The sequence below is a fragment of the Nannobrachium achirus genome (genome assembly GCF_963921795.1).
Source record: "Nannobrachium achirus genome assembly, chromosome: 15".
NCBI lineage: Eukaryota > Metazoa > Chordata > Actinopteri > Myctophiformes > Myctophidae > Nannobrachium > Nannobrachium achirus.
The window spans coordinates 37,989,505-38,061,593 of record NC_137822.1 but is presented as its reverse complement, the minus strand read 5'-3'; the positions used below and the strand labels follow the sequence as shown (position 1 = coordinate 38,061,593).

At 42.6% G+C, this 72,089-nt stretch overlaps 5 protein-coding genes across 5 annotated transcripts in view; 2 read left to right on the top strand and 3 right to left on the bottom strand.

Annotated features, from left to right (window-relative positions):
- Positions 1-8,523, top strand: part of dennd1a (DENN/MADD domain containing 1A) — a 41,861-nt gene extending 33,338 nt beyond the window's left edge. The window contains exons 21-22 of the mRNA XM_080743266.1: positions 2,165-2,423; positions 3,605-8,523. Coding sequence (XP_080599392.1) covers positions 2,165-2,423; positions 3,605-4,756 — 1,411 coding nt within the window. The 3' untranslated portion in view covers positions 4,757-8,523. The remainder of the gene's footprint in view (positions 1-2,164; positions 2,424-3,604) is intronic.
- Positions 8,524-12,502: 3,979 nt separating this feature from the next.
- On the bottom strand, positions 12,503-15,829 carry LOC308299832 (4-galactosyl-N-acetylglucosaminide 3-alpha-L-fucosyltransferase 9-like; the record flags this gene model as incomplete). The annotated part of the gene is made up of 3 exons (XM_080743616.1): positions 12,503-12,515; positions 13,772-14,488; positions 15,537-15,829. 3 exons carry the CDS (start codon positions 15,827-15,829, stop codon positions 12,503-12,505), a joined length of 1,023 nt encoding a protein of 340 aa, XP_080599742.1.
- Positions 15,830-21,269: 5,440 nt separating this feature from the next.
- LOC308299831 (4-galactosyl-N-acetylglucosaminide 3-alpha-L-fucosyltransferase 9-like) lies at positions 21,270-25,411 on the bottom strand (the record flags this gene model as incomplete). Its single annotated transcript, XM_080743615.1, has 3 exons — positions 21,270-21,306; positions 24,243-24,959; positions 25,122-25,411. 3 exons carry the CDS (start codon positions 25,409-25,411, stop codon positions 21,270-21,272), a joined length of 1,044 nt encoding a protein of 347 aa, XP_080599741.1.
- A 4,426-nt stretch (positions 25,412-29,837) lies between these two features.
- On the bottom strand, positions 29,838-32,107 carry LOC308299830 (4-galactosyl-N-acetylglucosaminide 3-alpha-L-fucosyltransferase 9-like; the record flags this gene model as incomplete). The annotated part of the gene is made up of 2 exons (XM_080743614.1): positions 29,838-29,877; positions 31,407-32,107. 2 exons carry the CDS (start codon positions 32,105-32,107, stop codon positions 29,838-29,840), a joined length of 741 nt encoding a protein of 246 aa, XP_080599740.1.
- A 12,398-nt stretch (positions 32,108-44,505) lies between these two features.
- On the top strand, positions 44,506-45,984 carry LOC308299829 (F-box only protein 7-like; the record flags this gene model as incomplete). The annotated part of the gene is made up of 1 exon (XM_080743613.1): positions 44,506-45,984. One exon carries the CDS (start codon positions 44,506-44,508, stop codon positions 45,982-45,984), a length of 1,479 nt encoding a protein of 492 aa, XP_080599739.1.
- Positions 45,985-72,089: the final 26,105 nt, after the last annotated feature.

Here is a 72,089-nt window from a genome sequence, read left to right as displayed (position 1 = left end):
GTACGTTATTACAGTATAACACTACAGAAACACCACAATGTAGGCCTGGACAGCAACCCTGACCTGTACGTTATTACAGTATAACACTACAGAAACACCACAATGTAGGCCTGGACAGCAACCCTGACCTGTACGTTATTACAGTATAACACTATAGAAACACCACAATGTAGGCCTGGACAGCAACCCAGACCTGTACGTTATTACAGTATAACACTATAGAAACACCACAATGTAGGCCTGGACAGCAACCCAGACCTGTACGTTATTACAGTATAACACTATAGAAACACCACAATGTAGGCCTGGACGGCAACCCTGACCTGTACGTTATTAAACTATAACACTATAGAAACACCACAATGTAGGCCTGGACGGCAACCCAGACCTGTACGTTATTATCAATTTATACACACCTCCACAATGTAGGCCTGGACAGGAACCCTGACCTGTATGTTATTATCAATATATACACACCTCCACAATGTAGGCCTGGACAGGAACCCTGACCTGTATGTTATTATCAATATATACACACCTCCACAATGTAGGCCTGGACAGCAACCCTGACCTGTACGTTATTAACACTATAGAAACACCTCCACCACTCAAACCCTATCATCACAGGGTGGAAAAGGGGATAATTCATGGGCTATTGTTGTGCATGTCCATTTTACGACATATTAATCAGAATTCTGTGAATCATCATTTTCCTATCCTTTCTTCTCTACCACCCACTGTGTGCTGTTAACCACCTAAACCCCATATATAACATTAATGTCTAATTTCTAAATACTGAAACAAGCAACATAAAACCTGTCTGGGGGCGAAACACAAAAGCTTGAGTAGATGTTAAAATTACCCGTGACATGTTTGAAAGTGAAGTATCCCTTTAACAAAAAAAAAGCCTTACGCCTGACTTCATATAAACACTCCAGATTTTGCCTTCTTTTCCTCTTTTCCCTTTCTTCTTCTTCTTCTTCTTCTTCTTCTTCTTCTTCTGTGGTCCTCTAGCTGTGCCCGTCCTACGCGCCACTACACTGTCTTTCTGTCGGAGGATTCGTCGGAGGACGAGCTGCAGCGCGACGACCTCCAGTGCGCCTCGGGCTTTAACGAACCCTTTCTCTTCTCTTCCTTCCAATGGTCTCCCCTGTAAGCCTTTCATTCATACTGGAGTCGCACCGCGGCGGCGTTGCGCGTCCAAAACAGCTGCCCTAGAATTATTTTGCCTGTCTTATAAGTACCAGGTCTTTAGCCTGGCTTTAGCCAGACTGATAACGTGGATTCACTCACACGTTCCTCCACAGTATGATGACGTGGAGGAAGGTGTGAGTGAATCCACCTGAACTTGAAGGTCGGCTGTTTGCGACGCTCGATGCCGCTGTGCGACGGATTATACTGCCCTATAAAAAGCCAGAGTGCAGTAACTATGCAGTAACTTATGAACAAAACATTTCAACTGGTCAGCCAAGTGAGATAAAGGCACATAAGTGATATTACACTGATAGTATATCTGTTCTTGGCGTAATTGTTTATCCCCCAGTATCACAAAGGCTAATTTTACCTTTAGGATACACAAAAAAGTCGGTGTGTCCAAAAATGTTATTGTTGTTATTGTTGGCTTTGTAGGGCAGTATATGTTTGGCTTCATGCACCTCTCTTGATTGGACGCTTGATCATCCAATCATTTCTTCTATTTTCTTTTCTCTTTTTACTTTCTTTGCCTTACTATACTTTAAAATGCTAATGACTCAAGTAGAAGTAAAAGTAGTAAAAACGATTTTGCACTCTTATTTTATTATTATTATTATTAACTTTATTGTTATGATTTTCAAAAATCTGGCATGGTTTAAAGCTTGTAGAACGGATATTTCCACTCTTGTTATTTAAATATGAAGTATATGTCAGTAATTTCTTTGTATATTTAGGTTATGTGTCATATCTGCCATGTGCAACTTCAAAGCCTACAAGCCAAACAGAAATGTAATTGCCAACAACAAAAACACAATTGAATTGTTAATCGCAATTTGTTGAGTGACAATTCATCTTCACGTAAAATGTCATCATCGTGACAGCCCTACTACTTGTAACTGCCCTCCACACTGCATGAGTCTCGGTGCACTGCCGCGAGACTAAAAGACGGCCTCTTTGGCGCCTCCCGCAGGCCCCAGCCCTACCGCTCGCTGAAGGAGGTGGAGTCCATCGCCGCCGCCGCGGCGGAAGGCAGAGGAGGCGACGCGGGCCTGCTGGGGGCGGAGCATCGCACGGCCCCGCCCAGCCCCACCGCCGCCATGTCCAACGTCAACCTGCTGGGGGAGCTGTTCAGCTGCCAGGACGAGCCCGACGGCCAGCAGCCGCTCAGCCTGGCCAAGAGTCTGGAGGACCTGAGGACGCCCAAAGAGCTGTACAAGTTCACTTACCAGGTACCACCACCAGGGGTCATTAAAGAGCTGTACAAGTTCACTTACCAGGTACCAACCCATTTAGGCCTAGAATTATGTAATGCTTTAGCTATTGAAAAATAGCAGATATACAAGCTTGTAGATCTGCCATTTTTGAAAAATCGTGAAAATTAGAATTTTGACCCGATTCTATAACTGTCTTTTGAATCCTTCTAAGATTTTTTGAAAAAAACGTATGTTTCTATGTCAGCAATCTGGCCATCCATCATCAAAGAAAAGGTCCTTTTCACTTAACTGGAGCTCAGTTAGTCTGTTCTTGAGAGACTACTATGTCAGTGGTTCTCAAACCTTTTCATGTGAAGGACCCCCAAAATGATATGTATTTGGCCACGGACCCCCATCTCAAAATATTTAGTTCCAGGGACCCCCCCCCCCCCCCCCCCCCCAGAAGCAAAATTTGAGTTGCAAAATTCGCTTTAAAAATACATATATTCAAAGATTTGCACACATTCAAAGATTTGCACACATTTTCACAACTTTTTCAAAAATAGCAGATCTACAAGCACACAGCGCAGCACTCGGTGCCACGCTGTGAGCTTGTATATCTGCTATTTTTCACTGGTTAAAGCATTCAATAATTCTAGGCCTAAATGGGTTATAGAGCTATACAAGTTCTCTTGCCAGGTACCATTAAAGAGCTATACAAGTTCACTTAACAGGTACCAGGGTCATTAAAGAGCTGTACAAGTTCACATACCAGTTACCAAGGCTGTTAACTTTTTCACTGCCCCAGTAAATATATACATAATACAACCACTGCTGCCGATTTTCTGTTTTTCTTTCCTCTTCAAGTCAAATAATATTTATCTCCAGTACGACCGATCCACACGAGGAAAACGATAATACAACATTGTCATGTTGTCCAGCAGTTCTCTAGTTATGGGCCATTGAATACAGCCCAAGACGCCCAAACTTGCAATGTATACACAGACGCCAAGATACAGCTTTTCTCTTCCTGGAATGGAAGCCCAAAAAAAATTAAAAATAGAAGCCAAAAAAAAAAAAGAAGTTTGCAATCTTGACCTCAGCCCTCGTCTGAGACACAGAATGAGTAGACCGTAATAGTGCCATCTTGGCTGAAGTGCTCCTTTTTAATCATCACTAATATTTTCATGTTCTCTTTGCGTTTCCTTGTGCTGCAGCGCATGGACCTGTCAGCCGGCGACCGCGCCACCTGCACCCTGCCCGGCCTCAAGCTCTCCCAGCCCTACAGCAAGCAGTGGAGCGGGCTGGACGACATGGCCGCGCCCGTCTGGGCCTCTCCTGGCTGGGAGCGCCCGCCGTCCGTGCCGCTGCCGGAGCAGCCGGAAGCACAGCCGCCCGGCGGCGGCAGCGGCGACGGCTTCGGGCTGAGCCCCGTCTGTCCCCCCGACCCGTCCGGTGGCGGCGAGGGCAACATCACCATCCCGCGTCCCCAAGGCCGGAAGACGCCGGAGCCCGGGATGATCCTGGCGCCGCACGTGACCAAAGCCCGCACCACGCCGACGGGCTCGCGGGAAGGACACGGGAGGACTTCAGCAGGCGGGCAGGAGTTCAGGCAGGCGCTGGGGATGAGCCCCGGTGAGGACCTGCTCCTCAAGCCCGCCAGGCCGGACGACGACGACGACTTAGACTTGTTGAACCTTTTAGACCCTCTTAGCGAGTCCGCGCAGGCGGCCGCCGCCGCCTCCCTTTACGACGGGGGCGAATCCGGTCCGTCGGCCTCCAAACCGACCCTGCCGCCTCGGCCCAACCTGCCAGGTCTCCCCTCCTGCCTCCCGCCGGCGTACGCCCACGCGGCGCTCAACCCCTTCGCCCACCACGGCCTGCGCACCACCTCCCCCCTCACGCACTACTCCCCGGCGGTGGGCGCCGCCAACCCCTTCGGCGGCGGGGTCTACGCCGCGTCTCCCGCCGGGCCCTACTTCCACCACGGCCCGCCCCGGCCGCCGCCGCCGCACCCCCCCTCCTCCTCCTCCGCGCTGCCTGAACTCTACCGAGCCTACTCCCCAGCGGCGGGTGCTTTCTCCACCGGGGGCTTCCGGCCGATCGGGTCGCCCTTCGCCCCCGCCTCTCTGCCCCGCCTGTCCGCCAGCAATCACGCCTCCCTCTCCGCCCTGGCGGACTCGCCCAGCGCGCCCAACCTGGCGGCGAGGAGGCCGCCGCCGAAAAACGAGGATGCTTCCTCGCCGGCGGCGGCTCATCAGGACTTCTTCGGGGATCTGTTGACTATGGCCAAGCCGGCCGCCGCCGCCGCCGCGCCTCCCAAGGAGAAGGCGGACAACCCTCGGAGGAGGTGGGAGACGTTCGATTAAACGTCTGGCAATAACGTCCGCTAAAACCTGGGCTTTTTACCGTCCCCCAAAGTACCACCAGCTGTGCTGCAGACCAATGACCAACGAGCCCGTCTGGTGGCTTGAAGTCGCGGCCGATGCGTAGACGCCGACTTCTCCCCCCATCGTCTACGAGACAACGGGGATGTAAAATGTGTGTGTTTGAGTCTTGGTCGCTTTTCCCTCTGGGACGAGAACACTTAGACCTACCGTATACTAGGCCCTTGCTTCTTCAGCACAACTCACTGTCCCACGGTTAGGGATGGGACGATTGGGACGATTTCATATCACGATTATTGTGTGAAAAGAAACCGCGATTTACGATATTATCGCGATAATCTAAATCCATTACCCTGGGATGGAACGTTTGCCAAAAAAATAGCGGATCTACAAGCTCACAACGTGTCGCAACGCAACACGTTGTGAGCTTGTAAATCGGCTATTTTTTTGGGCAAAGACATTTGATAGAGAGTGAAAAAAAAGACTGTATCAAGTACGTATATTTAAGTACCTTTTACCAATTATAGATGGTTTAAGCGGTACCGGATATGCAGCTTGGCAAATAAAAGGTGAATTGATCCCAGTGCATGACGGAGGACGATATCACGACAAATTAAATCTCCACAATGCGATTATCGTGAGTGTTTTTTTATCACGATAAACGATAATATCGCTTATCGTCCCATCCCTACCCTCAGTTAATTGTTTGATTCTTTGCAGCTGGTTCTGCTGCTGCGTTATTAAGCCTCATCTCCGACGCCACCTTATAGTCAAGTCGTACATGCTTATACCGCTCCATACCTATAGCTACTTTTGTGACGTACAAAATGCCAGTGACCTTGAAGGGTGAGGGAAAAGTATGTCACACTTCTGTAACAAACAAAAAGAAAGAAAAAAAAAACCAGTGTTTGTCAAAATGACGCTAGCCCTTATCGGTAGAGAAGCTAGTCCGCTATTGTTGATTACCAGCTTTGTGGCATTATGGTAGTTATGACAATGTGTGGCGCATTGCAAACATGCAGTTATTTCATTTTATCGATGTCGAGTACGGGGTTTCTCTTTGGAACCCAACGTCGCTCATCGTGTACTTTGCCTCATGATTAGGGTTGGGAACGGCAGGAACCCGATACAACAGGGGTCTTCAACAGGGGACCGGGACCCCTAGGGGGTCCTTAGAGTTCCTACAGGGGGGCCGCCAAATCTTTGTGTGATATGATCATGTTTTTTACATTAACCATTTGAGCCAAAAAATATATAATTGAGACAAAAATAGCAGATCTACAAGCTTACAACGAGGCGCTGTAAGCTTGTAGATAGGCTATTTTTGGCAAAGAGATTTGTAGAGGGGAAAAGAAGAGCAGACTAAGTATTTGACGGTTCAAGTGGTTAAATGTCTGAAAATACACATTACTCCAACATGATGACAGTGCTGTCAAACAAGTCTAAGCTGTCTATAAGATTTTTTGAATCTGCAACACAATTTTATACAATATGTAGTGGTGACACTGAGGGTCCCTGCTTCATCTCTCTCTCAACTAAGGGGTCCTTGGCCTGAAAACGTTGAAGACCCCTGCGATCCAACATAGAGGAAATCACATTTGGAAACGGGTTTTATCACAACTATCGTAGCTGCTTACGTGGACTCCACGTCTGCTGTACAATTACCATGAAATACCGGTGGTTCTCAAACCTTTTTCATTTCAAGGACCACCAAAACTCTTGAGAGTGTATGAATGGAACCAAATGGATACTCTCAGAGGTACAGACCTGTAAGGGTCCATTTGGAACCCACTATAGGAGTCGTTAAAGAGGTGGTGCCACAGTTTTGTACATTTTCTGTTTTGTATGCGTCTATGGAGTTAACATTACTCTAATAGAGTAAAGTTACCTGACAACCAGGCACCTGACAACCAGGCATACTTAATGAACTGGTGGGCGTGGCCACATAAAAACATAATTTTAACACTTTCTGTACACTTTTTAGGAAAGAATCTTCCTCCTAGTATAATCATAATACCTGATCATCATGTTTTAGGGGGGACAAAAATCATGGCACCCCATCTTTTAAAGGGAAACGTTAAGGAATCGGAACATTAAGAGGGAATCGTAAAGGAACCGGAATCTCGTTAAAATCCCAGAGAATCCCAACCCTAGTCATGAATGCATCACTCGATGAAGAGAAAAACTATTATGAACTGAAAAATTATGTCACGTCCGAAAAACTGGTTTTCCCCCGAAAAACATCCAGTGTTTTCCTCTAGCAACATGATCGTGCGACGAATCATAAACTATAGGCTTAACTCTGGGGCTCGTGTCGTTTAAATCCCTGAATTATGTGTGACGAACTCTGTGAATTCCCCTTGACCCCTTGATCAATGACCCACTTTAACATTATGCAGTGAGACACTGAATATCTGTAACTCTACAACAGACCTGCTTTCTGCTAACTTCCTGTCAATAAACAGTATGGGAACTTCTACATCTGCGACTGTGTATACTGCATACGTACACAGTATATCCACGTTTACAGAACACCTCATGTCACTATATACTATTTTAACTGTTCACTGTTAAAGTCTGTGAAGGAAACGGACGTATGGATTACAGTCCATAATCCCAACCCACCATGTTATACATTTATGTCAGTGGTTCTCAAAGTGAGTCCTTTGGGTGGGTTGTTCCAGGGGGTGAGCTTGTAGATCTACTTTTTTATTTAATTTTTATGAAACATCTTAAAAATATGAAATATTTTGAATAATTTTGAACACAAATCTTCTCCTTTGGGGTCCAACATCTTTTCACGTATGGATTCGCAGCCAAATGCATTTTTTTTTTTGATGACTTGAATTCACAGAGATGTTTTTTGTCTCATTCCTGGGCCAATCATTTGATGAACGGCGGAGTCAACTCAATTGACCTGCAAATTCTAGTCATCAAATTATAGGTTTAGCAAAGCGACAAAAACAAACACAAAAATCTCTGTGAATTCAAGGCCTCGTGGGGTGTGTAATTGATTGAAAATAAGTAATGTAATGAACTATTTCTTTTAAGGCTCCATTTGGTTCCTAACTATCAATCATTTAGCTGGGGACCTCCTGGAACCCACTCAAGGACCTCTGTGGGTCCCCAGACCCCACGTTGAGAACCACTTGGCTTTACACCCACATGAGATCTACACGTAAGGGCCGATGCATATTCCACTTTTAGAGACAAATTTATTTGGGTTCGGCTCTGTCTAAGCTACAATATGACGTCATTCAGAGGTTCGGGGGGGGGACGCGTACCATCATTAATTCGGCTGTTCGGTGCTGCTGAGATTTAGTGTCTCCCCGAACCGAATCGAAATCTATTCTGCTCTTAAAGTGGAATAGTCATCAGTGGACGTGAGGAAATATGACAGACAGAATTAAACCTCTTGTGATAAAAGTCAGTTCCGCTATTCTGAATTTGGTATCGTGACAGTGTGCCATTATTTACCGTCTTAAACAATAGTCCTTCCATTGTTTACAGCAGTAGATCTCTTTTTTTATTTTAATGTCACCGAAAGGTTCCAGTGAAATCAACAGACTTGGGTTAATTTCGTCTTATATTTGACTCTGTGGCGAATATGGGCCTGGTCGTATGCTTCTCATGATTAAACAGGTAATCAGCCTTTAATATTATATTACAGTATAATTAAGCACTTTTAAGTTTGATTTATTTTATTTGTTTGTTTGTTTGTGTTGGATGTGTTTTTATTTCCTTTCTGTTTCTCGTAATTAAAAATGATGACATGCAATCATTTTGGGTGGTTTCCATTGGTTCACTTTACAGTGTCTCCTAGTACTTCCTCCCGGCGGTTTCCTCGTGTCCCGGCGGCCGCAACCCCACGACTCGCGTCGGTGCAACCACACTTGCAATTTCCCAATTGTTTTCAAACTGTGTCAGGGGGAGGGGACATTTTTGAACAAATGTTACTCCAGGTGAAGCAGTTTAAGTATCTCGGGTCTTGTTCACGAATGAGAGAAAGGGGAAGACGGAGAAGGAGATCAGCCGGAGAATCAGAGCAGCAGGAGCGGTTTTGCAGTCGCTAAATCGGAAGGCAAAGCTCTATGTCTACCGAGCAATCTTTGTTCCTACTCTCACCTATGGTCATGAAGTGTGGATCATGACCGAAAGTATAAGGTTGCGGGTTCAAGCGGCCGAAATGGGTTTCCTCAGACGGGTGGATAGTATCTCCCTTAGAGATGGGGTGAGAAGTTCAGTCACCCGAGACTTGGAGTAGAACCGCTGCTCCTACACTTGGAAAGAAGTCAGCTTAGGTGGTTCGGGCATCTAGTATACGGATGCCCCCCGAGTGCCTTCCTAAGAAGGTCCTCGATGCACGTCCCACTGGGAGGAGACCCCGTGGCAGACCAAAGACCAGATGGAAGGACTATATATCTCCAAACTGGCTTGGGAACGCCTCGGTATACTCCCTGAGGGAGTGGAGGTTTGCTCGGGATAAGGAAATCTGGAGGTCTCAGTTGGAACTGTTACCCCCGCGACCCGATTCCGGATAAGCAGTTGAAGATGGATAATCACAAAAAAGGGGGTTTTTAGCCTAAACTAAACTATAGCCTATAGCTGAACTGCAACTACTAAAACTAATTCAATCAGTTGTTTTCAAACGTTTCCATATCAAGTACTCCCATCTGATGGGGACCCCAAAGGCTACAAGATTTGAGCCATATTTTTTCTCCACTACAATTAATATGAGATTGTTATTTACTTTGCAGATTTAGATTATCATTACAAAACAAAACTTACATTAAACTACTAAAGACGTCTTTTATAAGTGCAGCCACTATAGTGACAAGGACATTATAGCAGAACACAATTACAGATCCCTCAAAAAAAAATATATATATATATATATATATATATTCTCTCTGGCTTTTAATTGCACCTGATCCTCCAATGTGTTTTTAACGGTATACTTCTTTGCCTGTACGGGACGGTCGTTATTCATGTTGATGCTCTGATTGTCTCAACCCCGTACAGCACTTTGGTCAGCTTCTGTTGTTTAACATGTGCTATATAAATAAGATTTGATTTGATGGTTGGTGCACAGACAGGTTGCTGGCTGTGAGCCAGAGGACCGTGTCACATAAGGACGACATGCCCGCATGTTTTGCCGAACAGGTTTTGGAACATCACAATTATTTCATGGCTGAGATACAATAGGCTATTGTATGTGTCACCACAACACAGGGGCGTCACAAGGGGTAGGAAAGTGGGACTGAGTTACTGGGGCCCAAGGTGGAGGGGCCCTAATAACTTTATCTATTGAAAAATAGCAGATACACAAGCTCACAGCGCGGAACCGAGTGCCGCGCTGCGAGCTTGTAGATCTGCTATTTTTGAAAAGTTGTGAAAATGTGTGAAAATCTTTGAATATATGTATTTTTAAGCAAACATTTCTACTCAAATTTTTGCTTCTGGGTGTCCCTGGAACTAAATATTTTGAGATCGGGGTCCGTGGCCAAATACATATCATCTTGGGTCCTTGACATAGGTTTCTTGCACACAATTTCACGATTTTTTCAAAAATAGCAGATATACAAGCTTGCAGCGCGGCACTCGGTGCCGCGCTGTGAGCTTGTATATCTGCTCTTTTTCAATAGTTAACATTCATGGGGGGCCCGCAGTGAATCCTTGTACCCAGGGCCCAGAATTTGGTGTGTCGCCCCTGACCACAACACAGAATGCCTGGCAGTGAAAATATGACCCATGATGAGTGATTATTGTTGGGCGCAGCAGGAGTGAATGAAATGCAGAGAGGGCACATACCATGTTGGTATAGCGTCCCCACCTTAGGCCTAGGATGATTCCATGGGCATTATCAGCAGTGTAAAGTAACTGTACATGTACTTAAGTACTGTACTCATGTACACGTTTGAGTTATTTGTACTTTACTAATATTTCCGATACTTTTACTTCCACTCCACTACATCTCAGATTCAAACATTGTACTTTTACTCTTTTTATTTTATTGTTTTATAATAATTATAATATTGTAAAACATACATTAACCACTTTAGCCCCATTTTATACTGTGGCTATTTTCATCGTTTGGTACATTTGGTACATTTTAAAGACAATACTTTTGTACTTTAAGGGTGCCCACACACAAAAATACCTAGAGTGGAATCCGCCAATGCTTTTCAACGAGAATGGAGCGTATTTTGCAGAAATCCTCTACTGGCAAAATACACTCCATTCTCATTGAAATGCATTGGCGGATTCCACTCTAGGTATTTTGGTGTGAGGGCACCCTTACAGTAAAAGTTTTACTCAAGTACAGTACATGTTGGATTCAGGACTAAGGGTGCCCTCACACCAAAGTACCTATGAGAGTGGAATCCGCGTTCCGCCAATGCATTTCAATGAGAGTGAATCGGTTTCATGCCAGCAGAGGATTTCTGCAAAAAACACTCCCTTCTCATTGAAATGCATTGGCGGAACGCAGATTCCACTCTCATAGGTATTTTGGTGTGTGGGCACCCTAACAGAGTATTTCTATATTGCAGTATTGATACTTTTACTTAAGTAAAACATGTGAGTACTTTTTCCACCACTGTTATCATGATGTGATGCAGGCTCTCCTCTCCGCTCAGCCCTCTGGCGTATAGGAGCACTGAATAAAAATGGTAATCCATCTGCAAAGTAGATTAATAATGGTGTCTGTTGCAGTCACGCACACTATATCAAATATCTAAATACTGGAATCAAGCAACTTAACTGTCTAGGGTGAAACACAAACTCCTGAGTAGATGCTAAAACTATCCCATACCTTTTTATTAAAGTACAAAATTAAATGTTGAGTGTTTTTTTAATTGAAGAATCACTTCTCACTTTTAGCACTATACTGTTCCAGCACCGACTTCCTTCCAGCTCCCTCTCCCCTCTCTCTCTCTCTCTCTCTCTCTCTCTCTCTCTCTCTCTCTCTCTCTCTATTTCTCTCTCTCTCTCTCTCTCTCTCTCTCTCTCGTTCTCTCTCTCGATGCTGCTGCATTCTTTTGACTGAAAAGCAGTTGTGAAATTCATCTATTTCGATACCTACAGGTGAGACACTTCATCCCAAATGAAATAAGAGCTCCCAAGATATGTTGGAAAAGAACTATGTTTCGTCTGAGCAGAACAGAATATGATACATGCTGGAATCAAATTCTGATTTAGTCTTAGTCTTTTGAATAACGCAGCATTTAGTTTTAGTCCTATTGTAGTCATCTGAAATTGTTCAGTTCGTGTTTTACTACATGTCAAAATCTTAGTCCTATTCAACTAAAATGAACACTGACAGCAAATTCTGATTTAGTCTAGTCTTAGTCTTTTGAATAACTCCATTTAGTTTAGTTGTTGTCCTATTTTAATCATCTGAAAATGTTTAGCCTTAGTCTAGTCTTAGTCGACTAAATATCAAAATATTGGTCTTTTAGTCAACAACATTAACACTGCTGGACTGTGGCTTGAGCTTGTTTGCAATTGAATTATCCCTTTTAGTGACAGAGAGCAATGACTGTCCAAATGTCATGGTTGCTATGCTGAAATGTAGCTCCCCAAGTTCAGTTGCTCTCCACATTGTGTAACCTTTTGTAGCCTACGCTTTAAAATATCTGATAAATATTTGCATTGCAGGCCTACAGCACATTGATTGATTGATTGAATACTTTATTAGTCAGAAACGTAAATGGCACTGAGGTACAGTCAGACGTTTGGGCTAAAAGGATGACACAAAAAAGCCTTGAGGACTTGTTTCCATTGTGGACTGTCTTCCTATGACCTATGTATTCAATTAATCAACATACTGTAGCATAAAAATAACACCAAAATACAATATCATCAACAAATATAAAACACTATATTCAATGTTGAAGGTTCTTTATTTTTCCGTCTTGTCTACAGGTACATAAGAGTAAAACTTATGTTTTGGTTTGGCTTCCCTCAGACAATGCAGCAGCATAAGTAATAACAACAGAATGATGGTACAATCGTAACAAAAAGATTTAAAGAATAGAAAGAGAGTAAAAAGAATAAAATAGAGCATAATCATACTGTATGTATGTACATATAATCTTGGTATATTCTGTAAACACCAACAACATTTCTTTTCCCAGTAGCTGCCACCTAACTATATTTCTACAAAGTAGGAACAAAGAGAAAAGAATGGCAGCAGTGAATGTCACCTCCTTCCTATGGAAGATGAGAGTTTACCTTCCCTTGCGGTCTCACTGATAGATGGACTTTCCAGGCCTGTTTTGAAGGTAGCCAGTGATCCACAAGTTTTAAAGAGGTGGTGCCATAGTTGTGTACTTTTTAAGTTTTGTGTCTATGGAGTTAACATTACTCTAATAGACCCCCAGGTGTGGTTATAATATGCAAATATGTCTTCCCTGTGTACAGTATTTTCGGTCAGTTCCTGAAAGCTGAAAGCCTCTGAGTCAAAAGGCCCAATTGAAATACACCGATATAATGCCATCATAAAATCATCCTCTCCCCATTTCACCCTAAACAGTGGTCTTGTGGTTAGTGTCCGCCCTGAGACTGGTCGAGGTTCGATTCCCGGCCGGGTTATACCAAAGACAGTGCCTCCCTGCTTGGCACTCAGCATAAGGGTTGGAGTCCCTGCGACATACTAGCGTCATGTCCAGGGGGTGTACTTGACTCTACATCAGGCAGCCTCACGTCACGCTATAGAAACAGGAGATAGGCTCCTGCCCTATGGGCCTCATGGCTCAAATTATGGCACAATGTCTTAGTTTACAGGATGTTGTCAGGGTTTTCCACACTTTGGTGGCAGTAGCCTACAGTACAAATATGATATAATTTGCAATGCTAGGCATTAACTAAACGTCCGCCACTGCCTTTTAACCCCAGAACCATTTACTGAGATCATGAAAATATTGATATTCTTTGTGCTTTTTTAGATACAGACACGCTTCGCAAACATTATTGACGCAGGTATGGACCTTGTACCTCTGTTTCCACGCAAGATATTTCATGTATTCAGTGTGGTTTTGGTCCAGGTAAATCAGTCTCTCTGCCAGCTCCTTTGGGCTGGCGAAGTCATTCACATGAATGAAAGAGTCTGCCGGAATGTGTTCCTCGTAGTTGGCTCTCGAAGTGCCAAGAACCACGGGCACGCTCCCCATTCTCATAGCATTATACAGTTTTTCCGTCATGTAGTCTCGGTCGACAGAGTTTTCCCACGACAGGTAGAATTTGCAGCTAGGTATTAACTTGTCGTATTCTTCCTGAGCCAAGCCGCGATTATGGGCTCTCCCGTAAAGTTCCACCTTGATGTGGTTTTTCAACTCCTCGTAGACTTGAACTCTTTTAAACTGTGGGTTCCAGTTGCTCACGACCCAGCACACCAATTTGTCCTTCTCCGGCAGCTTGAAGCTCTCGTCCTCGCGCGTCAACGGGGTCAGGTACCCATAGGGCACCGGGATGTGAGAGTCCTGCCGATAACAGCTGGTCAGATTGAACAAGTCGCTGAGTCCAGGGATGTTGGTGGTATGGACCGGTGACTCCCAGGTGAACCAGATCCACTTCTGGAACCAGGGACGTGGTTCTCGTGGCATGTTGTCCACCCCACCGATGTCATAGTGGTGGAACATGACGGCGTGCGCTTTGTAGAAAACGCTCCTGTCGTGGGTCAGCAGACATCCTTCCATGTCGGGCTCGCAGCACCTGAGACAGCGGTGGAAAGAGTTACTCGAATGTTTTACTTAAGTGAAAGTATCTATGCTGTTACAATTGAAAGTCCGGAAATGAAGCTTTTACTTGGTATCAAAATGTACTTAGACCAAAAGTAGAAAGTAATAATTATGGTTGATATATGTTTGGTAAATCTTGTAATTATTCGTTTTCAAGTAATTGTAGTGGGGTAAATAGGGTGAAATCTTGATATTACATTTCATTAGTCATTAGTTTAGGGTTGGGTTTTAGGGTTAGGTTTAGGCATAGTTTTACTGAGGTTAGGGTTAGGTTTAGGCATAGTGGTTAACGTTCACCAGGTTGGCAGTCACCAGCGTCGGCAGGTTAGCATTTCACCATGCAGGTTAGCATTTCACCATGCAGGTTAGCATTCACCAGTGTCTAACTAATGCGATGTCGAACAAATGTTACGTTGCAATATCAACACGCTCCCAGTAAACAGTACAAAATGTGCCTCTGAGTTTAATATTGGAGTGGAAATAAAATACTGAAAATTGGAAACACTCTATTAAAAGGATCCCTGGCTAATACGACAAATATGCATTAATACATTATAATTGACCTCTATAACTATAATGTAAAATTTAAAACACCTCAAATATTTTATTTCTTCTAGAAATAGCCAATCTTTCAGTCAATAGGGGAAATGCCTGTCGCAAGTTGATGATGTCATAAATGTCATGTGTGGTCTAATTTATGGCATGCATGTGCAAAATAAACCACAAATACATTTGAAATATTGATTTGATGCTCATATTAACCATAGGAAGTATTATGTTTGTTTTTATTTTTACATGCATGTCATAATTTACATAGGGATAGATCACACATTACATTTATGACATCATCAACTTGCGACAGGCATTTCCCCTATTGAGTGAAAGATTAGCTATTTCTAGAGGAAATAAAATAATTTAGGTGTTTTTAAATTTACATCGTAGTTATAGAGGACAATTATAATGTATTAAGGCATATTTGTCGTATTAGCCAGGGATCCCTTTAAAGTTAAAACAACACTGACCAAACACTGGCCTCCCTGCCAAACGGCGGGAACCACATCAGTATCAGAAGAACGTTGTCCTCTGTGCGAACAGTGGACGGTGGACTGAGCTGCGTGTCTGAGGTCTGACGGGACGAGCCCTTTCCTTCTCCTGGTCGGGAGGCCTTCTTTAGGATGCTGAAGGAGGTCTGGTTGACGTCCAGGTTGTAGTACACCAGGTAGGACAGGAAACACAGAAACATCCAAGACAGCAAACACAGAAACAGCAGGACGCCTATGCACAGGTGTCGTCGAGACGCCCGGGACAACCTCATGGTTGACTCTGTGTGTGAGAGAGAGAGAGACTTCATTACACAAGCTATATGTAGCCCCCATTAGAACAGCCAAGACCAGCGCACAACAGCCCTGCTTAATGGGGCTCAGACACGGCTTTGAATGCTATCGACGCAGTGAATGGGAATTTGTCACGTCTTTTCAGATGATTGAATGGTGCAGTAGCCAAGATACTGAGCTGCCAGTAGCTCGTTCAATGCGTTGATGGCAGCAGGTTTTTGTGATCATTCAGTGGGTTGACGGGAAAAAGTCGGGAAAAATGAAGATTTACTATGATGGCTCATTCGACCTTGGCAACGCTCGACACGGCAACTCGTGCGGAGACGCGCTCGACGGTGTCTCACGTGGCTCAAGGTCGCCTGAGACACTGTGCCTCCATAATGGTCAATAACTACTGACCATGATGGGCGGTCAACGCCGGTCATTTATCTCCCAATCAATGATGTGACAACGGTAGCTCAGTATCTGGTGGCTACTGCACCATTCAAAGGTCTGAAAAGACGTGACAAATTCCCATTCAGTGTGTTGATATCATTCAAAGGGGGTGGCTCAGCTCTATTGGCGCGACAGGTTGTGTGTTGGTCTGGCGAGTGGGAGCTTCGGTGCATACAATCGGACGTAGTTGGCAGGACGAGAAGTGTGATATCCTCACGTGAGAGCCATGAGGGACGTCGTATGTGGCGGTCCGTGACTCCGCAACGTGAAGAGGAGCATGATCTCCTCGCATAATGTCACATGGTCAGTTTTGCCGTGGCAATAGAGTTACCTGCCTGTGACTTGTCTGTTTCAGACCTTGATTGCCAAAGGGCCTGCACCTGGCTGATTTCAAAATAAATTACTATCCACACTCCACAGCATAACAATATCATACTTCTTTCCTCGCTCAGGGTCCTCACAGGAAGAAAAATATATAATTATTAGTGGTGTAGTATGTAGAGTACATACTTAAGTAGTGTACTTAAGTACACTTTTGTACACTTTAAGTACACTTTTGAGGAACTTTTACTTTACTGGCATAGGCCTACTTGCAATTTTCAAAGCTGATCTACAAGCCCACAATGCATCGCGATGTGACACATTGTGAGCTTGTAGATCAGCTAAATATATGTTTATGAATTGTGTATTGTGAAACGGGACATTCTGCGAAAGGAGTACTTTAACTTATTACACTTTAAGTACATTTTGATACCAATACGTTTGTACTTTTTCAAAAGTAAATTTCTAATTCCGGGCTTCTACTTGCAGTATTGATACTTTTACTTGAGTAAAGAATTCTGAAATACTTAAATAAAATAAATAAATAACTTAAATAAAGAATACTTTTTCCACCACTGCTAGTTATCACACTGTAGTTTAGTAAACAGCACACATGTAATTAGATGTATTGGTGGATAGGAGAGGAATTACCAGTATTTCCACATTCATGTGGGGTGGCTACCACTACCACTAAGATACACATGTACCTGACAAAATACTTCCTAAAGGTCAAGGATGTCTACAATTCAACTTAAATTTAGCTCTAAAAAAGGTTCAAATTTGTTCTCCTGCTATACCACTGGAACGCCCTACCGAAAGCCTTATAGTCCAGTCATTATATGAAAAAACCTCAAACAAATTGCAATAGTAGCAAACTCAACTGATTCTGTATCCTCATTATGTCCTTAGTGAGGGAAAAAAAGTCCCAAGGAATCCCATCGGGGCAAAGTTTTGAAAACGACCTACCTACCTTCAATTACTATACACTACAATATAAAGGAAAAAAATTACTGAAAAGAAATCTGCTTTAAGTGGGATGTGAGGGGTCAAACTAGGGGTTTTTAATTATTCTGAATCCATTGCAAGCATTTGTTTTGCATGAAAAACATTCCTTGGGCTAAAAACGGACCCCAAAAGACTGTGAAAATTGATGACTCATCACTAAACCATCGTTTTGAGTGGCCATTTCTTGCCCAAGGAATGTTTTTCGTGCAAAACAAATGATTGCAATGGATTCAGAATAATTAAAAACCCCTAGTTTGACCCCTCACATCCCACTTAAAGCAGATTTTTTTTCAGTAATCTTTTCCTTTATATTGTAGTGTATAGTAAGTGAAGGTAGGTAGGTCGTTTTCAAAACTTTGCCCTGGTGGGATTCCTTGGGACTTTTTTTCCCTCACTAAGGACATATTGAGGATACAAAATCAGTTGAGTTTGCTACTATTGCAATTTGTTTGAGGTTTAGCCTAATTTTGGCCTAAAATGACTGGACTATTAAAGGAGTGTGTTCTTTCTCTGGGCATAACAAGAAGCAAATCAAATTGGCCATGGTTTTGCATCCCTTAGTTTGAACTATTAGTTGGCCTACTCACTTTTGCCACTCTGAGAGCGACCTCATGACCTTTTATCAAAGTGGTCCGTCTACATCACGGGTGCCCAAAAGGTGGATCGCTGTGGTGTGTTCTTGATTTTTTTTCATCTATAATTATTCCTTCTTTCATGAGGATAACCTGATGAAGACATAGATCTTTATTTTGATTGTCTTAAGTAAACGCTCTTATGCCTTAACTTAAAGGCCTGTCCATACTGTTTCCGACCACCAAACCTTTTGTCGGAAAGGTCTGGTTCAACTACAAAATGATGTCATTGAAAAGCATTACTTTTAGAATTAGATTTTGGAAAGCTGCACACGACGGAAAGTCGGAACTCTCCGACGAAAGGTTTTGGTGGTCGGAGACAGTATGGACAGGCCTTGCTAGAAGAGGGCCATGTGAGAAATGAGGGGTGGGGTCTCCGCGCCGCCGAGGCGGACGAATAGGTACCGGCCCCGGCTCTCCCGGTCGCTCCTAGCCCGAGTTACGGCATTTTATGTGCGCTGCAGTGGCAGGGGGTCCTCCACTGGGGGCGCCACCACTTTTGCATCCGTTCTGGAGCACCAGGAGTCGGTGGTCCCCGGGAATTCCCCGTGAGCAGCCCCGTTGGGGTGGTCATTTGGTCATTTTTGCACATTTGGTCATTTTTTACATCTGGGGGTCCCCCAGGGACCTGGGGGTCCTTGGGGCTCCGGGGGTCCTTGGAGGTTGTAGTTTGGCAGGCAAGGAGTGTGTGTGCAAAATCTGGCATGGATCGGGTCAACGGTTGCGGAGATATGAGCAGGGAAAAAGTGTGACGTGTGACGTGTGACCACATTTGGTCATTTTTTACATCTGGGGGTCCCCCAGGGACCTGGGGGTCCCTGGGGCTCCGGGGGTCCTTGGAGGTTGTAGTTTGGCAGGCAAGGAGTGTGTGTGCAAAATCTGGCATGGATCGGGTCAACGGTTGCGGAGATATGAGCAGGGAAAAAGTGTGACGTGTGACGGACGGAGAGACAGACAGCCGGTGGAGGTTTTGGTAGTAAGTGCGACCTGACGGTCGCAATAATCTGTCACAATAATCATGTATACAAGCTATTCAAAATAGACAGAATCATGGTTAAAAAAGATTGAAATACAAATGACTATTTTTCTTTAAAGCTATACTGTGTAAGTTCAACTAGTGGTCAGTAGCGGTATTGCTTTTTTCAGCCGTTTTTCGGCCGGAGTCGTCGCGGACCACCGAAATCCTTCACCATGGTAAACACTGTAGCCAAGCGGAGGCGCTTCCTGGAGACGAGAGCAGATAAGCTGTGATTGGCCGGTAGTGTACCATGTGTGCATGATCGGCGATGTGATTGGGCAACGTATACACAACGTATACAGATGATGCAGATTACGTCATTTTGGCGCGAAATCCGGTCCACGGCCAGGATCATAGAAAACATATAAAGAGAAGGCTTCAGAAGCTGAAAATAACGGAGTGGGTGTTCTAAAACTTTAGCGATTTAACAGTTAGGACAATTTTAAGATTTGTTTTATAAAAAAAGTTACATGGTACAACTTTAATAAAAAAAATGAATATATATATTTTCCCCCCCTGTTAAACCTCTCCACTACTGTTATACAAAGCCTGCAGAAACTAGCCTCGTGAACCAGCCACTCCCGGAAATCCATTTTCATATGCAAATGCACCTTACATAGGATTCGGAGCGGAGGGGGAAACCAAAACACGGCTAGTGTGAGGGAGCAGAAGTGTGGCCAATAACATTTTTGAAAAAAAAAAAAGAAACAACAACAGACAACCTAAAAGTAATCAGCACTTTTACAGCCGAGAAATCTAGGCCTACTTATGTGAAAGTAAAATATTTGTCTTGCAAATGTACCCATGTAGCAGTACTAATAAGTATCAAAACTACTCAAGTACATACTCTGTTACTGTCAACCACTGCATTTACATAAATACCCTAAAGCCTGCTCCCTTTGTGTGTGTGTGTGTGTGTGTGTGTGTGTGTGTGTGTGTGTGTGTGTGTGTGTGTGTGTGCGTGCGTGTGTGTGTGTGTGTGTGTGTGTGTGTGTGTGTCACGGATCGCCTCTTGTTTTTCTCATATGTAAATATGTATTCGGAAAATTAAAAAAGGCAGATATGGAATCGGGAGGGTGTTGTATTACATGGCCTGAAAGATCCAAAATAAGGCCCATGTTGAAAAAATATATATATGAAATGAAATAAAAAATCCTCTGTGCCTCAAAGAATAAGCTCTGGTTCCCGAAAGAACTATTATATATGAAAAAAAAAAAAAGTTTCCCTTTTCCAAAAACCCAAAATGTGGTTCTTAATAACCATTTAAATAATCATTATTCTTCCCTATGTAACATGAATAATAGCAATAATAGTCTTCTGCACAACTAATAAATGCTACATCATAAAAGTGCATTTCCAATCAACACCTGGTTCTAATACACCCGTTGTAGTGAAAGGTGAAAACATAGAAACATAGAATCAAAGAGACATTTTGTTAATATTCTCACCTGGATATAAAAGCTGCTGGAAACACCTGTTCGCCTGTGGTTGTGTCTAAAAAACTACAAAAGTCTTCGCTCCCTCACTGACTCTCTGACTTAGGCTCTCATTCAATGTGAAGTCAGTGAAGGCTTGAGGGCTGTCCCAATTGAAATGTCAGCGAGCAGGCACGTGCACGCATAGATATAAAAGGGGGCTTGAGCCCCTGCCCTTTTATCTCTCTGTAAAAAGTGCTCTCTCCAGACCATGAATGCATTTTTCACTATGGTGAAAGAAATGCAAGTGCCCTCTTTCCATGCCATACCTGAACGCAACATTCAAGAGAATTGCCTTGTCCAAACTCTCCAGAACCTGAATGCAGCATCTTATGTTGAAATAATTGGCCTCCCTGTGTAGAAATCCATGGCAAACGCCACATATCCAGTATTCACTTATATTATGCTTAGTTTAGTTTGGTATCAAACACCAAAAATAGCCGACCTCCAAGCTCACAACGCATTGTAATGCGACGCGTTGTGAGCTTGGAGCTCTGCTATTTTCGATATTTGCACCAAAAGGCCCTTTTAGAAATTACAGCCCCTGCCTTTTGAACATTCTCTGCACGTCCCTGGAGAACAGGGTAAGATGAACTTGTGGGTTAGTTGAACCACACCCAGTATCTTTAAAAGTACATGAGATGTTGTGTGACCTTAAAATAAGGACACAATCATCATTTCCACCTGGCTCTGGAGTTGACAGTTGATACATGGGCAAAGTGCCAAGCATATTTCTACACACAAAAAAAAAAAAGGTTTTCTTGCTGGTCGAAGTCAATTTAGTACTTTTCTGGTATAATGATTTTTATATTAAAGCAAATGTACCCAGGTCTAAACTCATATCATGCATGTTGGTGATATTCCAATGTGTAAAACATGTGAATCATTTAGCTAAAGATCAGCCTGAAGCATTAAGCTGGACAGGTTTTGTCAAAATGGTGTCCTTGGGGCAATAACCAAAGTTACCGGCATAAGATGAGCTATGCAATTATTCTAATATGAATCACTGTTCATATTTTTCATTAGGTCTTTGCTGCTAAAATTGTGCTTTGATCTTTCATGTTGATGAATACACTCATTTAATTGGTTATTGTTTAAATAACCATAAGAAAAGAAATAAGACTATTTGCAAAAGGGAAATGTGTTATCAAATTATTTTGATAAGTAAATACATTATTTGGGGTGGCAGTGGCTCCGGGGTAGAGTTGCCGTCCTAGAACACAGAGGGATCCTGAAGGTTTCCCAGTTCAATCCCGGTCTCCCCCAGAATTTGTGTCGAAGAGTCCTTAGCTTGAGCAAGACTCTGAACCCCTAGTTGCTCCCGATGAGCAGGTTGGGGTCTTGCATGGTTTCCTCTGCCATCGGTGTGTGAATGGGTGACTGTAATGCACAACCTCTGTAAAGTGAAGGCACTATACAGTGTAAATGCACCATTTACCATTTGTTCAGTTTAAAGTGTTAAAGTTAAAGATCAACTTACACCTAACCAGGGGAAAGTTGAGCCACGTGACCACTTTTTAGTAAGGTATATCTTTATGGCCCTTTGTAACAGATCATAATTTCAAATAATAGAAGACATCCTGAAATATGTCTAGAATAGATGTTTTTATTTTACTGCCATCTCACTGATTCTTGCTTCCAGGGCATCTTAACCCTTAAGTTCTGTTCGGGTCATGTTGACCCATTTTACATTTTCATTTGAAAGAAAAAGGTAGAAGTTTATATTTTTTCCACCTGAAACTCACTGGCCTTAAAGATTCTTCTGTGATTAACATTTTTTGTTTTATTTTTTTTACCCTCTAATGCTGTTCGCGGGTCAGGGGATATTTGGTTTAAAAAAAAAAACAATACTAATATAAATTTTAACTCAACAAATGATCATCATACATTGACTTTGTCTCAATTCCAAACATTCCAAAATGGTAAAATAAACAGTGAACTGTTGAAGCATCTGGCAAGAGAAAGCGCTGTTCAGTGTGTCCTACAACAGCAGACACAGTAGCGGAACAATTCAGAACCGGGCCGGTATGTGAGCCACAATGCTTGGGCCCTGTCACCCGTCAACTATCAGTAAAAAACGCCTGGCTCTTTCAATGTTTAATGTGATATAGCAAAGCATAAATGCAAACATTTACCATACTGTATATCATATGAATTGTTTGGAATTGAGACAAAGTCAATGTATGATGATGATTTGTTAAGTTAAGATTTATATTAGTATTGTTTTTTTAAACCAAATATCCCCCGGGTCAAAATGACCCGCGAACAGAACAAAGGTGAAGTGAATCTGAACAGAACTTAAGGGTTAAGCGATAAGTGGTTAATCTTACTCCGATCTCCCCTACCGATGCAGACTTTGGCAAAGAAATTATCCACAGTTCATACCGTTACCAGGGAAATCCTCCATGTCTCATTTATACAAATTAGTCATGAATCGCTGAGTTGGATCGTCAACAAATAGTATAGTGCTTTCTCACTGTTCTCAAAGGGAGACGGAGTGGAAGATATGTATTTAGTAAAATACAAGGGGACACATGATAATAAGTGTGCAAAGTAAATACAGAATATGGAAATACAATTTAAAATGAATGACATTATAACCCCTAATCTTAAAAAGAACGTAAATATTATAATAATAAATAATCACAGCCTTTAAAACAATGACTGCATGAAAATAAGGACAGTTGAGAGTTTTAAATGTGATGCAAAGTGCCATCAATATGAAACACTCATCTAAAGTGCTGTTCCATTCCTTTTCTACCATTTTGGGATTGTTTCCATTGAGGTCTGTCTTCCTATGACCTATGTATTCATGTAATGAAAAATAGCATAAAAATAACACCAAAATACATTATCATCAACAAATATAAAACACTATATTCAAGGTTGAAGGTTCTTTATTGTTCCATCTTGTCTACAGGTACATAAGAGTATTTTTATTGTATTTAATTTTTTGCTTCCCACAGACAATGCAGCAGCATAAGTAATAACAACAGAATAATATGCAATCGTAAAAAGAAATCATATGTACATGTAATCTTGGTGTATTGTAAACACCAACAACATCTATTTTCCCAGTAGCTGCCACCTAACCATATGTCTACAAAGTTGGAAAAAGGGAAAAGAGAAAAAAATAAATGGCAGCAGTGAATGTCACCTCCTTTCTATGGAAGAAGTGAGTGTACCTCCCCTTGTGCTCTCCTGATAGATGGATTCACCTCCCCTTGTGGTCTCCCGACAGATGGATTTTCCAGGCCTGTTTTGAAGGTAGCCAGTGATCCACATAGGGATGGTGTCAGGCTTTTGCACACTTTGGTGGCAGTATAATGTACAGTACAAATATAATTTGCTATTCTAGGCATTAACTTAACGTCCGTCGTCCGCCACTGCTTTTTAACCCCAGAACCATTTACTGAGACCATGGAACCGTTGATATTCTTTGTGCTTTTTTAGATACAGACACGATTCGCAAACAGTATTCTCACAGACAGGCCTATGGACCTTGTACCTCTGTCTCCACTCCAAGTATTTCATGTATTCAGTGTGGTTTTTGTCCAGGTAAATCAGTCTCTCTGCCAGCTCCTTTGGGCTGGCGAAGTCGTCCACGTGAATGAAAGAGTCCGCCGGAATGTGTTCCTCGTAGTTGGCTCTCGAAGTGCCAAGAACCACAGGCACGGCCCCCATTCCCATAGCATTATACAGTTTTTCCGTGATGTAGTCTCGGTCGATTGAGTTTTCCCATGACAGGTAGAATTTGCAGCTAGGTATTAACTTGCCGTACTCTTCACCAGTCAAGCCGCGATTATGGGCTCTCCCGTAAAGTTCCACCTTGATGTGGTTTTTCAACTCCTCGTAGACTTGAACTCTTTTAAACTGTGGGTTCCAGTTGCTCACGACCCAGCACACCAGTTTGTCCTTCTCCGGCTGCTTGAAGCTCTCATCCTCGCGCGTCAACGGGGTCAGGTACCCATAGGGCACCGGGATGTGAGAGTCCTGCCGATAACAGCTGGTCAGATTGAACAAGTCGCTGAGTCCAGGGATGTTGGTGGTATGGACCGGTGACTCCCAGGTGAACCAGATCCACTTCTGGAACCAGGGACGTGGTTCTCGTGGCATGTTGTCCACCCCACCGATGTCATAGTGGTGGAACATGACGGCGTGCGCTTTGTGGTAAACACTCCGGTCGTGGGTCAGCTGACATCCTTCCATGTAGGGCTTGCAGCACCTGAGACATTTACAAACAAATTTAGTAACTAAAGTTTTCAAATAAATGTAGTGGAGTAAACAGTACAAAAAGTTATTGGAGTAGAAGTAAAATACAGAAAACAAATACCTCAACATTGTGCAGTACTAGTGTAAATGTACTCAGTTACTTTACAACACTGACCCAACATCGGCCTCCCTGCCAAACGGCGGGAACCACATCAGTATCAGTAGAACGTCGTCCTCTGTGTGAACAGCGGACGGTGGACCGAGCTGCTTGTCTGAGATGCTGTTTGGTTTCGGGAGGAGCTGACGGGACGAGCCCTCCTCCCCCTTCTTTAGGATGCTGAAGGAGCTCATGAGGTTGACGTCCAGGTCGTAGTACACCAGGTAGGACAGGGAACACAGAAACAGCAGAAACAGCAGGAAGCCCACGCACAGGTGTTGTCGAGTCCCCTGGAACAACATCATCATGATTGACTCTGTGTGAGAGAGAGAGAACACACAGTGGTGTAAAAAGTACTTACATTCTTTACTTAAGTAAAAGTATCAATACTGCAAATGTAGATGTACTCTGTTACAAGTAGAAGTCCGGTATTCAACATTTACTTGAGTAAAAGTACAAAAGTATTGGTATCAAAATGTACTTTACGTACCAAAAGTAAAAGTACTCATAGTGCAGAATGTCCCATTTCAGTTTATCAATGTATAAAAATCTTTTGAAAATAGCAGATCTACAAGCTCACTGTGAGCTTGTAGATCGGCTATTTTCAAATGGCCAAAATGTATATACAGCTTAAGTGGTTATATGTTTTGTCATAATCCAAATCTACAAAGTAACTAGTAACTAAAGTTTTGAAATAAATTTAGTGGAGTAAAAGTACAATATTTGGATCCGAGATGTAGTGGAGTAGAAGTAAAAGTATTGGAAATTGGAATTACTCAAGTAAAGTACAAATAACTCAAAAGTGTACTTAAGTACAGTACTTAAGTAAATTGGCTCATTGGCTGTTTTGGCTTGATGACTCATTGGAGAGCACCTGGGCCCAGTGCCTCCAGGAGGCTATAAAAGCATCCCCTCTTCAGTCTGTATGTGAGACCCAGAGGAGACAGACCTGCTGTCTCCACCTGCCTCTGCCCCATTCTCTGTGCCCCTACTTTTGTTATGTTTAGTTACCCATGAAGCACGTCAGGAACTGGACCAATCAGTGACGTCTCGATTGGGGCCAGATCACAGCCCATATGGGGATGATCTTGACGTCATTACCAGGACGTCATATGGACTTTTATTGTTTTGACAGCATTATTGTTAATGTTTGTAATGTTAGTTGAAATATGAGCATATAAGGTTATATTGGACATATCTAACTAGTTATGATATGTATCTGGCTTAGCATATCACCTGATTTCAACCAACACAAATCCTGTCTAACAAAAAAGTCCCTATGACGTCCTGGTAATGACGTCAAGATCATCCCCATATGGGCTGTGATCTGGCCCCAATCGAGGCGTCACTAATTGGTCCAGGTCCTGACCGTGCTTACAGGGTATGTATAGTTAGGTTTAGTTTTACTTTCTGTCCAACACCCTGCACTATACCATGCTTCATTCACATGTTTACTGACTCCACATCTCGTAGGATCCTTTCTGCTGTATTTGTTAACAACATTCTTTAGTTTATTGTCTTAGGCTTTATTTAATAAAATACTATGTGAATGAATGTGACTGGCTGTTTCAGACCTTGATTGCAAAAGGGACTGCACCTTGCTTATTTTAAAATAACTCAAGACTTCTACTTGTAACAGAATATTTCTACATTGCAGTATTGCGTATAGAATGTGAGCACTTTTTCCACCACTGGTATTCATCACACAGTAGTTTAATAAACAGCACACATGTAATTAGATTTATAGCTGGATAGGAGAGGAATTACCAGTAATTCCACATTCATGTGGGGTGGCTCACGGTAGCTGACAAGGTACCGCATCTTGCAATGAGCCTGGTGTACAAGATAGGCCTACACTACACCACTAAGATACCCATGTACCTGACAAAATACTTCCTAAACGTCAAGGATGTCCACAATTACAACACCAGAGCAGCTCCACAGATCACGTTCAACCCATAGATTTGACTCTTAAAAAGGTTCAAATTCGTTCTCCTACTAATCAATCAATCTGCATGATCAAGCAATAATTTCCCAGATGTGCGTGGACCCCCTAGGGCATACATGGGCAACTGGTGGTCCGGGGGCCACATGTGGCCCCCACCTTCACTTAATGCGGCCCACAGGTTAATACCAGAATACTGATATATTATTGATTTCAGCTGTTGCAATTCCAAACATGACCTGCTTTAATTCCTTCAGTCTATATTAGTAGCTTAATGACTAGTATAGTAAAAAAAAAAATGAATGTCCAATGTATTTGTATTCAAGTTCATAAAGTTAACATGAGTATATAATTAAATATGTTTGAAATTAAATCAAAATGTTACATTTCAGGATTCCAATTAAAAAATAACAACAAAATAATTCAGGATTCCAATTCAAAAGAAGCCAAAAATAGCCGATCTACAGGCTCACTGCGATGCGTTTTGAGCTTGTAGATCTGCTATTTTTTGCTTCTTTTGTATGAGATACTAGAATGACAAAGTAGGACGTAGCAATATGCAATGTGGCCCTCTGGAGTGAAGGTGTAAATATAGTGGCCCTCGCCATCATCAAAGTTGCCCACCCCTGCCCTAGGGGTCACGGACCCCCTGTTGAAAATCTCTGCACTACTGTTATACAAAGCCTGCGGAAACACCTAAACATAGAAATGACTGTGGAACCAGAACTAAATACGTCCTACACCCATACAAGATGTAACAAAGAGGCGAGCGGAGGGGGAAGCAAGAAACACGGCTAGTGTGAGAGAGTAGAAGTGTGGCCACCAGGCACCAGCATTAAAAAAAAAAGAAGCCGATGACGCTCATCAGCGCCCACACCCTAGGTGGGGTTGGCGATAGGGCCTTTCTGTGTGGAGTTTGCATGTTTTCCCCGTGTCTCCTAGGGTTGATACCCTCACAAAAACATGCACGTAATCCTGGTCTCAATAATGCCTCCCCCTGGCCAGCCAGGGCGCCTGATGGAGGGGAAAGGAACTGGTTGGAATAACGTGTTCCTTCCACGCGCTACGTCCAAACCAGGGAAATCTCCACTGTCAGGTGAAAAGAAGCAACTTGGACTCCATATGCATAGAAGGAAGCATGAGGTCAGTCTGTTGTCTCCCTTGGCGCGGCAGAGGGAGAGCAGAGCCCAGGATTACATAGGCAATTAGCACTGGGTGAAGAAATGGGTTACAAAATTGTGGTATAAAAAAAAAAAAAAAAAAAAAAAAAGAAGCCAAAAAAACAGCCAACCTAAAAGTAATCAGCACTTTTACAGCCTAGAAATGTTGGCCTACTTGAATAAAAGTAAAATATTTGTCTTGCAAATGTACTCAAGTAGGAGTACTAAGTATCAAAAATATAGAATACTCAAGCAAAGTACAGATCCTCAGAATCAGTACACGCTACTCAAGTACATTTACTCTGTTACTGTCAACCACTGCATTTAAATAGCCTGAAGCATGTTCCTTTTTTTATGCCCGGATTGCATATATATTTTGTAATATATGTAAATAGGGATTGCCTGTGACGCTCGGAAGGGTGTCGTATTATATGGCCTTAATGGTGGCCTGAATGATCCAAAATAAGGTTCATGTTGAAAAACATTATAATGATGAAATAAAAATGTAAAAAATCCCCTGTGCCTCAAAGAATAAGCTCTTGTTCCCCAAATAACTATTATATATAATAAAAACATAAATACAAAATAAAAAGGGTTTCCCAATAGTTGAGGGGGGGGGGGGGGGGACTATAATATGGTTCTTAATAACCTTTTATTATTCTTCCCTGTGTAAAATGAATAATACTAACAATAATCTTCTGTACAACTAATAAATGCTACATCATAAAAGTGCATTTCCAATCAACACCTGGTTCTAATACACCTGTTGCAGTGAAGGTGAAAACATAGAATACATTCAAAGAGACATTTTGTTAATATTCTCACCTGGATATACAAGCTGCTGGAAACACCTGTTCGCCTGTGGTTGTGTCTATCGTATCGCCCAATTCAATTCTGCTCCCTTCTTGACTCAATGACGCTCATTCATGTGAAGTCAGTGAAGGCTTGAGGGCTGCTCCAATTGAAATGTCATTGAGGGCTCGGCCCGCCCCTTTATGCACCCTTTTCATAAGTCAGTATAGGGAGACTGGGGTAAGATGAACCTGTGGGTAAGTTGAACCACACCCTGTATCTTTAAAACTACATGAGTTGTTGTGTGACCTTAAAATAAGGACACAACCATCGTTTCCACCTGGCTCTGAAATATGCTTGGCACTTTGCCCGTGTATCAACTGTCAACTCCAGCAAAGTGCCAAGCATATTTCTACACAAATAAGTGTTGAAGTTATTTTAGTTCTTTTCCGGCATAATTATTTTTATATTAAAGCAAATGTACCCAGGTCTGAACTCATATCATGCATGTTGGTGATATTCCAATGTATAAAACGTGTGAACCATTTAGCTAAAGATCAGTCTGAAGCATTAAGCCAGACAGGTTTTGTCAAAATGGTGGCCGTGGAGCAATATGAACCAACGTGTCCGGCGTAAGATGAGCTATGGAATTATCCTAATATGAATCACTGTTCATATTTTTCATTAGGTCTTTGCTGCTGAAATTATGCTATATGATCTTTCATTTTGATGAATACACTATTTAAGTGGTTATTGTTTAAATAACCATAAGAAAAGAAATAAGACTATTTGCAAAAGGGAAATGTGTTATTAGATTATTTTTGATAAGTAAATACATTATTTGGGGCGGCAGTGGCTCTGGGGGAGAATTGCCGTCCTAGAACACAGAGGGATCCTGAAGTTCAATCCCAGGCTCCCCCAGAGTTAGTGACGAAGAGTCCTTGAGCAAGACTCTGAACCCCTATAGGAGCCTATTGCAACCCCATCACTTCTCGCCCTTAGGGTGTCTTACTGGTTAGTTAGAAATGTAAACGGCACAAAGGCACAGTCAGATGTTTGGGCTAAAACGATGACACAAACAAGCCCTGAGGACTGTCTTCCTATGACCTATGTATTCATTTAATCAACATACTGTAGCATAAACATAACGCCAAAATACATTATCACCAACAAATATAAAACACAATTTAAGGTTGAAGGTTCTTTATTGTTCCATCTTAATAATAATAATAATAATAAAGTAATAACAGAAATATACAATCATAAAAATAAACCATACAGTATGTACATGTACAGTACATGTACTCTTGGTATATTGTAAACACCACCTTTTCCTAGTAACTGCCACCTAGCTATATTTCTACAAAGTAGGGAAAAGGGAAAAGAGAAAAGAAATGGCAGCGGTGAATGTCACCTAGTTTCTATGGAAGAAGTGAGTGTAGGCTACCTCCCCCTCTGATTTCCTGATAGATGGATTCACCTCCCCTTGTGGTCTCCCAATAGCAGGCACATGCACACATACATCAAAGGGCGCTTGAGCCCCTGCCCTTTTATCCGTCTGTAAAAAGTGCCCTCTCCAGACTATCAATGCAGTTTTTACTAAAGAAAGGTTAAAGAAATGCAAAAGCCCTCTTTCCATGCCATATACCTGAAGGCAGCATTCGAGAGAATTGCCTTGTCCAAACTGTCCTGAACTTGAATGCAGCATTTTATGTTGAAAGAATTATGTAAAAGTCCATGCCGTTATGCCATATCTCCAGTATTCACTTGATTATGCTTAGTTCAGTGCGGTATCAAGCACTGAAAATAGCCGTCCTCCAAGCTCACAACGTGTCGCGCTGTGACGCGCTGTGAGCTTGGAGGTCTGCTATTTTCACCAAAAGGCCCTTTTAGAAATGTCAGCCCCTGCCTCTCTAACATGGATTCACCTCCCCTTGTGGTCTCCCGATAGATGGATTTTCCAGGCCTGTTTTGAAGGTAGCCAGTGATCCACAGGTGTTAAGGGATGTTGTCAGGGCTTTCCACACTTTGGTGGCAGGCCTACAGTACAAATATAATTTTCTATTCTAGGCATTAACTTAACATGTATTTGTTTATTCGTTCCCTTTCTTGATTTACCTTGCTCTTACTGTACTCTGTTCTTGTTTGATTTTTATCTTTTTTCATACTTCTCTGTAACTTTGTAAATAACCTTATACTGCTGTGCTGCCTCTGGGCAACTGCTTTTCCCCCTTGGGATAATAAAGGCATCTATCTATCTAATATCTATCTACATCCACCACTGCCTTTTAACCCCAGAACCATTTACTGAGATCATGAAACCACTGATAGCCTTTGTGCTTTTTTAGATACAGACACGCTTCGCAAACACTTTTGCCGCTGCATGAAGGCCTATAGACCTTGTACCTCTGTTTCCACCCCAAGTATTTCATGTATTCAGTGTGGTTTTTGTCCAGGTAAATCAGTCTCTCTGCCAGCTCCTTTGGGCTGGCGAAGTCATCCACGTGAATGAAAGAGTCTGCCGGAATGTGTTCCTCGTAGTTTGCTCTCGAAGTGCCAAGAACCACGGGCACGCTCCCCATTGCCATAGCATTATACAGTTTTTCCGTGATGTAGTCTCGGTCGATTGAGTTTTCCCACGACAGGTAGAATTTGCAGCTAGGTATTAACTTAAGGTACTCTTCGAGAGCCAAGCCGCGATTATGGGCTCTCCCGTAAAGTTCCACCTTGATGTGGTTTTTTAACTCCTCATAGACTTGAACTCTTTTAAACTGTGGGTTCCAGTTGCTCACAACCCAGCACACCAGTTTGTCCTTCTCCGGCAGCTTGAAGCTCTCGTCCTCGTGCGTCAACGGGGTCAGGTACCCATAGGGCACCGGGATGTGTGAGTCCTGCCGATAACAGCTGGTCAGATTGAACAAGTCGTTGAGTCCAGGGATGTTGGTGGTATGGACCGGCGACTCCCAGTTGAACCAGATCCACTTCTGGAACCAGGGACGTGGTTCTCGTGGCATGTTGTCCGCCCCACCGATGTCATTGTGGTGGAACATGACGGCGTGCGCTTTGTGGTAAACACTCCGGTCGTGGGTCAGCTGACATCCTTCCATGTCGGGCTCGCAGCACCTGGGACATTTACAAAGTAACTAGTAACTAAAATGTTCAAATAATTGTAGTGGAGTAAACAGTACAAAATGTGCCTTCGAGTTATTGGAGTACAGCAAAATACAGAAAACAAATACCTCAACATTGTACTTAAGAGCAGTAGGCTACTTGCGTAAATGTACTTAGTTACTTTACAACACTGACCCAACATCGGCTTCGCTGCCAAACGGCGGGAACCACATCAGTATCAGAAGATTGTTGTCCTCTGTGCGAACAGCGGACGGTGGACTGAGCTGCTTGTCTGAGTTGCGGTCTGGTTTCAGGAGGAGCTGATGGGACAACACACTCCTTTCTCCTGGTGGGGAGACCTTCTTTAGGATGCTGAAGGAGGTCTGGTTGATGTCCAGGTTGTAGTACACCATGTAGGACAGGAAACACAGAAGCATCCAAGACAGCAAACACAGAAACACCAGCAAGCCCAAGCACAGGTGTTGTCGAGTCCGCCGGAACGACTTCATGATTGACTCTGAGTGAGAGAGATAGAGAGAGAGAGAGAGAGAGAGACTTCATGAACCTATACATTACCTGCAATTATATAACTCTAGTTCTGATGAAGCAGTCTGATTGGTTTGAAATAGCTGTCTACCCGTGGTGATATTATTGAGCATTATGGAGCGAGTCTCATCAAATCAAACAAACCGCTTATCATTGTTTTCGTGGATGATGCCTTGTAAGCGACTACGCTATAGCTGTGTCGTGTGAATTTTAAAAAATTCGATCACTTTTTTTCTTTATCGCTAGATGATGTGAACAATGTCATTTGAACAATGTATGGGAACTTTGTACCGAAGACACCCAAATTAATATTGCGAAAGGAAAAATATGATTTAATATAGGAAAATACTAGCCTGCTTCCAGACCATAGACCCGCCCACTCTCAGTGTGGACTCTTTCTCAGGTCTGGAGCTGAGTACATGAATCGGGATTTATTTTCGGCCTGTCCAATGAGCGCGGGGGGTGGGGGTGGGTCTAACGAATATCCAATCCGCGCAGCAGTTGAAACGATTCAAACGAAGTTCACACACACAGGCAGGCTGAGGAAGGCACACACACACGCAATGCGCGTGCGCTGATTTCACCAAGCTGTTAATGTTGATTACATGTTTCTGGTCGCTGTTCTGTGTGGAAGCAGTCACTGGCACAGACAGAGACACACACAATAACACACACACTCTGCGACCGTGCGTCGCGTCCACCGTGCGTCTCGATCACCGTGTGTCGCGATCACCGCGCGCGAGTCACAAAAAAGTCTCTCCCCCGTAAATCGCTCAGAATAGGCACAGTTTCAGACTACTGCGTGAGCTGAGTCTGATATCAGGCTAGGAAAATATCCGTTTTAGCCAACTTTATAACCGAAAATACCCGATTTTTCGGCGGCGCCTAAAGGCGCCGCAAGTTTCATTGGGAGGTGTCCTGTATTTGAAACTCTGGGAGTTTCTCACGCCTCACGGTAGCTGACAGGGTACAGCGTCTTGAGCCTGCAGAAACACCTAAACATATTGACTGAGGAACCAGAACTAAATACGTCCTACACCCATACAAGATGTAACAAAGAGGCGAGCGGAGGGGGAAGCAAGAAACACAGCTTGTGTGAGAGAGCAGAAGAGCGGCCACAAAAAAACAAAAAGAAGAAAAAACAAAACAACAACAACAACAACAACCTAAAAGTAATCAGCACTTTTACAGCCTAGAAATGTTGGCCTACTTGGGTAAAAGTAAAATATTTGTCTTGCAAATGTACTCAAGTAGGAGTAATAAGTATCAAAAATATAAATTACTCAAGTAAAGTACAGATCTTCAGAATCAGTACCCTACTCAAGTACATGTACTCCGTTACTGTCAACCACTGCGTTTAAATAGCCTGAAGCATGTCTTTTTTTGGAGCTGTGTGGAACACAAGCTCCCTATACGTGGCTGTGTGTGTGGGTCTGTCTCCGTGTCTCCGTGTCTGTCTGTCTGTAGCCTGCCCTGCAGTAACCTTTTCTGACCACACATGTTAAGGGAGGGGCGCTGTTGCACACACACACACACACACACACACACACACACACACACACACACACACACACGCACACACACACACACACACACACACACACACACACAGCTCCACTTCGAACAGAGGTTCGATTTTTTTTTCCTGAGTGCCCGGATTGCCTATTTTTTTCATAATGTAAATATGAATTTGCCTGTGACGCTCGGAAGGGTGTCACATTATATGGCCTTAATGATGGCCTGAATGATCCAGTGGGCCCATGTTGAAAAACATTATAATAATGAAATAACATTTAAAAAAAATCCCCATGTGCCTCAAAGAATAAGCTCTTGTCCCCTAAATATCTATTACACATGAAAACACAAATAAAAAAATAAATAAAAAAATCCATATAGTTATGAGGAGAAAAAGAGACAATAATATGGTTCTTAATAACCATTTAAATAACCATTATTCTTCTCTGTGTAACATGAATACTACTAATAATAATCTTCTGTACAACTAATAAATGCTACATCATAAAAGTGCATTTCCAATCAACACCTGGTTCTAATACACCTGTTGTAGTGAAAGTTGAAAACATAGAATACATTCAAAGAGACATTTTATTAATATTCTCACCTAAAAGCTGCTGCAAACACCTGTTCGCCTGTGGTTGTGTCTAAAGTACTCGCCCCATCATATCGCCCAATTCAATTCCGCCACAATGACTAGGTGCTCATTCATGTGAAGTCAGTGAAGGCTTGAGGGCTGCTCCAATTGAAATGTATTTCAGGGAGGGCTCAGGCCCGCCCCTTAATGCACCCTTTTCAGTCCGTGTAAGGAGAAGAGCAGGTGAAAGAAATGCAAATGCCCCTTTTCCATGCCATACCTGAAGGCAGCATTCAAGAGAATTGCTTTGTCCAAACTCTCCTGAACTTGAATTCAGCATCATGCCGTTACGCCACATCTCTGGTATTCACTTGCTTATGCTTAGTTCAGAGTGGTATCAAGTACTGATGTCGCAGCGCGGCGCGTTGTGAGCTTGGAGGTCTGCTATTTTCGAGATTTTCACCAAAAGGCCCTTTTAGAGATTTCAGCCCCTGCCTCTCTAAGATTCTCTGCACGTCCCTGGAGAACAGGGTAAAATGAACCTGTGGGTAAGTTGAACCACACCCAGTATCTTTAAAACTACATGAGTTGTCGTGTGACCTTAAAATAAGGACACAACCATCATTTCCACCTGGCTGTGGAGTTGACAGTTGATGAATTAGGCATAGTCCCAAGCATATTTCTACACAAAAAAGTGTTTTCTTGCCGGTCAAAGTTAATTCTACTTTTCTGGTATAATTATTTTTATATTAAAGCAAACGTACCCAGGTCTAAACTCGTATCATGCATGTTGGTGCTATTCCAATGTATTCCAATTGCTCCCAATCAGCATGTTTGGTGCCTTGCATGGTTTGCTCCTCTGCCATGGGTGTGTGAATGTAATGCACATTGTAAAGCGCTTTGGCCCCATACTGTAGATGCACAGGTCAGGCAGTTAGCATGTCCTTAAAATAATGGCCTACGTCAGTTTCTTTACGTTTCTCAGAAAGAAAAAAAATCCAGAACAAAACTATGATATTTCTCCGTCATTTCACCCAAAACGTTTATAACAATATTTGTCTATTGACATCAAAATAACACTTCTGTCTGTCAGTTATGTAACAAAAGAAGATTACATATTATAAACCTGCCTTAATCCAGAGATTATTATGTGGTTGCCTTAAAGGAGTAGTAAAAAATTAAAATAAATAAAAACAAAAACATTTTGGGGGTGACTTCTTGCCACCTAACTCCCATATTATGTCAAATCGCCCGGCTTCATCGAGAATTGTGTGCTTGCTAAGAGATACGTTATATAATTTAATCTATATTATTTCTTTAGTGAATACATTTTCTCCATTCACTTGAATGGGAAAATGCAAAAATGTAACTTTTCCCACATCACAGACCACAGGATAGTGTCGGACACAGTATGTCCATAAATGGGCATTCCAAGATATGGGCTATGGGGTTAATAATGACATCATGGATCTCCATATATGGGCATAAAATGGATAAGGACTGAGTCAGAGATCTCCATATATGGGATAAAAGGGACAAGGACTGAGTCAGTGAGATCTTCATGTATGGGCATAAAAGGGACAAGGACTGACTCAGCGAGATCTCCATATATGGGCATAAAAGGTACATGCACTGACTCTGAGATCTCCATATTGTCACGGTCACAGACTTTTCATTGTCATTGTTTGTCTAGGTCTTGTATTTCTATGTAGGCTATGTTCCCTGGTCTAGTTGTCATGGTTCTATGTTGTCTACCCAACTGCATCTCATGTGTAATCAGTCCTCATGTATTAGTCTTGTCACCCAGTCAGTCAGTCCTTGTCGAGTGACTGTTTGATGTCACTGTGGTTTCTGTTCTGGTCACCTATTGTTTATTAAAACATCCAACCAAGGGTTTTTGAACACTACCTGCCTGGCTGTCCTGCTTTTGGGTCCTCACTAGACTAGACCAGCACGTGACACATATATGGCCTTTCATTTATTAGTGAATACATTTTCCCCATTGACTTGAACAGGGAAAGTTCAAATGGTCGCGTCACAGCAACCACACTTGCAATTTCCCAGAATTGCATATTTCTAGTTTACAAGACCGAGTGACTTCGGCCAAACAAAATGCCTATTTTGGCCCAAGTCACACTCTTGAGATATGCCATTATACTTTGAGTGGTTTCCATAGTTCACTCAAAGTGTCTTCTACATTTAACTTATTAAAGCACTGTACTTAATGTATGGTTAGTGAAACACAAGGCAGCAACTTATTGCACATTCCATCATTGTCTAATTACAATGCACATGACTCAGGATAATATTGTACAGTTAGGTCATTTCACTACTGCAATACTCACTTTGTCCACTTGAGGGTGGCATAAAACCACAGTCACCCTGGACTGGACTCAATTCACATCATGGCAACAAGTAAATGGTAAATGGTGCATTTATATAGCGCCTTGCCCTTTATCCAAGGCGCTTTACATAGATTGTGCATTATATTCACCCATTCACACACACATCCATACACCGATGGAGGAGGAAACCATGCAAGGCGCCAACCTGCTCACCGGGAGCAACTAGGGGTTCAGAGTCTGACAGCACAGCATCCATTTCTGCTGTATCATGTTTGTTTAGCTGCAGAAAAAAGGTTTGGATAGGCGGTTACAAGTAAACTATACTATATAGGTCAGGGGTGGGCAAATTCGATGATGGAGGGGCCACTATATTCTCACACTCCCTCCAGAGGGCGACAATGCATATACAGTCATAAACAGCAAACAAAGCCGATCTACAAGCTCAAAACGTGTTGCAATGGCCTGCTACAGAGAAGGCCCTATCACCCCCAGGTTTTAATAGGCTTGTATCAGTATTCTTAATTATTAACCTGCTGGCCGCATTAAGTGAAGGTGGGGGCCGCATGTGGCCCCCGTGCCGCCAGTTTCCAATGTATGATATAGATATACCCATATATGGGACAAATCAACTTCAACATTTTAGGACCCAAGGGAGTGATCAGTGGATCACCAGAAAAAACTGCGAATCCCCATGGAGTACCCACACTATGCCAACTGTCGTCATAGACAGGCCTACTCCATATTTGAGCATGCCTGACAAAGAACTCCAAATATGGACATAATAAAGTGAACACAAATAGAGAGATACAGGAATCTCCATATGAGAGGGACAAAGGTTCAGGCTGCATACATAAGCTACTCTCACATCTAGAGTTCCCCTACACTACACCAGCGATCCTACAGTATATATGCCCATATATGGGCATGTCGATCTCGCAAATGGTTGTTAGGCAACGGTTTATGTTGTGTCTGACATCACAACTAGTGATGTCATACTGATAAGGTACCATCTCCATATATGGGCACGTGTTTCAACCAATCAGCTTGGGGAGAGTTCGGGGATCTCCATATATGGGCAACGCACCCTATATTCTAGACAAGATGTGTCAGTGTGATGTCATATTTGATGACATCAGATATAGCTACAAAGCAGCTATAAAAAGCTGTTTTGTGTCGTGTCACATCTTGTGTCAAACTGTCTGTGAAAGCGGTGGTGTGAGTGGGCCATATTGTAAAGAGAGCAGATTCAATCTGGTTTGTCATTCACAACAGTAGCGTGGAAGCATGAGATTGCGCATTCAGATCAACAGAGACATCAGCAGCGTCAAGCTGCCAGGAGAGGAACCAACGTTGACAGACCTCAGACTTCAGGTCCAGGAGGTCCTCTTACCTTCTCTTGGAGTCCAGACACAGAGTTCACTCTGTCTCTGAACGGCACAGCGCCTCTGGCGGAGGCGGACGCCGTCCTCCAAACTCTGTCCTCCTGTGGGATCGTTTCCGGAGATCTAATCAGCGTGCTCCTGTCCAGCGCCTCCCCTTCAGCCCGATCTGTCAGCAGCAACACTTGCAGTAGCCGTAGCAGGAGGCCAGGGCCATGCCAGATAAACCACACGGACACTACTACGCCTTCCTCCGGTGAGCCCGGCAGTAGCAGCAGCCAATCGGCACGTTTGCGAGACGCAGACACGCCAGAGGGGGCGACGGCAGCGGTAGCCTGCACCTGGGAGCCCGTGCTGTGCAGCGAGGCAGAGGAGGGGAAGGCTCCTCGCTGCCTGGAGGTCCTGCACAACGGAGCCCAGAGCAGGAGCCCCGCCGACTGCCTCATGGTGGCTGTACATCTCCTGATGCTGGAGACGGGCTTCGTTCCTCACGGTTCTTCTGACGTCCAGCCTGGCGGGATGCTGGCGATGCCCGCTGGGTGGAGGATGGCGGGTGGAGGGTACAGACTGCACTACACTCATCCCCTGTGCGAGGACAGCCTGGTCATGCTCAACGCTATGTCCATGTGGGCCAAGCTCTTAAAGCTCTTCATCAACTCCAGGATGGCCGGTTCGACAGCAACGACGACCACAACAGTGGGAAAGCTGTCTCTGAGTCCGTCCAGCTTTGTGAGCGCGGAGTGGGAGGGCCCCAGCGCAGCCACGGCGTTTAACCACCTGCGGGCGCTGTCGCGCAGATTCAAAGACCAGCTGGTGTTCCCTTTGATAGCCGCGGCCAGAGACTCCATGGCTCTGCCGGCAGCGTTTGGTCTGGCCGCTCTCCCCCCCGAGGTCCTGCTCCCCATCATGAGGCTTCTGAACGTCCACAGCCTGGTGGCGCTGTCCTCCGTCAGCAGGCGTTTCCACAGCATCACGGCAGACAACCTCCTGTGGAGACACATCTACCAGCGGGACTTCGGCGGACGAGACGGATCGTCCAGAGACACTGACTGGAAAGATCTCTACAAGCGCGAGTACAAGTTACGCCAGGATCGTCTACATGCCCGTCAACGTGTCCCTCTACGTGTCCCTCAACGTAAGCCTTTCAATCCTTATCCATACCCATACCCTTTCTCTCCTTATCCGATAAACCCAAGCCCTTTCTCTCCTTATCCGATAAACCCAAGCCCTTTCTCTCCTTATCCGATAAACCCAAGCCCTTTCTCTCCTTATCCGATAAACCCAAGCCCTTTCTCTCCTTATCCGATAAACCCAAGCCCTTTCTCTCCTTATCCGATAAACCCAAGCCCTTTCTCTCCTTATCCGATAAACCCAAGCCCTTTCACGCCTAATCCGACATACCCAGGCCCTTTCTCTACCTATCCGATAAACCCAAGCCCTTTCGCGCCTAATCCGACAAACCCAGGCCCTTTCTTTCCTCAACCAAGAAGGCTTAACTCCATTGAGCTGTTTCCACGTCAGGTAGAGCCACCAAGAGGTGGTGGCGTTCCTGGACACGACAAGCAAAAGAAGAGCAGATATGAAGATGTCTCATGTCTTAATTTCTCTTGATTGAATGTTTTCTCCATCTGGTAGTATGTTAACAATAAATGACACAGTCTTTTTATACCAGCTTCAGAGGCGTCATTTGGGTATGGCAATGGTAGCTGCAATACCTTGGCTGCAGGGCAAAATAAAATAAAATGTGCTTCTTAAAAAAAAAACGAATGTCTCCATGACTATCCACATTGATTATTCTGTTATTATTAAATTACTTTAAACTAACAAACTAGAAACAGAAATACTGTTCCTAGGAAACAGTGTGGGCTCACTCGTGACTATATTCTGCAGCTTGCTAACTGTCATGTGAGGCTTTTGTACTGTCTGCGACGGAACTCACTATATATAAATAATGAAGATAACATTGTGTTCTTGCCTTTCAGGCGAGCCCACAATAATGAGGATAACATAGTGTTCTCGCCTTTCAGGCGAGCCCACAACAATAACTAAAATAAAAATCAAACCTCGGTTCAAAGTGAAGCGGTGAACTTTTATTCTATGTCTTCTAGAGTTATGAACTCTGTGATCTATACATTCTTTATATTCTGAATGAATGAATGATTTTATCTGGAGGGCCGAATTGTCATGTGAAGCTTGACCTCGAAGTATCCAATCATCAGACCGGGACGGACACTACACACATATTACGTACGGGACAGATAAAACCTGTTCATTCTGGACTGAAATGACCATATATGGACATGAGGTGACAGACATTTTGTTTTTGATAATACCTGTTCATTCTGGACTGAAATGACCATATATGGACATGGGACACACAAAGCCACTCCTTGGAAGCGGCTTTCACCGCTTCAAAAACTCTTAATCAAATAAATTGTTCTTCATTTCCTATGTTTGCCAACGTGACTATATTCTGCAGCGTGCTAACTGTCATGTGAAGCTCAACCAATACTCCAGCTAACACCACTCCCAGATTTTTTTCCACCAATTGCAATTTTAACAAGAGTGATAGTAATTATGATCTACGGAACAAACATAATTTTAAACAGACAATAAATATTAATACTACACTTAAACAAATGTGTGTCTCAATATCGGGTATAAATGTATGGAATAAGCTTGATAAGAATCTAAAAATGTGTATTAATATTAAACAGTTCAAGCGCTGCTACAAGCAGTCGCTCATGCAACACTATGACCAGTTGATTTGATTTTATGGTGAGAATCTTTACTTTATATGATGTCTTTTGATTATTGTTAGTTTTTCATTTTCTTTACTGTATATGTATTTGTATTACTTTTATGATCAATTCAGTCACTGTATGTACATTTAGTAATTGTTTTTAGGGTATTATTACTATTGTATTACCTTTTGTAACGCATTTCGTTTTATAATATTTGTATATTTATCATGGTATGAAGGGGGCCGGATAAAATAAGCATTTGCTTCTCCCTGTCCCTTCTTGAACACAATCTTTGTGAAATTGTGATGATGGTGATGTACTGTTTTATTTGTTCAAGATAAATAAAGATCAAATCAAATCAAATCAAAATTGCGCGGCGCGCCTCATTGGCTAAGGGCCCTGCCTTAATACAGTCTGTGGCAGAAATATGCAGCGGAACTCACTATATATATTATATAAATAATGAGGATAACATAGTGTTCTCGCCTTTCAGGCGAGCCCACAAATACTGTTCCTCGCATGGAACACCATGTATGGGCATACAGATCCGCCCAACGGGCACTCCAACATTACATCTCCTACATTCAATCCCTCAGATCCCATATATAAAGATTTGGGAGAACATACTACAAAAGATGTGGGTGTTATTAATATCAGCTCGCACTTGTTGGTGGTGATGTCACCAAGAACGCTGCTCCTCATTTAAGGGCCCTGCCTTTCTATCGGTAGTTTTTTGAGGAGAATAAACTTGACCTATAAAGATTTGGTATAACATACTGGTCTCGCCTTTCAGCAAGCCGACAATTAGAACAGAAATGATGGCTTTCACAAGGTATTATATTCTCTACAAAGCTTGTATCCCCCCCTATTTTGACAAATGGTTTATTCCCCAGTTCAGCAGGTCAGCACTGATGCAATGTATTATTGTTGATTTAGCAGTAACCTCACCAGGCTTTCTGGGAGAAAGTCTGGTATATTCTTTTACTAAACAGGTTGGTTGATCCAGTCTGGACCGGATGACATCCTACGTCATTTTTTATTCAAAAAGGACTACACTTTGGCCGGAACTACCAACCGGAATCAGTTTTAACCCAAGCGCAAAACTGACGTAGGACGTCATCCGGTCCCAACCGGATCAAAAGCCCGAAATTGGAGGCAATCCCAGGCTAATTTAGCAGCAGCGGCACACTTTTTGAAGCGGTGAAAGCCGCTTCCAATGAGTGGCTTTGTGTGTCCCACGCCCATAAATGGTAATTTCAGTCCAGAATGAACAGGTTTTTTCAAAAACAAAATGTGTGTTTCATGTCCATATCAATCCAGAATGAATAGGGTTTTTCCAAAAAAAAAAAAAGTGTGTCCCATGTCCATATATGGTCATATCAGTCCAAAATGAACAGGTTTTATCTGTCCCGTCCGTCTGTCCGTCCGTCCGTCCGTCCGTCCGTCCGTACGTACGTACGTACCTACGTACGTACGTACGTACGTACACGTACGTATGTGTGTCCCGGTCTGATGATTGGATACTTTGAGGATTGGTCAAGCTTCACATGACAATTCGGCCCTCCAGATAAAATCATTAATTCAATATAAAGAATGTATAGATCACAGAGTTCATAACTCTAGAACACATAGAATAAAAGTTCACCGCTTCACTTCGAACCGAGGTTTGATTTTTTTCAAGTGTGGCAGACAGTAGTTTTACTTCTTCCTGCTGTAAAATACTACTACTTACTATCTACTTCTTACCTGTTGCTAAGGTACAGTATGGCAACATGACTGGTATCACCAGTAGTTTTTGCTTCTTACCTGTTGCTATCTTCATGTTTCCATATACAGTAGTTTTTGCTTCTTACCTGTTGCAAAGGTATGGCAACATGACTAGTGTCACCAAACATGACTGGTGTCACCAGTCATGTTTCCATATACAGTAGTTTTTGCTGACGCCACTGACCAGCTTGCGCCTTGTGGACTAGCCTTGCTGAGTCCAAGCTGGTATAAACCAAGAACGCTGAAGAGAAAGTAACGCAAAATCTAATCAGAAATGGCAGTCCTTTTATACCAGCGTGCGCCTTGTTTGCTAAGAGAAATCTTAAAGTTCAGTTTATATATTAATCTATTGTGAATACATTTTCTCCATTGACATGAAAGCATCTTTCTAGTTGATTCTAGTTAAGGTTCAGGCTGCATAGAGGCCCTCACGAGTTGTTCACGTAACTTACACCGCTGATTTGAGCCGACCTCCATTATATGTGCAGGTGTTTTAACCAATCAGGTTGGGGAGAGTTCAGGGATCTCCATAAATGGGCAACACCCCCTATATTCTAGACCAGATGTGTCAGTCTAATGTCTAGGGGCTATTAAGCCGTGACATCATTTTGTAGGCAGAGGAGAACTCTGCCCCCAGAGCATTTTCTGTCCCTCGCTATTTCAACAGATCCGAGACAAAAATAACGACTAAAGTATAATTCTAACACTTTCCTTTCAACAACAAAGAGAAGAAAAATGCGTAAATAGTAAAAATAGTAAAAAGATTCACGGAAACTGGGGGCAGAAATTCTCCTCTGCCTACAAAATGATGTCATACTTAACAGCCCCTATATGAAAGCCACCAGATCCTGTCCTTCACTCAAAATCCCTCATTCATTTGTCACTCTTCCTGTCACACAAAATCCCTCACTAATTTGTCACTCTTCTTTTTCACTCCATGATGACATCAGATGTAGCTACTGTACTAAGCAGCTATAAAAATCTGCTTTTGTCACAGTGTCTGAGAGTGGTGGTGTTGTAAAGAATATTATAAAGGTCCACCTTAGCCCATAGCACTTACCTAGCCTCAAAGGACCTTACATGTAATTTAGATAGCATCTTATTAGTCTGGTTGCCCTATAAATCTAGCTTTCTCATCATCTGATGTAACCTTTTTCATTCAGGTCATTCAAGCTATACATAATATTATGAAGTCATGGTTATGTTGTGTCCATATTATGGACACAACATAACCATGTTATGCTGTCTTTAAACACGTCTACCATATCTTACAGGCCTCTGCTGTAGATTCATGATGTGAGCAAAGAAGCTGTATGTATGTTGTCATATTATAGCTACAAAGCGAGCTATAAAAAACTGCTTCATGTCATTGTGTCACATCTTATGTCATATTTTTTGTCACAGTATTTGTGTGAGTGGTGGTGTGAGTGGGCCATACTGTAAACAGAGCAGACAGACAGAGGATTTCTTCAAAACTTGTCATCAAAGTTGATTTGTCACTCACATGGGTAGAGTGAAAGCATGAGGTTACGCGTTCAGATCAACAGACACATCGGCAGAGTCGAGCTTCCAGGAGAGGAACCCACCTTGGCAGACCTCAGACTTCAGGTCCAGGAGGTCCTCTTAACTTCTCTTGGACTCAGTCCAGACACAGAGTTCACTCTGTCTCTGAACGGCACAGCGCCTCTGGCGGAGGCGGACACCGTCCTCCAAACTCTGTCGTCCTGTGGGATAGTTTCCGGAGATCTAATCATCGTGCTCCTGTCCACCGCCTCCCCTTCAGCCCGGTCTGTCAGCAGCAACACTTGCAGCAGCCGTAGCAGGAGGCCGGGGCCATGCCAGATAAACAACACAGACGCTACTACCCCTTCCTCCGGTGAGCCCAGCAGTAGAAGCGGCCAATTGACGCCAATGCGAGACGTGGGCACTCCAGAGGAGGCGGCGGCAGCAGCGGTAGTCTACACCTGGGAGCCTGTGCTGTGCAGCGAGGCAGAGGAGGGGAAGGCTCCTCGCTGCTTGGAGGTCCTGCACAACGGAGCCCAGAGCAGGAGCCCCGCTGATTGCCTCATGGTGGCCGTGCATCTCCTGATGCTGGAGACGGGCTTTGTTCCTCGCGGTTCTTCTGACGTCCAGCCTGGTGGGATGCTGGCGATGCCCGCTGGGTGGAGGATGGCGGGTGGAGGGTACAGACTGCATTACACTCATCCCCTGTGCGAGGACAGCCTGGTCATGCTCAACGCTGTGTCCATGGGGGCCAAGCTCTTCATCAACGTCACTCTGAAGATCAGGATGGCGGGTTCGACAGCAACGACGACCACAACAGTGGGAAAGCTGTCTCTGAGCCCGTCCGGCTTTGTGAGCGAGAAGTGGGCGGGCCCCAGCGCAGCGGTGGCGTTTAACCACCTGCGGGCGCTGTCGCGGACATTCAAAGACCAGCTGGTGTTCCCTTTGATAGCCACGGCCTCCATGGCTCTGCCGGCAGCGTTTGGTCTGGCCGCTCTCCCCCCCGAGGTCCTGCTCCCCATCATGAGGCTTCTGGACGTACACAGCCTGGTGGCGCTGTCCTCCGTCAGCAGGCGTTTCCGCAGCGTCACAGCAGACAACCTCCTGTGGAGACACATCTACCAGCGGGACTTCCACGGACGAGACGGATCGTCCAGAGACACTGACTGGAGAGATCTCTACAAGCGCGAGTACAAGTCACGCCAGGACCAGACACGCCGACGGACCCGTCGACGTGTCTGTCAACGCTTCCATCCACGTGGCCCCATGAACCCTATCCCTAATCCTTACCCGGACCCGGACCCTTACCCAAACCCTCTTTTTCCTCATCCAAGAAGGCATAACTCCATCGGGCTGCTCCCATGTCAAGCAGAGCCACCAAGAGGTGCTTCTCCTGGACGGCACAGAACAACGACCCCATATGGAGGCCGGGTCAGGAGGGGAGGTGGCGCTCCTGGACACGACAACGAAAAGAAGGGCAGATATGGAGATGTCTGACGTCATAGTACTTACTGATGTCATGGAATTATGACATCATAGTCTGGTCACATGAAATTCCAGATGTCCTTTTGATTGAGAATGTTATCTAACTATAAATTAGGGAAACTGTAGCTGTAGCCAATCAGAGAGGGGAAAGGGTGACATCATAATTCAAAGGCATATATTCTGTAAGGCTGCATATGGGTATCATCCATCAGTCTAGTCTGGTGAATGTTAAAGGCTTAAGACATTGTGCTCCATGTCAAATATTCCACATGTAGCCAGAAACAATGCATCACAACCAGTGTGAAGTGAGCGGTGCCTTTTACATACATGCCAATATATGTCCCTCGAATCTTGGCCAGCTCACTGAAAGAGTGAATTGTTTGCAACCAGTGTTCATTTTTGAATTCATCAATTTTAATTTTAGTCACACTCTGAAATGTCTTAGTTTTTGTCTTTTTTCGTTGACTAAATATCAAAAGATTTTAAATTACTAAAACTGCAGTTGATTTAGTGAACTACCAAAATGTTTAGTTAGTGTAATGTATTGTTTTAAATTATTCTCAAATGTGCATTCTTTTTATGACACGTTTGTTTCAATTTGAGGAAAGTACTCATTCAGCGTGTCAATCAATCATCCATCCATCCATCCATCCATCCATCCATTTATCTTCAACCGCTTATCCGGAGTTGGGTCACTGGGGCAACAGTTCCAGCAGAGAGCTGATTTTTACAGACTAAGATAGGCAACTCTGGAACTTTAGCATGTCTTCGTTACATTGAATCTCTTCTCCACTATAGTCCCTGAATAACATTTTAGTTTTTTTAGTTTTCGCCAGTGAAAACATTTTTAATTGTGGTTGCCCTAACAGGACAAACAGACTATATATAGTACTTGGCTGTCTATCTTCTTCCATCCATCCATGATCCATCTTTCCAGATAACATTTATTTTGCTGCGCTACTCATCCCACAGTTTTGGGCCAATTGGGCCATATGTCAAATCGTCCAGCTTCATCGGGAATCGTGTGCCTGCATTTAGCTAATTACTTGCGCCAGCAGAGCGTGCAAGTACTGCGTTCGGCTGCATAGGTAGGTAGCTGTATGTGTTTAAGCCATTGATTAGCCAATCAGGGACCAGCATGTCTGGTAACGTCATCATTAACAGCCAATGAGGGACCAGCAATCCTGGTAATGTCATCTGGTAATGTATGGCCTACGTGCACAAGACAAAGTTGGCACCTCAACAGAGTGCAGTTCTAGTTTTATATTAATTCATTTGTGAATGAATTTTCTCCGTTGGAGAAATATGGAGATGACTTCTTACATCATAGATGTCTGACATCATGGACCACATGGGCATGACACATGTACATGCCCATATATGGGCATTTGAGTCTGTTTGCAGGTTATGCCGTACAATGAGTAGAGCTATGATTGTAGGGCTGAACACATAAATACTGAAGGAAAGATAAGCCTCAGCTCCATTTACTAATAGACTAATGGTTCTCAATGGTTGTCAAGGCCCCCAAATTAATTATTTGCAGACCCCCATTTGAAACTAATTTGTGCCAGGGACTCTCCCATAGAATAATGTTGTTGTTAAAATGTTTTCTCAAACTACGCATTGTGAGCTGGATTGTCTATTTTCAATTAGCCAATAACATATAGGAGCTGAACCGAATTTAAGCTATTAACACATTTTGCCGGGGACCCCTTGAAACCTTGTCATGGATATCAATGGATAAATACTCCTCCAATTTTAAACGTCTCCATGCACAAAGACATTAGTTTAACTAGTCATCATTGAGGAAAAATACATTACACCACATTCAGGATAACAAACTATACTAAGCTGACAGAGTGGTTCATACTGTAGTAATGTCAACAAAATAACACAGCAACTTTAAATTGGACACGCATAATGTCTGCATCTGGTCACTGATTTAGTATACGCATCATTATTACACGTTATTTGGAATAGAAATATAGGGAAGAAAATGCAGTTTTCAGCTGAATCTTACAATAAATGCGAGAAGTCTCTGTGAGCGTGCATGCATGCGTGTATGTAATCCGCGTATCTCGAGAACCGTTCGTCCCACCGGCTTCAGATTCGGCACGTGCGATCTCCGCCCGCGGCGCGAAGTGCAGTGCCCGGAGTGCAGTGCCGGACCTCGACCAGGCCGATGCGCGGTTTTCCGGAACCTGCGTGAAACGTTCGGAATCTCTGTATGCGGAGCTGATTGTTGACATCAGGCTGTTCCGGAGGAACCGGCACAAGCGCTGACTCATTGTGACATCACTTCTGCTGACTCATTCTGACATCACTCCTGTGCAAATAGTATGCGGAGTTGATGTCTGACATCAGGGTTTTCCAGAACCGGCATAAAATGCTCTGACATCACGTACGCCACGTGAGTCAACACAGACTTCGGCACGTGCGTTCCCCGCCACAGCAGGTAGTACAGTGCCTGGCCTCGACCCGACCCGATACGCGGTTTTCCGGAAACCGGCGTGAAAGGTTCGAAATGTCCGTATGCAGAGCTGATGTCTGACATCAGGGTTTTCCGGAACCGGCACTGTGTTCACAGAGATCTCCATACAGTAGTGTTCTCGCCTTCCAGGCGAGCCCACAACTATTCTGAGGCACCCCTGGACTTGTGTATGAAAAATAAAATGTAGGAATGTAAAATATAATCCTGAAAGAAGATAGGAAAAGTCAATAAATACTTCAAATTCAATCAATAATGCATTTTATCAATACATAATCAAATTAACAAATCAACAAGAATCGTGCATGTGATGACTCCTTGTCAAATGTGTTTGAATGTATGAATACAAATTAAAAAGGGATACATTTTAGTTAAAGACAATAATCATTACCATCAGATTCAGTAAAATAATTGTAAAAGAATAACAAACAACATCAGTAATGTAAACAATGAGAGTAATGAACGCTTCCAATAAGAAAGTAGTACTGGTATTTAATCTTGATGAGCGTATTATCAAAGTGGATTAATATGGTAATGTGAGAAATGAAAGTAAAAGTAAATTTAAATAACGCTATTAGTGAGGGAATATTAATAAAAACCTGGGAATAAATCCCTTACCAAACAATTTCTTCACCAATGTGTTCGTATTGGTGTCTAGTAACATATCTAACAAAGATTGAAATTCAACATCCCTAGGAAAATCTTTGACAGCTAGGGTAATTATTGGTCTCATTCACTCACTATACACTATACTATAAGGGAAAAATGACTCCCAAAAAATATGCTTTAAGTGGGATGTGAGGTAGGTGTTTTTAATTATTCTGAATCCATTGCAAGCATTTGTTTTGCACAGAAAACATTCATTGGGCAAAAAACAATAAATAAAAATTATGGTTTAGTGATGAGTCAGCACTTTTCACAGTGGTATGGGGGTCCATTTTTAGCCCAAGGAATGTTTTTCGGGCAAAACAAATGCGTGCAATGGATTCAGAATAAAGAGTACATTTTCCCATAGTATAGTGTATAGTAAGTGAATTAGACCCAGAATTACCCTAGCTGACAACGATTTTCCTAGGGATGTTGAATTTCAATCTTTGTTATTATGTTACTAGACACCTTTACAAACTAATTGGTGAAGGAATTTATTCCCAGATTTGACAGGTATTCTGCAAATGTTCCCTAACTATATGGAGACTGATCTTCATATAGTCACATCAACCTTGAACAATCCACTGTCATATTAACCAGTAAGACTCCCTAATCGGGAGATAAGCGACCGTTGGTCGCTTATCTCCTGTCACACTGCTGACATCAGTATGACATCACACTGTACACAAATGACCCTTATATAAGACCGGCATTATCTACCGACAGATTAGTAACAAGATCTCAAAATCGTTGAAGGTTGAATCTCCAGATATGGAGATAACCAACACATCACTCCATATATGGAGATAACCGACGAATCTCACTAAGTCTTACCTCACAAGCCCCATATTTGGACACGAACAACATATAACTCCATATATAGAGACATAGCTGCTGACATCAGTATGACATCACACTGCTGACATCAGTATGACATCACACCGTACACAAATGACCCTTATATAAGACCGGCATTATCTACCGACAGATTAGATGCAAGCAGGATCTCGACTCTGACACAACTCATCGGCTCATAAGCTGGTTCTCCCTCCATATATGGAGATAACCGACGAATCTCACTAAGTCTGACCTCACAAGCCCCATATTTGGACACGAACAACATATAACTCCATATATAGAGACATAGCTGCTGACATCAGTATGACATCACACTGCTGACATCAGTATGACATCACACCGTACACAAATGACCCTGACGGCACACACCAAGCAGTGTGATGTCATACTGATGCGGAGATATGAGCAGGGTAAAGGTGTGACGTGTGACCGACGGACGGACGGACGGACGGACGGACGGACGGCCGGTGGAGGTTTTGATACTAAACTGCGACCTGACGGTCGCAACTAAACTGCGACCTGATCGCAATAACAATAAAAATTAATGGAAACTCACAGGTCCACTTATAATTCCAACATCCTATTATTTCGACCGTTAGATTAGCTTGAGTTCAGGGTTATGGACAGGGTTAGTTATAATAGGGCCAGTCGGACCAACAGGATCTCAGATTAATGGGACGTAGAATAAGGACAAACTTGCATGGTTAGAACCTGCTAAGATTAGAAGATCTACCACCTTTTTCTTTTCTGTCAATAAAAAAATATACATATATATTAAAAATATTGTTGGGGACCATTAACTATATTGATTGTATCGGTCCTACCATTGTATTGCATTGTATAGCATTTCATTTGTATAACACCAGCAAAGGAAAAATAGAATCAATAAAAAAATCAAAGAATATTAATAATAACTTATTTATGAAGCAATTTTAAAAATGAAAACAGCATAAATTAACCAAATACCCAAAGGTGTTAAGAATAGTTGTATAATGCTGCATTACAGTTGTTAGAATCTATGACTGATTGCAATGATCCCATATGTGTTTTAATCAGGTCTAGCCTTTATAAGTTGGGTCAGTTAACATAAACTAGCAAATTAGTAACAGTGTCTATTGTCAAAATCAGCCTTTCAACACTGTTTTCCCTTAACTTTAGATTAGGTTGGAGATGATCATCATTGCACTGCTTAAATGCTGGAGGCAAAATATTATTTGTGGGTTGTTTAAAGCTAAATGTGAAGAGAAATGTACAGACAGATTACCAGACGCTTGCATCCTGTTTTGAAAAGACACACACATGGGGGAATTTTGTTTGAAATGAAAAGCAACAAATGCAGAAGTAACTTTGTCACTCAGGAGACAGCATTAGGGGGAATAATCAGGGGTTATACTAACCATGTAATCATAATTAATCAAGCCTTATAATTCTGATCATTGTCTTGATCAATTATTATATAATTATAATTAGTACGTTTATCATTTTCATTATAACTTTCATTTGAAGAGTCAGATCATTTGTATTCAATTATTAAGATATCATTGTGCTATTATTATGGTCACTTCTTCACTTGACACATCTGTTTCCTGTCTGGGAGTGGAGCCAGCTCTCCAGCCACGCGCTAGCCGATGTTGTAATGTGTCACATCCTGTCTTGCAAGGAGAAGAAAGGCGGTGGAGAGTAAGACAGTGTCAAACAATGTCAAAGATCAACTAACAGTATTATAGTAGGCTACTACTACAATGGTTAAAAGGATTGTGAGCATGTACTGTAAACGGTATGGAATGATGGGAAAAGTAAAGGATTGGGACTTGTTAGTGAAGAAAGGCGTGATGGCACCGTCATGGCCGAAGGGTATGGGTGGAGAGAATGGCCTTGGAGTCCACCCATATATGATGGACGGACCCCAATGCTATGGTATGATAGGTCTAATGCAGTGGTTCCCAAACCTTTTTGTCTCAGGGCACCCCATAAATATGTTTTTTAATCCGAGGCACCCCTACATTATAATTTTCACTCCCAGCACCTTATATTTATACCATATCATCGTTGTAGGGTGGAAACCTTGTATGTCCAAAACCGTTCATTTGTATTTATCATCTATAAAATGTACTAAACTAGTGAAAACAGCAGATCTACAAGCGAGGCGTTGTGTGCTTGTAGATCGGCTGTTTTCACTAGTTTTGTGCGACAGTCTTGTATGATGAAGCAGGGCTTTGCTTTACCAAAAGACGTACATATTTGAATCTTGGAGATACGAGGTTTCTGCCCGACAGTGACGATATTTTAGCGATTATGTTGCGAGGAAAACGTTGAGATAATATTTTTTCAAGTGTCCAAATAATTTCCAAATATTATCAAATTATCTCGCGGCACCCCTGGACTGCAGTCACGGCACCCCAGGGTGCCCCGTCACCCACTTTGAAAACCCCTGGTCTAATGAGTAGAGAGAGGAAGGCTTTGGTGGCCCCTTAAAAAGTGGTGTACCTAGGTTCACCTAGGTTCTCTCTCTCTGCTCAAAAATTGGATTGGGTAAAAAGATGATAAAAGTGTAGGGTGAGTTTTTAAGAAGGTTTTATTAATGAATTGAACTTTGTACTAACTCTTACATTTTCGACTTTAATTGGATGAATAGTTGTATCCACTTATGTAAGATCTCTGTTGTGCTACATTTATTGTCTATTTGAGACAATTATATGATTTTGTACAACTTTTACCTGAATATCACGCTAAAAGCTATCTTGCATACCTATAATAAAGTTACTATTTCCTGCATTTAAAGAGAAGTCTCACAGAGTTAGTCTTATTATCATTATCATCTATGGGAATATTTTCCCTTATTTGGGTTCACTTCTCGTCAATAGTAAGGTTTGTGCATCAAGGATCTGAAAGATTATCTCTAACCAATTCATTGAAACAACACCTTAAGTCTAAGTAGGAAACAGGCCTTAAAGGACAAATCTGGTGAACGCAACAACTGTCACACATTTAAGTAAGGTAGCGGACAGTAAACATGGTGATTATAGTCATTGATTACTTTTAGGGTTGTTCATAATCGAGGTGCTATAATTGAGACAGGTGTGACCATGTAATGCAAGCCTGTTAGATACCAGACAGGCTTGCAGAGTACCGGCTTACGCCGTGGGCTAAATACATTTCTATGAATGGGTCAGTGATGACTCATTAGATTAGGAATAGACCTATTAGACAGAGGCCTACTGGGGACGATCGTATGATCGTAACTTTACCTGGCGACAATATCATTGAAATAGATTATTCATTCAAACATAGATCAGTGTCTGGTGTGTCAAGAGCTCTGCGTAGGTTCTGCCAGAACAGTCCAGGGTGCTGTCCAGCCTGGGTCCAGCTCAGGTAGGTGTGTCCCTTCACCATCCTCCTCAAGCGAAAGTAGGGAGACAACTGCTGGGCTGGAATATCCTCCAGAAACACCAGGATCAACACGTCCTTCTTCTCATCAAACAGACGGTAGCTGCACACAGGAGAGGAGAGAAGATTTACAGTTGGATAAAGGTCTTTGCACACTGCAGCCGAATATATGAGCGAATTTCGGTGCATGTAAATAAGAAAATCCACCTCCCCTTATGTCAATCACGTTTGCACACTGCCGCCCGTTTTGTATTTATTTTCGGGCCATTGATTTTTTCCGATTTTCGCAACTGTTGCCACTGAGTCCCTTGCTCTCTCTCTTTCCTCTCTCTCTCCCTGGTCTCCCGAAATCGGATTTCCAAAACGCAATGAAAAAAAAAAAAAAAAACAGTGTGCAACCAGCTTAAGTCCAACGTTATGTACATTATGTGAAGTTCACATTAACTACTTAAGCTCGTTGCACACTGCACTGTTTTTTTTTGTTTTTTTTTTGCATTTTGGAAATTCGCGCCGATATTTGCCCTGAAAAACGCAGCAGTGGGCAAAGACCTTCAGAGTGAGAAATACTACTTGCAATAAGTAAACATTCAGTATAAAAGTAAAGATATTACAGTCACCCAAATACTATACAAACAGAAGGTAATGGTTGTTGTTGTTGTTCCTAAATTAACATCTCAGCAACTACATTATGCCACTGGTTTGGACAAACGGAAGAAAGAAAAATGAATTAACTCTAAGCCTTGCCTTTCATTTCAGTGATTTTCTTAATGGTCTGAACGGTACTCTTTCGAAATAATTCTATGTCACAGGGGGCTCATTTCCTATTGGGCCCCCTCCAGAAGGGGTCTGTACTCTCTCATTTCCTATTGGGCCCCCTCCAGAAGGGGTCTGTACTCTCTCATTTCCTATTGGGCCCCTCCAGAAGGGGTCTGTACTCTCTCATTTCCTATTGGGCCCCCTCCAGAAGGGGTCTGTACTCTCTCATTTCCTATTGGGCCCCCTCCAGAAGGGGTCTGTACTCTCTCATTTTCTATTGGGCCCCCCTCCAGAAGGGGTCTGTACTTTTTGTGAGGCTATTGAGACTATATATATGAGGTGGAACCATGAGGTAAAGTGGTGCTAAAATTGGAACGATGCAGAGAAGATTATGATTCAAGTTCAAGTCAGTTTATTGTCTGTTTTCACCGAAATTTGTTGTAATGTGCATAAAGTGCCTACTAAAAATAAATACACCTCAATAAAAACACAGACACATACAGACTACAACACAAGACCAGCAATGAGTCGCCTCCCCGATGGGAGAAGCTCAAACTCCTCGTGGAGGGGTTGACACTACAAGATTCTCATCGTGGTATATATATATATATATATATATATATATATTAGGGCTGTCAAATGATTACAATTTTTAATCAGATTAATCACAGCTCAAAAATTAATTAATCATGATTAATCACGAATCGAACTATGTCCAAAATATGCCATTTCTTTATGTATATTGTTGCGGTAATGGCAAGCTAAAGGCAAAGATACATTTATCATACAATATGTAGGCCTATATATATGTTTATTATCATTATTGTTATTATTATTACTATTTATGCATTTTTTTACCTTACCATTTATTGTGTAGCAATAGCAAATATTTATACAATAGGCCTATGCTACTGCTAAAACACTGGCTTACACTGGCTTTTCAGGCCACACACACACACACACACACACACACCCTGACGAGCACTTGGAATTGTAGGAGTTGGCATTACATTAGTTTTGACTGTTTGCTTGTGAAAATAGCAGTTCTACATGCTTGTGAGCATGTAGATCCACAAACATGTAGATCTGCTATTTTCACAATTTCTGCCTCTAATATTTGATAATTTGACTAATGTTTGACCAGAGGTATGGTATAGGCCTAGTAAAAAGTCCTTAATTTGTCAGTTTAGAAATGTGCAGATGCCACACTTATACTGTATGTTGGTCTGTTTATTGTTGAGTGAGAAAACAATGTTAACATTAAGCTTAACATCTGGGGACCCCCCTAAATAAAATTGGGGATCCCCCTGGGGTTCCCAACCCACAGGTTGAGAACCACTGCAATACAACACGGAATTATTTGACATCTAGGTTACAGATAAAACAGCTGACACACGTGCACAAGACAGAGAAAACAAGCGTTTGTAACAGCTGCCATTAATGTTGGGCTGTTGATTGCCTGTATAATCTATCTGGGTCAAATGCGCATTTTCAAGGCGATCATTAAGCTAATGTCATGCCTGGCAGTTCCGTGCGTCTTTCATCTGATCCAAGTAAGTTTGAAGCACCCAGGCCAGCACCCTAACACAACATCGCGGATTTTAGGAACAGAGGTAGAAGTAGGCTAGACTATATATTTTTTAGATGTATTGTATGATGATCAGGTATTATTCCAGTGAATGATCTAAATCCTGTTTCACTTTGAAACCGCAGCTCTGAGCTCTCGTCTCTCCCTCGCTGCTGCAGAGTCAGTGACATGCTGGTGTGTAGAAAGGGGAGGGGGGGTGGAGGAGGAGCAGTGGCAGCTATATAGGCTACAGTAAGGCAGTGTTCCACCGCTGGTCATTCTGCTTTTGGATTAATTGCGTTAAATATTTTAACGCAATTAATGAAAAAAAAATTATTACCGCAGTTACGCGATAATTTTGACACCTATAATATATATATATATATATATATATATATATATATATATATATATATTTATTTTTTGCATGGTGGGGCCCCTTTAAGCAAACATTGCATACAATTGGATGCACAGATTGTCATGTGTAAATGTGACCTTCAGAGTTACATTACTTTTCATGATTTTGCAGTGAAATGTCAAGATAATTGGTAGCCTACCTGGCCATCTGGATCTCTCTAGAGCACCATTCACTCTCCAGGTAACGTTGGCTGATCACACAGATGGTCTTTCTGCTGCCATAGATGGCCTCCGTAATGTTCTCTATGATGGCTTTACCTGGAAACATGTCAAACATTCCAACCGGGATCAAATTACGATTCCGATTACAGATAGAGTGTCCATGCCTAATAGAAGCAAACTTTACAGTATTACCCATATTGCTTCCAAGATCATCTGACTACCCACACCCACACTTGCTGATATGAACAAGGCCATCACATGCTTTGCAACACTCTCAATAATAAATTACACTGATCATCCTCTGTATTGCTACTTCCATCTCATCCCATCGGGGCGAAGATACAGAACCTTGAAGTGGCACAAGGTTCAGTTTAGCAGGAGTTTTGTCCCCTCAGCTGTCACTAAACAAATTGCCTCACCCCTGTCGCTAGGATGGTTTTCTGTGCATAGTGGGGACCTGATGATCTATTATTGTTATTATTGTATGTGATCACAGCTTGTCCATGTTGTATCTCTGTCTATAACGCCTGACACTGTGGTTCTATGGGTTTGTTCTATGGGTTTGTCGCTCATCACTGTGATGTCAGGGGAACCACTCTTAACAGAATGGGTTTGCCGCTCTGACATCACGCTCTCACTGTGATGTCACACTAACAAAATCCCTTTTATGCCCACATATCAATATTAAGCCCATATCTAACAGGACTTCATATGGGAATGCCCATATATGGAGGCCACATCGGCCACATACCACACTAACAGAATCCATATGGCCAAGACAGATGGCCAAGACAGCCCATATCTGTCTGGCTGGTTCTACAGACAGGGATCTCCATGTATGGGCATAAAAAGGTATGATGCTCGATGTCATAGACATCATAGGACTTTCACATAACAAATAACTGAGTAAGCATGTTTTGGCTCTCACAGCATATCTACATATGGTACATGGATCACCATATCTGGGTACCAGGGGTCTCCATATACATGGCTGGTCCGATATACATCACTGGCCAGATGGCCAAGAATTGGCATGGCCTCGCATGTCGCCCTGAGGCGTCTTAGTTATTATTACAGCTTTAGATAAATATAATAAACGAAAGACAGAGAGAGGTTTGTACCTGGTAGGAAGTCCCGGTGGTGCAGACAGAGTCTCCAGCCCTGCTCTCCCTCCAGCACTGGAAGCATTTCTCTGTAAACCCAGAGCTCATCATGAACGTTGTAGGAGATGAAGGCATCGTAGCGCTGAGGGGACCCCCTCTTTCTTTTCTGGGCATCATAAAGGAAGGCCAGGAAAAGATAGTAGGCATAGAGAAGATGCAGCCTCAGGAAGTGATAGGTGAAGGATGTGAGCAGAGTCAGCACAATAACACAAGTGGAGGAAATGTAGCAGACAAAGCTAGTGTCCATCCAACAGGAATGGATGTCAAAGTCCAGAAACCTGGTTCCCCTTTTCATCAGAGGATAGCCACAAGTGTAGCTGTAAGCATCAACCACCTGAGTTTGGCTGTTGTTCAGAATCCACTGCTGAAAGTCGGAATTAGAACACTCGCAAGCAAAAGGATTGCCACTCATCTTAAGATACCTGAGAGCAGGAAGAAAACTGAACACAGAGACATTGATCACCGTCAACTCGTTCTGGCTCAGGTCCAGCCAAGACAATCGAGTCAGGTTGGATTGTTCCAGGAAATCCAGAAACTTCAGTTTATTGTTGGAGAGATCAAGAACTTCTAGGTTTGGTGTGTGTTTAAATGTGATGTACGATATATTTGGAGTAAATAATTGATCATTGCTTTGTATTGTAAGCCGCTTCAGGCTCTTCAGTAATGGTAAATTGCGGTAACTCATCAGAGAAGTTAGTCGAAGGGTTTCAAGCTCATCCAGCCCATTAAAAACATTGATTTCCTCCTTCACAATCACATCTGTCGACTCCAACCTGAAACTTTGTAATGTAAGGTTCTTAAGCCCAACCGGTCCTTCAAAAGCACTGTCGTACAACCAACCATTGTTCAAAATGCCTCCTGAATCCACATCTAAGTGCTTCAGAGATTTAAGACTTTTTAAATCCCCTTCGTGTAAGTATTTAATGAAATTATTATTTAAATACAAGAATTCCAGTGTCTCTGAACCTGTCCAGAATGTAGTGCCAAGTTCCTGAATGAAATTGCCATTCATAGTTAGAAAGTTTAACTCAGTGAGAGGTTGAAAAACACACCCTTTCATTTCCGTGATGTGGTTCTTTTCCAGATGAAGGTGTGTGAGTCTGGATAAATATAAGATGTCTGAGCAGCTTAAATAGTAAATCTGATTGTTATTCAGGTTTAGGGTTTGAAGCATGGCGAGATTCTTGATATCATCTGGCACTTTGTAAAGGAAGTTGCTGTCGAGGTTCAGGTGACTCAGTTGTTTCATTTGGTTTATTGAATCTTTAGGCAGTTCCGCCACATTTGAACCTGATAGATACAGGTTAGTTAACTGAGTACAAGTTGTCAGTTCACTGATATTGACGTCCTCATTCATTTGTAGGTCAAGTGTCCTAAGTGTGGATATATTGCAGGCAATATTTAAGAGACCTCTGTTCTTATACAAATAAGACAGCCCAAGGTGTTCTAGTGAATCAAGGTTCTGTAGAGACTTTCTGATGGTATTAAAATACAATTCATCATAACCAAAATATATTTCAGTTATATTCCTGAGATAATCCTTCTGTGGTATGTCCCAATCCCATCCTGATCTATTACAACAATACTTCAGGTCAATTTTCATAAGATTTGGAAATACAGCCGTTGTGATGCTTAACCTTTGTATTGAATCTGAGACAATGGTCAACTCCCTGAGCTCAGAGGACATGTTTAAAGGCAGATCTGTGGACTGAAACGACACTAATTCATAAATTGTGATTTCCAGCACATGTAAGCGTGGTAGTTGTAAGATGGTGATGATATCTGTCATTTGATGTATTTTGTTGCATTTAAGATTTAGTTCATTTAAACTATGGAGTAACTGGAAGGCGGAAGGGTTGATTGATATGATATTGTTCGAGTCCAAGTCCAGTAGCAAGAGGTTAGACAGTCCCTGAAACATATTGTCTGTCAATGTTGTTAGTTCGTTATAGTTCATAAGGAGCACTTTAAGTTCCCCCAGATGGCCAAAAGCCCTGTCATCAACTTCAGTTATTGAATTCAAACTCAGTTTCAATTCTCTGAGATTCATCAGATTGTTCAAATCTGTCCTCTTTATCTTTAGAATGTAATTTTGCGCAAGTGTTAATGATGTAACGTCTCTGGGGATGTTGTCTGGTATGCTATTGAGTTGACGACGTACACAATCTACTGAAACATCAGCAGTGGCATTTTCAGAGAAAAGAATAGTGCAGTCTTTCAGTATGAAAGCCGGTATAGGACTAAGATGAAGCATGAACAACAGAAATAAGAAGGGGAAAGAATGCCAGATTCCTGTCTGTTGCATCATTGCTGTCTTCTGGGTCAACTCTCAGGTCATTTAGGTGGAGTAAGTCTGCTGTGGACAGTGGACACTGGTTGGTGACTGTTCAGCACTGATTATCTAAAGAGGACACAACAGTAAAACAGTTACAGGACGCATGTGACCTTTTATTTGATCTTTAACTCTAGATAGAGTCCCATTACAATAGACAGAGGCTATTTAAAGGACTACTACACCATTATGTTTGGACAGACTTGTCCCATGAGACTGAAACATTAAAGGAATTAGAACAATAACTTGAATAAAATATTGTTAAGTTTTAAATAAAACTGTATAATGAAATACTTTAGCCAGCTAGGGTAACTTCCCCATTTAACCAGTTTCACTTCAATGTTAGAATTAATATTTAATTGTTATGAATCTTTTCAATTTAAAGAGGCTTGTTTTGTTACTGTGAATATCGATGAACCAAAACATTAATATTACATTTCTTCATATTTTTTAGTTGTGCTGACACTTAGCTTGCAGGTGTGTGTGTGTGTGTGTGTGTGTGTGTGTGTGTGTGTGTGTGTGTGTGTGTGTGTGTGCGCGTGCGTGCGTGTGTGTGTGTGTTAATAATTATAATAATGGCAGATTTTACTCTTGGTTGCATGTTAAACATAGCTGTTCTACAAGCTCACACTGCGTTTTGCGTTGCAACACAGTGTGAGCGGCCTGTAGATCTGCTATTTAAGAGCACAACACCCGAGTGCGACCACATTACTTGTCTTTTACTTCTACTGGATCTCTTCCCTAACATTTTAGTCACATTTTATTAGTTGATACAATTGATATGTTTTTCTCATCATCTCTCTTATTTTATTTCTATTTAGTTTTTCGTCAGTGAAAAAACTTAGTCGAAGATTTATTTGTGTGTGTGTGTGTGTGTGTGTGTGTGTGTGTGTGTGTGTGTGTGTGTGTGTGTGTGTGTGTGTGTGTGTGTGTGTGTGTGTGTGTGTGTGTGTTCCCTTTCATGGAATTAGGAATAATTTGACTGAGGTTAGGATTAGGGTCAGGGATTCAGTGTGTCAATTGCGCGATTCATAGGTGGAAATTACGCAAGAAATACTATCGTCTGTATACATTGTATGAATTAAGCGACCGATAAACTAAACCTGGTCTCTGTAAAGCTATGATTTCTGTCATTTGAGCATGCATTTCCGAATAAATGCACAATTCATAGTGACCTATTTTTGGTGTCATTTTAGAATTCTTATTGTCCACCAGGTGGCAGTTGTGTGGGTAACTTCACATAATGTATGATCACTAGGGGCAGTCACGAGACAGTATTATGTTAGAATGTCTTTGCCACTAGGGGCAGTCTCTCTGTCTCTCAGTTGGTGAGTATGTCGTTAGTCCCCCAGCACCCACGTTGTCCCCCCGCCCCCAGCCTGCTGTCTGCATGCAGAGAGCACTCTCAACAGTATCGCGCCCCTCTCCCGCTGCACTCAGACTGGAACGCACAAGTTGAGTGCGTGTCGTGTGGGGGAGGCGGGGGGCAGGCACAGCGCAATGCATTGCGGATGGAAGTCGAGTGGTTTGAAGTCTAGTGCGAGTCGTGAGCAAGTTGGACGCAACCACACAACACCACACGACTCGCACTCGACTTCAAACCACTCGACTCCCATCCGGAATGCATTGCGCTGTGCCTGCCCCCCGCCTCCCCCACACGACACGCACTCGTTTTTGTGCCTTTAGGTCTGTAGCCGGCCGAAATAGACCAATTATTTGTTTACAAACATTGAGACTGAATGCACAGCTGACTGTATCATGTAATCAATTCCCAACAGATCCCCAAACCTGTTGTTTTGGGGAGCACTGGTTATTCAACCTCCTCTTGTGTGCTAGTGAGGTGCTCCCATGGGTGCGCCCTTATCGAGACATATATACTTCATTGCGCAACGGTGTTCCACGTCAAGAGTAGCTGATATACAAACTCACATCGCGTCACCAATGCAACCCTTCTGAGCTTGGAGGTCTGCGGCTCTGCGCGCGACACCGTCGCAGGACGGAGCATAATTAGGCTTCATGGACTGCAGCTGGGCGAGCAGTAGACGCTCTGGTGATCCAGTGGATCGGGTGGGTGATCATGAGGAGCGCTCCCTCTGTTCTGATGACGGTGAATAGAGGTGGGGTTTGAAGGACAACTGTTTTGAATCGCTATTATTGTTTACAATCAACAGAAACTAAGGATTATATATTTCAAGAGTGAGAATTTACAGTAAAAATCCTAAGCATTCTTCCTCCACACTGGGAGAAAAACGGCATCTGAAAGTTTGATGGAATGCATTTTTAAACACGAGTGCCATCCATTGCATCCTATGAACGGTGGGGTTCATTTGGTGCCGACCGGCGTGCGCATACTGGTTTATATGAATGTGACGTGGACCATTAAGGCATCTATGTAGACTACTAGTAATGGAAAAAGTACTCACATGTTTTACTTAGTAAAAGTATCAATACTGCAATGCAGAAATACTCTGTTACAAGTAAAAGTCCAGAGTAAAAGTACAATATTTGCCGCTGAGATGTGGAAATACTCCAGTATAAGCCCGCAGGAAGGCCCCATAGCTAAATCATGCTTAGGACCCCCGTGGGCCCAGAATCGGCTCTGTGTGTGAGTGTGTGCGCGTGCGTGCTTGCGTGCGTGCGTGTGTGTGCGTGTGTGCGTGCTTGCGTGTGCATGTGTGTGTGTGCCTTGCGCCCTCTGTTTCACTCACTGTGAAACAGAGGGGGGCAGCTGCAGCTGCCCAATCACCAGAACCCCCGCCATCAATCACATCACCCCTGTTTTGTATCAACTCCATTGTCTTCCCATCAAACAACACATCAACTATAAAACTCTCCTCCATACCTTCAAGGCCATCCATAACCTAGCTCCTCCATACCTATCTGACCTCATTGACATTCACACCCCCTCCCGAACTCTCAGATCTGCCTCTGCCATCCAATTTACCCCCCCTGACAAACCCTCAGCCACTCTGCCCCTCACCTCCGGAACTCCCTACCCCCCGACATCAGAAACTGTGAATCACTCCCCACTTTTAAAACACACCTCAAAACGTACTTTTTTAGGCAGGCATTTGCCTGACCTCTTGTCGCTCTGCTGCTAATTGTTTGTTTTATTGTGATTAGTGATTTGTTTTTTCTGCTGTTTTTATATTGTATTACTGTTTTTTTTTTTTATATTATCTGTTGTGCTATACTGTTGTACGGCGACCTTGAGTGCCTTGAAAGGCGCCTTATAAATAAAATGTATTATTATTATTATTAAACTAATCAAGGGTCGGGGGTCACAGGCGTCGAACTGGAGGGACACACACACACACACACACACACACACACACACACACACACACACACACTGTATATGCGATCAGCAGGCATCTTTTTCACCAGCTCGGAAAGTAGGCTGATGCGCGATGGAGTGTTGTCTTTGTTTCTCTCCGTATTTATGTTCGACACGTGTGGCATAGACGCTTCACCATGAGAACCACAGCTGTCAGTCAGTGGAAGGGGTGTTTTACCACCGCAGGCGGTGGCGTTGTATATGGTTCCGTCGCCGCCGGCTGTGAGCTTAACTTTTGCATACTTTTTAGGTACATAAATCTGAAGATTGGATAATGCCAGGTTCAAAATTATTGTTTCCCTTTCTTAACATATTAGAGACAAACAAAATTACAGAGGGGATTTTGGATATCTCTTTTTATCACTCCATAAATCATAAAATAGTGTCAACAGTCATAAAAAACCCATTTTTGCCATGTTTTTTGTGATATAATGTGATATAAATCAGACTCTGAATGATATATCAACAAACCCCTCTGTAAATATCTTCAGGATATAGATAAGAATAAAACTGGAAGGTTTGGTGTATGTAGGTGCAACTGAAGTGGAGATTTATGTACCTAAGTATGAGGAAAAACACATTTTGGGAAATGGCCTTTAAAGATTGGACACACCCCCATCCTATTCAAACCAATTGTAACTTCAAACTCCATTTTAATCATGTTAGATTCATCAAAAACACCTGTCCTCGGTTCTGGTGACTCATACTGCCCTCCTAATACGTGAGGGGGCCATGTTTCTTTGATTCATCTTTTATTTATTTTTTATTGTCTATAAATATATATATTTTGTAAAATATGTATGAAAACAAATGCTGTTAACTCGGCATTTTCACGTATGAAATGAACATCTATATGTGTATTTTGAACGTTAATTTTGCATTTGTTTGAAAGAAGGCATGTTTAGGAAGCAAAATAGTAAAAAATCTCATTTTTTAACATTTTGATTTTTTACATGTTTTCACCTGCCATGTCTCCCCTTAAGTTTGCAAAAAAAAGCGGTGCAGTTCTATACAAACGAATGCTAGAAGATACGCCATAGAAAACACTATGGGATTAATCTATCCTACAAGTAGCCTATAGCCTAGTAACACATCTCATCTCATACAATGGACCATTGAGCCAGTGTCATGTTAATTCATGAAGTGTGAACGCAATGCTAATGGTAAAGGGATAATCGTTCATTCTCTGAACGGGTGAAATGTTAATTTGCGCTTTATGTTGGCTGTTTTATAACGATAGAGCGTGTCAATCAATACATCATCTTCGTCAGGTCTGCACGTTCACATTATAGGCAGCAGGCAGGCCAGGCATGAGTCTGTCATCTGACCGAAACAGTCAGGCAGAGAGGAAAGAGCCGTGTGTTTTTGACTGCTTGTCTGTCTGTCTGTCTGTCTGTCTGTCTGTCTGTCTGTCTGTCTGTCTGACCCTCTGCTGCTTGATGTGGAGGGGGATGGGGGGCAAGCAAGCGTAGCAGGCCAGCGTATCCAATTACGCTACAACCCGTGTGAGAGAGAGAGAGAGAGAGAGAGAGAGAGAGAGAGAGAGAGAGAGAGAGAGAGAGAGAGAGAGACAGACCTAGGCAACTCCACACCACTCCACACCACACCGCCCACCGGTTTTCCACTACAAAGTCCTGGGTAGAGTGGTGTGAAAGTGGTACTAAACAGGGTACTAAAAAGTATCCACTCTAGAGTAGGTCTGAGCTAGGCCAAGCAGGGCCAAACACTTCATAATGACTGATCACTCACTGGGTTTTCATTTAGACCACCAGGATATAGTTGTAATACATGATAATAGATTCTATTGTGTTATAACCACACGAGTACACGAAACAAGGGAGAACAGTTGTGGTTCCGTGGTCTATGGAATGAACTGTAGTGACCCAGGTGCCGGGGGTCAGGCATTTCTAACCGGGTGGGGGGGGGCTCTGGGGGGTCATTTCTTATTTTTCATTACCTCCCAAAAAAAACTGTGGCAATCCTGTGATCCCTAATTTGTTTTTTTATGAACAGAGTTCAAAGGTCGCTCGTGCCAAACTAATTAGCAGCGAAAAGCCAAACACACACACACACACACACACACAGGTGAGAGACCCGGGGTAAGTGTTCAGTTTGAGTGAACAATGAAAAGCTGGCTTCAATGTAAAAATACACTTTATTCACATAATGGAGAAAAAGTACAAAGTATTGACATTTAATGATTTCAAAACGATATACCACATAAGATTGTTTAAAGCAGCTTTAGGGGCAGTTAACAGACTTGGTTTGAGTATTGGCACTGAGATTTTAGGCTGTTATGGTTTAGGCCCACACATGCTAAACACCAGTCATGTTGCCATACCTTAGCTTTTTCTGAACTGACGCCACTGGCGCTCTGAGCTGCCCTGAGCATGCCCTGAGCATGCACCTCAAAGAGAGGACGCATCAGAGAGAAATAACATCTTCAGAGAGAGAGAGAGAGGGGGGGGGCACCTGATTCCAATAGCTCTAATCTGTATTACTTTGATTTCTATGGAGTGCATAGGATAGTGTAATGGTCACCGACAGCAGACAGGTGAGGCAAACATGGACAGTCTGACAGCAGAATTGAGCGTAGGTGAAATGGCTCTTCAACGGCGGTGAAACGGCCAGATAGGTTAGGTGAAAACACTCCACGGCAAAAGTGCCCCGCGAAAAGACCTGGCGAAAATGTTATAGGCAATTATGCCTGACACCACCTGGACAAATGCAGTCTCACTCTGCCTGTCCAGGTGCCAATTCTGGGGGGTCATTTTTCCTTACCCTCCCAAAAATAACTCCTAATAAATCCTGTGATCCCTATTTTGTTTTTTTAGAAGGATCAATTGAACAGAGTTTAAAGGTCGCACGCAATTAGTTCGCACGCCGAACTGATTAGCAGCGAAAAGCCTAACACACACACACACACACACACACACACACACACACACACACACACACACACACAGGCCCATTATCCTGGGGGCGGAACATTTGCCCAAAAAATGGCAGATCTACAAGCTCACAACGCGTCGCAATATGTATATATATATATATATATATATATATATATATATGTATATATAGACCTATATATAGTGTGAATGAATGAATGAATGAATGAATGAATGAATGAATTTTTATTTTCGTGTCATGTCTTTACAGACCCATCCCTTACGGGATTACTAGACACCAAAAAAAGAATAAACAATACCACATTCCACACTGTCACAACAATACAAAGAAAAGAAAAGAAAAGAAAAGAAAAGAAAATGCCAAAACAAAATAAATACACCTTAAACATATGTTGTCTTTGTCCGTTTGTCCCATGCTTTCTCAAAATATTCTGCCAGTGCAAATATCTTGTGTTCAAAAATCCAGTGAAGCCTCTCTGCGTCACTTAACCATATCAAATCCGAGTTTCCACACTTATTAAACAGTCTTTGACGTAATTCATGATACAAGGGGCAGTAGAACATAAAGTGGAACTCATTCTCAATATCATTTATGTCACAATAAATACAAACCCTCTCTTCCTCCACTACCCCTCTATATCTACCAGTTTCAACTACCCACTTAGGAACAAGGTGTTCCCAAGTGTTAATGTGATTCTTCAGGGCAATTTTAAAGGATGCTAGTGATCCACACTCCTTTATGACCAAGGACTGTTCCAAAGTGTCCCAAGGTGTTGGCATGTGTGCGTGTGAGTTCGTGCGTGTACGTACGTGTGTTTGTGTCGCTTTTGCCGACAATGATTGAGCATTGTTTTACTAGACGTGCCTTTAATAGCTAGCAGTAGGTCTATGCTAAACAGAAAGCAGGGAGAAGAGGAGAGAAGGGTCGCACTGGCAGAAGAAAAGACTCAAACATCAAACATCTAAGCAACGGTAAGGCCTTTCACTCACGCAATCTCTCTCTCTCTCTCTCTCTCTCTGAGAAACTGCAGTGTTGACATGTTTTCTCATTATAAGCGACTTTGGCCAGATTTTCCTGTTAATTCTCTAGTCGTGGGTTGCTTTTGTTTGGGCTTGTTTCTGAAGTGTAGTTGCTTATTTGGCCTTGCTTTCAACATTCTTCTCGACAATAGCTAATGTAATGCTAATACTAATGTTCAAGTGGTGAAACTGTTGGGCTTGTTTTCATAGGCCTGGTCGCTTGTTTCATTCACAGAGTTTGGCAATCTTCTCTCTGTACTTTTTAGAGCGACATGGGCCACCAGAACCCATCAGAGACTTGCTCAGTACGCTGCCTGTGCTCTAGGGAGAAGCACCTCCTTGCTCCCGTGTGTGTGCGTGTGCGTGCGTGTGTGTGCACACGACAGCGCGAGCCGCTGTTTCCACCGCGTGGTCCACGTTGAGCTTTGCAATCCCTTTATTTTAGTCCTATTTTCATTGAACGGAGTGAGCGCATATCACACTCGTAAAGATTATTAAATAATTAATGCAATGCGATGCAATGCAAACAGCGTCTCTCTCTCGCACGCGCGCGCACACACACTGTGTAGTGACACAAGGAAACAGGCATGTCCTGAGCTCGTCTGCGGGCTGCCTTGCGAGTCGTGCGAATGAATGTAGAAGTGTAGACTGGCGTCGCGTCCATACTGTTTGTGTGTTTCTGTCTGTCGGACTCGGAATAGGATTTTAAAAATGACAGTGTTGTGTTGTGAGAGATTTGGGATTTCTCCCAGTTCTCCTCTGTGTTGTGCAGTCTCCGCTCGAGCGGCTCGGCTCAACCAATCAAGAGCAGGAGCGCTGCTAGCCCTGCCCATAGGTTCCCAGAACTCAAGTTTAGTTCTACCTCAGGAGCAGGACCGAAAAAAGGTTCCAGGAGGTTCCAGGAACCTCGTCTGGAACCGGGCCGTTCGCAATGGAAACAAAACCAGAACCAAAAAAATAGGTTCTGGTTCCTGAAAGTTCTGGTTCCACCTTGCAGTGGAAAAGCGCCTTATGTTAATGCTTAAATAACACTTTATTCCTGATTAACTAATACATCAGTTAATCATGAATTAATCATGAGTAATGTTGGAATAGCTATTACTTAACTAACTTAATCTATCAGTAGTTAAGACTATGTTAGTTAATAGTTAGTTAACATCAACCATATTATGGGTGGTTTGTAGATCTGTTTTTTCTCAACAATTCTATGCCCAGGATGAGTGCTTCATAGGCGAGTAGGATTAGTGCATTGACCCGTGATACTGGTTGGTCTAAAACTTCCAGGGGTCTCCCATATTGGACCAGAAAAAACTGATCTACAAACCATCCATAATATGGTTGATGTTAACTAACTATTAACTAACATAGTCTTAACTACTGATAGATTAAGTTAGTTAAGTAACAGCTATTCCAACATTACTTGATGATTTCTCATGATTAATTCATGATTAACTGATGTATTAGTTAATCAGGAATAACGTGTTAGTTAAGCATTAACTAAGTGTATTACTTTGTACCTTAAAGTAAAGTAAAAAGATAACAGATAAAAAAAGATCCAAAAAAGAACAGATCTGCAAGCTATAGGCATAGCATCCTGTTACGGTGTCACCTACTGACATCATTTTGGATAATTTCTGCCCCTAGTTTCCGTGAATCTTTTTACTATTTTTACTATTTACACATTTTTCTACTCTTTGTTGTTGAAAGGAAAGTGTTAGAATTATACGTGTGTGTAATATGTGTGTGTGTGTGTGTGTGTGTGTGTGTGCGCGCGCGTGCGTGCGTGCGGAACGCATTCGGCAAATTTGTTTCTTTTAACTGTTTTAAATTTGTTTCTTTTAACTGTAGCTATTTACAATCAACGCGTAGGCCTACTGTAGCCTATTGAGAACTGTCACAACAGTTCACAACTCTTGCTGCTGTGTTTGCGCATTGTTGTATTTCTCCCAGTAGATATGGGAGTTTTTCATCATTGGTCGAGTTTTCAAACTCACTTCGGGTGTGTGTAATCTGTGGGAAGTATAGCCTAGGGTGACCAGACGTCCCAGTTTACCCGGGACAGTCCCGTTTTCAAGCTGCGTGTCCCAGTGTCCCGACAAATATCTCTAAAACACTAATATGTCCCGGTTTTCAACATTCACTGCAAAATTGTCCTGGTTTTCGCCAGAAATCAAATAATAGTAGCTGTTTTTAGTGGTTGCATAGACATTTATCATGTTCTTTTCATGAAAACATGCTCACCTAACCAATCAGAAAACATGAACAAATTCATTGCATGTCTGAATTCAACACTGAGCCTGTTTGTCAATCCCTCACTACCTGTAGGCCTATGCAACCCTGCGTTGTGTATGTGAGCGCGTGCACAAACGTTAGAGAATGGGCACGCGCGTGCGCGGTAACGTGCGCATTGCTTTGAGGGTCCCAGTTTTAGGCAACAGTGGTTTGCGTCCCAGTTTGAGCGGCTGAAAATATGGTCACCCTATAGTATAGCCGTTTTCCAATCCGAAGGGTTTGCACTTTGAAGTGCACATTTGAAGGGCTATGACGTCACTGGGCCGCGCCAAATAGCAATCTACAAGCTCACAATGCGATTGAACATTCCACAGTTAAGGTCTAATATTTCTATAATTGCTGTCCTATCCTTCTATCTTCTGTATAACTGACTAGCTGGAGCAGGAACACAGTTTGTAAATATGATGCCATTATGACAGAATAAACCATTAGCCCTGGATCAAGAATATCATAGATGTATTTTATTTACATTTTTATATCATCTATAAAATACATCTTTGATAGCCTTGATCCTATGCTAATTAACCCCACATTAGGAGATCCTGGGAAGGCAGACAGACAGCTGTCAATCTGGGCTGGGGCCCTCACCAGTTAAACAGGCTACAGCTGGTGTTAGGAGTATAGGCCTACATGTTATTGAAATGGAGATATTGTAACTGAAAAGTGTTTGTAACAGAAAGGTTGATTACTTGTTTCTTGTTGTGGGTTTAGGCTATTGCTGATGAGTTCTATTCCCATATACACAAACAGCTTTTTTCACATGCTATGTATTATTCTTGTCATGTTTTACTATTTAGAAAAATATTTTTTAAATATTTCAAATAGCTGATCTAGAAGCTCATAACGTGTCGATGTAGATCGGTTATTTGAAGTATTTCAAAATGTTTTTCTTGGTGTATCTGTATTAAGGCGCTTGCCCATGGCCGTTTGCTTTTTCCACAGAATGCTGAGGTGACCCGACCAGACCAACGCATCGTCACACAGAAGTCACATAGAAGTAGGTCAGCTCTTTAGGTTTGCATAGCGTTTCGATTGGCCTACGGGATCCATCTAGGCCAAGAATTATTGAATGCTTTATAACTATTGAAAAATAGCAGATATACAAGCTCGCAGCGTGGCACCGAAATCATGAAGATTTGTGCAAATCTTTCAATATATATACAGTATATACTTTTAAAGCAAACATTTGTAAGTAAAATATTTGCTTCTGGGAGGTCCCTGATACAATCTTTTCGAGATGGGGGTCTGGGGCCAAATACGTATCATTTTGGGGGTCCTTCACATGATAAGGTTTGAGCACCGCCGCCATGGAAACATATCCTTTTCAAAAAACCTTAGAGGGATTCAGAAGACATTTATAGAATCGGGTCAAAATATTCAAAGAATTGCACAAATGTTCAAGATTTTTCAAAAAAAGCAGGTCTACAAGCTTGCAGCGCGGCACTCTTGTAGAGCTTGTGAGCTTGTATATCTGCTATTTTTTAATAGCTAAAGCATAAAGTGCGTAAAGCAATAATCTGTACCCGGTCTAACTTGGTTGTGTTCAAGCTCTGAGCGCCGCCCATACAGCATGGTTCTAGTGTGTAAACACTCAGTGACTAACTTCATCTCGCTAATGTTATTGGTTTGCAGAAGACAGTATTCTGGAAGGATTTATTTTTTGATTTATACCTCGTGATCTGACTCTCTGAGTCGTTCTCGGGCACACAATTTTCCACAGGCCCAACTCCACACCACTCCACACCACCGCCCACTTGTGTGAGGCTTTCCACTACAAGGAACTGGGTAGAGTGGTGTGAAAGTGGTACTAAACAGGGTACTAAAAAGTATCTACTCAAGAGTAGGTCTGAGCAAGGCCAAACAGGGCCAAACACTTCATAATGACTGATCACTCACTGACTTTTCATTTAGACCACCAGGATATAGTTGTAATACATGATAATAGATTATATTGTGTTATAACCACTATTATAATCTATTATAGTGTATTTTAATTATCATAGTAATACATTAATACTTTGTAATGTATTATAATGACAGTTATAATCCATTACAGTGCATTATAATTAGGATAGTTGTAATAGAAATGTATATTGTATTATAATCACAGTTAAAAGGGTCAATTTGTTTCTTACCGATAGGGGTACTTTTTTGTAATGGAAAATGTAGATATTTTTATGTGGTGCGGTGTGGTGTGGTGTGGTGCTAAAACTGCAGTCGAGTTGGGGCTAGAGAAAGACGCAGCGATGATGTCTTCTCGCAATGGAACAGCCGGCGCTCGTCTGTGGTAAAAAATAAAACCCTGCCGCTCACGAACGCTTCTTACCGTTTGTGAACATTCTGTCCAAAAAGTAAAGGTCCTATACACTTCTCTAAACTGTTTACGTTTCAAGCGTGGAAGAAAATCCAATCAGCGCGTTGAAATAAAGAGTTTATATCGCTCATTTTGTCAGTTGGTGCATTCTTTTCCTCACTATTATTCGTTGTGTCTATACCACGTGACCAGGGGAGGTAGCGTCTGTAAAAACAAAGGACCGACTGACAAAAATGAGCGATACAAACTTTATTTCAACAAGCTGCTTCGATTTTCTTCCACGCTAATGACGTAAACAGATGAGAGACCGGCATAGGACCTTTACTTTTTGGATATAATGTTCACAAAAGGCAAGAAGCGTTCGAGAACGCCGGGGCTTTGTTATACTACAGACTAGTGACCGAGCTGCGAGATACGCTATATCGTTAGCTTCACACGCAGTTTACAGCGGCTAACGGCTAACG